This window comes from Dermacentor silvarum, chromosome 10, assembly GCF_013339745.2.
Source record: "Dermacentor silvarum isolate Dsil-2018 chromosome 10, BIME_Dsil_1.4, whole genome shotgun sequence".
Classification (NCBI taxonomy): Eukaryota; Metazoa; Arthropoda; class Arachnida; order Ixodida; family Ixodidae; genus Dermacentor; species Dermacentor silvarum.
This window is the reverse complement of record NC_051163.1, coordinates 103334085-103406173: the sequence shown is the minus strand read 5'-3', so window position 1 is coordinate 103406173 and position 72089 is coordinate 103334085. Positions and strand designations below refer to the sequence as shown.

The following is a 72089-nucleotide window of genomic DNA, read 5'->3' as shown; positions in this document are numbered from 1 at the left end:
AATGTGCGGAGGCCCCGCCTCCGTAGCCTTCGCTCCAATGTCAAGAAAAGCTGTCGCCGAGTATACAGAAATTTCGTCATGACGACGGGAGCCCCCACACCCAGTTTTCGCCTGACGCTCTCGTTTGGTTGTGGGTGCCTCCTACTTCGACACCAGGTGTCTCCTCCAAGGTTGTATCCCGATACCATGGACCCTATCGGGTTCTGCAGCAAACTTCTCCGGTGAACTACGTTATCGAACCTCTGACGCACCCTACGAACCTGCGTCGCCGAGGCCGCGATACTGTCCACGTCGATTGGCTGAAGCCGTATCGCGAGCCCTTCGTCCTCACGACGCCTTAGGCCTCCTGTGCGGCTCCGTCTTCAGCGAGGGGGGAAGATATAAGGAAGAAGTGCGTCGTGTAGAGCTCCGCAGCGGGATCGCCAGCGCTACTGAAGTGGGGCTCGGGCTCGACGCTGTTCCTGGTGCGCCTGGCTAAACCTACGCTGGTGTGTCTTCCTGTCGGCGTCCTTCGTGTCGTCCACAGCCGTGCTAGACTTCTTTGTCATAGAAAGACGAATTCACTATCGAGTCAACGTTAAAAGAAAGCTGCTTGGCAGAGGAAACGCAGGTCGGGACGGTGGGAAACGCAGAAGAGATGCTGACAACGTGTCCTGACCTAATCTGTGTTGGAGCCTACCCTCCTGTGACGTATTTCTAGGAAGTTCCATTCAAGCTGCGAGACACAAATGTAGTCAGCAAGAAGCCCTATCCACTATCTTACGAGAAGAAAGTGTGGCTCAAGAACCAACTGCAACAAATGCTAAATGCTGAAATCATCAGGCCCTCGACATCACCATTTGCATCACCTATAACAATTCTGCCTAAGGAGGACGGTACTTCAGGTTGTGCACAGACTACCGATTGATAAACCGACAGACAGACTTGTTAGGGGCGAAGCTCCTTATAGCGGCACCCGTTCCGTCCCCGTCGTCGTAGTAGTAGTGTGTAACCAGTCTGAGAAAAATGAGAAAAAAAATTCCGAAGTTGTGTCCGTAGCGCGGAATCGAACCAGGGACCCCTCGCTTCCGAGCGCGCGGCGTTAGCCCACTACGCCACGAAGCGGACATGGACACACGCACCACGATGGCAATAAATACCCAACATTAACGAAAGGCCGCGTTTCTAGCGCGTTTCTAACGCGTTTGTGCTAGCGCGCTACGGCCCGTGTAAGAAGCTGGTGTAAGACGCTGTGGGCCTCTCCGCCTTACCTTCAACGCGTTTCGAACGCGCTGCCCAAAGCGGTGGCATGTCAAGTTCAAGTCGAGGAGCGTTTATGAATATGGGGGGTATACTCTCTCAGCAGTCATGTGATGGCGTCGGCAAACGCGGTGCACGTTCCGGCATGTGTAAATGGCTGCGTAAGACGCTGTGGCCGCTCCCCCTTACTAGAGAGTACTGCACGTTTCTAACGCGTTTGTGCTAGCGTCCCCTTAAGCGGGAGATCGGATGATTGCCTCCGGAGCTTCGCCCACTCATCATCATTCACCCCGTGGATATGCTGTGATTTTTTTTATTTCCTATGCCACAGATCGATGAAATAATTAATGAAACTGCGAGATGTGAGCGATTTTTGCGAATTGCTCTCTGCAAAGGGTATTGGGAAGTTCCTTTCCAAGGAGAATAGAATAAGTTTGCAGCTCTCGTAACACATTTTGATGTGTGCGAATACAACAGGCTCCCATTTGGTGTGAAGAACTCGGGCACCTGGTTTTAAAAAATCATGAACATTGTTCTATCTGCTCGTACTGGTCAGTTTTGGAACATCTACATGGACGACATCATTGCGTACTCTTAAACAGAGGACCAGCACTGAAAGAATTTATCACAGGTTTTCGCTGCACTGAGTAAAGCCAAGTTAAAGATAAATGTCCAAAAAAGCGAATTCTTCAAATGGTATGTGGTATTTCTCGGCAGAGTTTTTGACGGCCACACGAAAACCACCAAGGCAGCGTCTGTGGAGAGGATTAAGACATTGCCTAGGCAGCACGATTTGGCATTCATTGCGAGTTTTTATAGGTCTGTCTGGACACTTCCGAGCCTTCATACCGCACTAGGCCACCATGACGAGGTGCTTGATATTTCTAACACAGAAAGGCGCAGCGTTTGTTTGGAGTGAAAATTGCGAACAAACATATCAATCACTTGTCAACATCATATCTTCAGATCCAGTCTTGATACTTCCGGACTTCGAAAAAGTATTCGAGCTCTGCACGGATGCTTCCCTTTACGGAACTGGGGCTGTCCTCTACCAAAGGGATTACTGGCAACCACCAGCGCGCCAACTCAAGGCTGTGGGTTATTTGTCATACAAATTTACTAAATCGCCGGAGAACTATGGCACTACGGAAACGGAAGCACTTGCAGTGGTAGTGGCTGTAAGGTGTCACAAACATATCTTGAAGGTCGACAGTTCAAGCTGTTTACGGACAACAAAGCACTTAGTTATCTTGTCAGTCTCTCGCAACCCGAAGGCAGAATTCCGAGGCGGATCAACGAACTGCAGCAATTCACATTTGAAGTGACCCTCTGACCAGGGAACAAGCTACCAGAAGCTATCTAGCTATAGATAACTTCGAGCTATCTAGCTATGGGGAAGCTATCAAGGCGGCAGACTCAATCAGCAGCAAATACGGAAAAAGTGTGCGCCTTCGGCATCTGGGAGGGAACAGAGAAAATTTAACCATAGGGCGAGAGGTTTTACGTGCCAGAGACAAGCCGGCCAAGAATATTGCAAGTTTACCATGACAGCACCAAATCGGGTGGGCATGACGGATTCTCAAAGACGTCCAGGAAGATAAACCAGCGCTTTACCTGGGAAAGTATGAAAGAAGACGTACACAAATATGTTCGCAGTTGCCCCCTGTGTCAAATGTGTAGTGCCGGCAAAACGAAGACGAAGTGGCACTAGTACCGAAGGAGAAAAATACGAGAACGAAGGATCTCAATAAAATGGAGGAACCGCTTTATTGGCCTCCGTTGAGTTCCGTTGGTATATATATAAATATATTGTGACAAGAGTATTGGGCAGGTATATTTGACGAAGATTGACGGTTACAACAAGCTGGCTCGTCGAAAACCGACCTAGCGCGAACCACAAGATCGTCAACGTCTTCTTCCACCTGGCTGGCACAGAGCTGGTGCCGATGTGCTCCGGTACAATCACTCCCCACGCAGAAAGGAGCCAAACTGGCGACTTAGGGGAATGACAGCACAGGAGGGTCGTAGCACGGTTTCAGCCGTGCGACGTGAAGTGTTTCCCGCCCTCGGCAGCGGTGGTAGGCAGATGGCTCGATCGGCTCGATGATGTAGTTCACGGGAGACGTTTGCTCTACCATTCGGTAGGGACCACGCTAATTCGAGAGAAGCTTAGTCGAAAGGCCGGGAGTAGTGGACGGGACCCAGAGCCAAACTAGCATTCCTGGGGAATAGTGAGCACTTTCGTCATGGCGAGACTTTTGGCGACATTGGTCTTGCGCGGTAAACGAGCGAGCCAGTTGACGACACTCTTCAGCATAAGAAGCCGCTTTGGAAACAGGCGTGGCTTCAGAAACATCGGGTTGGTAGGGGAGAATGGTGTTCACCGAGCATGATGGTTCACGTCCATATAGAAGAAAGAAAGAAGAGAAGCCGGTGGTAGATTGTGGCGCAGAGTTATAGGCGTACGTCACGAAGGGGAGCATCTGGTCGCAATTGGAGTGATCATCGGACACGTACATCGCAAGCATATCTCCAAGGGTACGGTTGAAACGCTCCATCATGCCATTGGTTTGAGGATGGTATGCAGAGGTGGGCCGGTGAACAATGTCGCATTCATGGAGCAGTGCCTCGATAACGCTTGAGAGAAAGGACGCGGCCACGATCGCTTCATAATTCACGGGGCGCACCATGTCGCAAAATGAGGTGGCGAAGAAGGAAGCGAGCGACGTCTATCGCGGTGGCTGCTGGCAGCGCAGATGTTTCAGCGTAATGTGTGAGATGGTCGACGGCGACAATCATCCACCGGTTGCCTGCAGGAGTGTTCGGGAGGGGACCGTAAAGATCAATGTTTTGTACCGGGGATGATTGTACAAAGATGAGATGATTGTCCGGAGCACATCGGCACCAGCTCTGTCACGAGCATATGAAAGGCGTCATCGTCTATGCCTTTTATTAAGTGTTTGATTCTGTCAGCGCGAACCACAAGATCGTCAACGTCTTCTTCCACACTGGCTGGCACAGAACTGATACTGATGTGCTCCGGCACAATATATATATATATATATATATATATATATATATATATATATATATATATATATATATATATATATATATAGTAGTAACTGGATTTTTCAATGGGCCAAGCGTATTTAGGAAAGTCAGAAGCACAACTTCGCGGTTATCTTAGGTTTAATATTTTCCCAACAGTTTCGGTCGGTGGACCGACCTTTTTCAAGGGAAATTGAAAAAGGTCGGTCCACCGACCTTTTTCGGTGGACCGAAAAATATATATATATATAATATATATATAAAATAATATATATATATATATATATATATATATATATATATATATATATATATAGTAGTAACTGGATTTTTCAATGGGCCAAGCGTATTTAGGAAAGTCAGAAGCACAACTTCGCGGTTATCTTAGGTTTAATATTTTCCCAACAGTTTCGGTCGGTGGACCGACCTTTTTCCCTTGAAAAAGGTCGGTCCACCGACCGAAACTGTTGGGAAAATATTAAACCTAAGATAACCGCGAAGTTGTGCTTCTGACTTTCCTATATATATATATATATATATATACATTGACGTGGGCTGTTCTTGTAAGTAAAGTCCGCACGGCGTCTAACAAAAGAACAGGAAGACGGAGCAGTCTCAGCTGGAAATTGATAGAGCACGCACTACTAGTTCGTCGTCTTCATCTTCTACACTTCACCGTTCCGGCGCCGATAATCTCCAGTACAATCACTCCCCACACAGAAAGAAGCCATCCTGGCGTAGGGGAAAGAACCATCGGCGGGTCGTAGCATGGTTTAAGCTGTGCTACGGGAACTAATTCGCGACCTCGGCAACGGCGATCAGAAGACGGCGAAAGCGAATCGATGACAGTTCAAGGGTGATGCTTGCTGCAATACGCGGTAGGAACCGTGGTAGTTTGCCAGAAACTTAGTGGATTGGCCGGGATCCGAAGCCAAACAATCATTCCGGGAGAATAGTGGGCACTAGGAGCGGATGCGTCATGGTGTGAATTTTGGCGCCACTGATCTTGGGTGGTGAACGAGCGGGCTAGTTGGCGACATTCTTCAGCATAAGCAGCCGCTTCTGAAGCAGGTGCCGCTTCAGAAGCATCAGGACGGTAGGTGAAAATGGTGTCCTTGAAGCAGGAAGGTTCGCGGCCATAAATAAGAACGAAAGGAGAGAAGCCGGTGGTAGCTTGCTGGGCAGAGATACTCGTATAGGCGTATATAAGTGACAAAAGGACAAACCCGGTCCCAATTGAAGTGATTGATGGAACGTAATTCGCAAGCATGTCGCCAAGCATACGATTGAAACGTTCCGTCATGCCGTTAGTTTGAAGATAGTAGGTGGAAGCGGTGCGGAGAACGATGTTGCACTACTTTAGTTGGGAATCGATGGCGCTGGAGAGAAAGACGCGGCCTCGGTCGCTTAGTAATGTCACAGACTGAGGTGGCGAAGCACGGTCACCGTGTCAAGGAATGAAGTGGCGAAGAAGGAAACAAGCGACGTCTTTCGTGGTGGAAGCCGGCAGCGGAGATATTGTGGCGTACCGTGTGAGGTGGTCTACGGCAACAATGATCCACAGGTTACTGTCAGGAGTGCTTGGAGGTGGGTTGTAAAGATCAATGCCTGCACGGTCGAATGGTCTGGCAGGGCAGGGTAAAGGTTTTAGGGGACCTGCGGAACTATGAGGAGGGGCCTTGCGGCGTTGACAGGTAGCGCATCAACGAACGTACTGGCGAACGAATCTGTGGATGCCTCGCCAGTAGAGTCAGATACAAAAGCGGGAGTATGTTTTGAAGGCGCAGTGGCCGCATTGAAGGCGAAGTGGCCGCATTGGGGGTCATCGTTAAAAGCGGTGCAGATGTGTGAGCGCAGATGACGGGAAATAAAGAGGAGCCATGGACGGCCGTCGGCGAGGTAATTCCGTCGATACAAAAGGTCCTCGCTGTTGGCAAAGTGGTGTGCCAGACGACGCATGGCGTGGGAGAGAGACTGAGGTGAGTGGTGAGACAGGAAGTCCCGCAGTAAAGAGATCCAGAGATTTTTACGCTGTTCGGTCCGGCATGTCGTTGACGCTAAGAGCTTCAAACCTGACAAACCGTAGGTGGGAAGACACACATAGAATTTCTATAAGAATCAACTTGCCCGCAAATACAAAGAATGTCACTTGTACAAAGAACACCATAGAACGCAGTTCGTAGAATTCAGATGTCAGTGCAGGTCACAGTACATGTGTCCCATAACCAGCTGGAGGTGCACTGACTGTCTTCGTAGTCATACAAAAGTTGAAGCAACTTCAAACAATAAAAGAAAAGAAACACTCTTCTGGCAGCCGCCATCCCTCGCATACGCTTTTTACCGCATACCTTTGAAATTGGCTGCGTCGTTCCTCCCTTGATTACCTATGAATAATTTTTTTACGTCAATGTATGCACGCGTAGGTTTGGAGTCCAGTTATGGCGCCACTGCATATGCGCCCGAAGTTTTTAGTCAGGTTGATGTCTCTCTCTTTCTCGTATTTCCGCTGAGTTTGACATGAGTAAATGTACGTGTTGGGATACATTATGTCACTAAATGTACACGTGCCTGTGGTCATAGACTAGGTACCTTTTCTTCTTTTTTTGGTTACAGAGAAAATGTATAAATTGAGCCCTGTGTGCTTGCAATCGCACTCTTGATGAAGGAACGACCACAGCTGAGACGTCGAAATTAAAGTGTTTTTGTTTTTTTTACGTGCGCCTGCACTTCGTTTATTTCATTAAACACCAGATACTAAGAAATACTTCCTTCACACACACACACACACACACACACACACACACACACACACACACACACACACACACACACACACACACACACACACACACACACACACACACACACACACACACACACACACACACACACACACACACACACACACACACACACACACACACACACACACACACACACACACACACACACACACACACACACACACACACACACACACACACACACACACACACACACACACACACACACACACACACACACACACACACACACACACACACACACACACACACACACACACACACACACACACACATATATATATATATATATATATATATATATATATATATATATATATATGCCACGCTATATTGTTTGATTGCTGTCAAAGCTTCATAGTAGCAGACATAGCCATTTGCGCGACAGTCAATGCTACAATCAAGGTAGGCTGGTGCACGGCGGTGCAGCTAGTAGACTGATGGCCGAAGGGGCAACGCACCAAATTCCTTCGTATGCGCAGAAGGACCCGCATATGAAGGAACTGCCTACAATACTATATGCCTATACGCGATGCTACAATACGCAAAGGCTTAAAAGTATGACCGAAGAAGCTATTGTGAAGACGCGCCTCCGTCTAGCAGCATCGCCAACGGTTGGCTCACTCCGCTCGCGCTGATGTCTTTCGAGACGATGCCTCACGCTGCCTCTCCTTTCTTACTCGTAGCGTCCTTGGACCGAAGGACCGCACGAGCCAATGAACCTCTTACGAATTTGTGGAGGTTGCTAGAGCTCCCTCGTCGTTCGGAGCCTGGAGCTTCGAACCCGAACGCTTCCGCCCATCGCGGCCGACAAGTCCGACCCACTTGAGCCTTTTCCGCAGTACGTCACGTGCACCGGGGTCCCTGTATACCATGATATGACGAAATTCAGTGGTGCACATGACACATATGTGGAGGACTGTGGAGGATATGTGGAGCGCACATAAAAAGTCGGACGACGCCTCGAAGTAGACCAACGTCACATTTTATCTTGTTGGCGTTGCCCAACTATGGTACCATAATCCCGAAAGCGACATCCCGACATGGTCAACTATCAAGACGTAATTCACTAAATTGTTTGGTCGACCTGCTGTTCGCAAACCTCGCGCTGAGCAGCGCTTCCGCGCCCGAGCCCAGAAGACTGGAGAAACTTTCACGAGCTGCATTGAAGACATTGTTGGCCTTTGTAAACCTGTCAATGCCATCATGCCGAAGGCTGATAAACATCGGCACGTTCTCAAAGCATCGATGAAAGCGCATTCCATGTGTTCCTGGCCAGGAATCCGCGCACCGTTTCTAAAGTAGTCACCTTATGTCAGAGCTGCGATGAGTTGAAGTAACGCAGCTTAACTCGGTAGCCTCAGTCGAACGCCGACACGCTATCAAGTCTTGTTGCCGTTCCCGTGCACACTTCACTGCTTCATCACATCAAAGACTTCCTGCCCGAGGGAGTTTCTCTTCAACTTTCCTTTGTCGCCTTCACCCAGTAGCCGCTCTCTTGTCTGCCACCAACGCTCCGCACTGTCATTGCCCATGAGGTCGCTCAAGGTGTTACCATCGCTCTCCGCGCCTGTAGCAGCCTGTAGCCACACCTATTACGTATGCGCAGGTAGGGCATGGCCTCGCCAGCTGCCTTTCTCGATCCTGAAACAATCTGCACCATCCACCGCTACCCTAGACTTGCGTTCTGGCTACTGGCAGGTCACGAGCGCTGAACCCAGTCGCCAGAAAACTGAATTTAATACACCTGACCGGTGACGGCCTATATGAATTAAATGTGATGCCCTTTGGTCATTACAACGCACCTGCCACCTTTGAACAACTCATGGACAATACGCTGCTTGGCCTCAAGTGGTCTATGTGCCTCTGTTACCTCGACGACGTTGTGGTTATCTCTCCTGATTTTTCTACCGACCTACTTCACCTTAGACATGTTTTGACATGTCTAACCAACACTGGCCTGCAGCTCAACGTCAAGATGCGCCACGTCGCCGCGCGGGAGTTGACCATCTTAGGGCACACCACGTTGTGATGTGTGGCGCGCGACGGTGATATTTGTGGTGTGCGACAAGGTGCGGTGCAAGTTGGAGAGAAGGAGCAGACGACAAGGAGAGTGCGCGCCAAGGCGAATTCCATGCTGATGGAAAACGACGACGCCGAAGACCGTCCGGCGCGTGAACACGCGGCGCAAGAAAAGAAATCGAAAGAAAAAAAGCCAATCCAATCACAAAGGAACACGGAGCCTCGAGTAGCCAACGAGAAATCAACGAATCGACCAGAGCAGCAGAAAAAGGAGCCGCGCTGGCTGTAGGGGGAGGAGTTCGGCCACCGGATCGGGGGTTGAAGACGGCCGTCGGGTTCCGGACCCGAGCCACCAGGACTTCACCCGATCGGGGCCTCCTGCCAACCCGTTCCTGGGCGCCGCTACTCCATCCGTTCGAGAACTGCAGCCCGAGGCCGGCAAGCGTCTGCGCCCGTGGGCAGAACGAGAGCTGTCGGGCTATGGGCCCGAGTGCTACGATCAGCGGCCCGACCAGAACGCCACCACCGTCGGCCCGTGCTGCCGAGCCGCCTGTCTTCTCCCTCCGAGCCAGAGCTGCCACGCTCTGGCCGTCTGCACGACGTTCCGACACAACGACTTTTGGTGAGACCAACACCGCTTATCTCGTCGTCTCGTCTCCGCTTCGCCGTGTCGAGACTGTAGTGCATACTCACACCCGCAGCCTGCCCGAACTTGCCTTATATCATTAGCGTTGTAGCTACATGTTTTCATGTTATCTTTGTGTGTTTGGTTTAGGGTTTTCTTTTCGTTCTAGTTTTATTAAAAGTTTGTGTGTTTTTCAACAAACGGCTTTGTCCCCGATTGGGATTTGTCCCCCAATCGAGAAACCGTCAAAATCAATTAAAATTAAGTCACGCTGTCATCACAAATTTTCGTCCGCGACGAAAATTTGCTACGGACGAGAGATAAAGCTACGGACGAGAGATAAAGAGAGCGCGCGTCGGGAACGAACGCCCTTGTGCAATGCAGCGCCCCTAGCTACGGACGAGAAAGAGAGCGCGCGTCGGGAACGAACGCCCTTGTGCAATGCAGCGCCCCTAGCTATAGACGAGAAAGAAAGAGAGCGCGCGTCGGGAACGAGAGAAAGAGAACTCGCGTCGGGAACGAGCGCCCTTGTGCACCGCAGCGCACCTAGCTACGGACGAGAAAGAAAGAGAGCGCGCGTCGGGAACGAGAGAAAGAGAACGCGCGTTGGGAACGAACGCCCTTGTGCACCGCAGCGCACCTAGCTACGGACAAGAGAGAAAAACGCCGGAAGCGTTCTCCGGAAGCCGGAAGCTGGCTTCCAGAAGCGGAACCGGAAGTGGAACCGGAAGCGGAAGTCAGCTTCCGGTTATACTATACATACATATATATATATATATATATATATATATATATATATATATGCGTATACATACATACTTAGCGGTCTCCATGCCAACCAGAGCTGCGGACTTACGCCATCTAGTGAACACTTCATAAAACTACAGGTGGCTACATACGGAGGAAGGACAGACCCACGCCCTAAGGAGCTTCGGCCCTAAAACATGGCTAGCACGCGAGAGCTGTTAGCTTTAGGGGAACGCATGGGGCTAGAGGGAGCAGAGCTAAAGGCATGGTTAGACGAGCGGGAGGCGCGAGTGCGAGAAGAACGCGTTGCGGAGCGAAAAGAACGGGCTGCGCAACGAAAGCAAAGGGCTGCAGAACGAGAAGCTAAAAGAGATCAGTTTGAGCGCGAGGCACGTGTGTTGCAGTTGCGTCTCAAGATCGCGGAGGCGGAAAGGGCACGAGAGATTCGTGAGCTTGAGTCATATGCAAGCTCTATTGAGCAAGCGTTTGACGCGGGCTCCAGACTTAGCAGCTCGAAATCTGTCTATCGAGTGCCCCGAACGCTGTCACGGGTTTTGTGCACTGAACAAGAGGGCAGCAGAGAAATGAGCAGGAAACGGACCAGCGTAGGTGCCAACATTAACCTCAAGGAGGCCGAGGATAGCTCAGGGAGCAGGCAGCAGGCAGCTTCTAATGAAATTGAGGCACCCATGCGCATCTGTGCTACGAAAAGCACACTGGATAAAAACGCACAAATGCCTAAAGAAAGCCCGACAGGCTGGGCAACGGTGCGCATGGACTGTGACCTCGAAGAGGACAAAACCAGCAAGGAGGCACGCATGCGAACCAGTGCATCAAAAGCACATCAAATAAAGAGGCACAGAGACCTCTAGAAAGCCCGACAGACCGGGCAAAGGTGCGCATTGCCCATGACCTCGAAGAGTGTGAGGCGAGCGAGGAAACACTCCCCCACTCTTACGGTGTGTCCCTTGCAATGGTGACAAGTGGCCTCGTCAGGTGCGAGGACCATCCAGATGAATCGCCTCAAGAGGTGAGCTTGCCTGCCTGCGTCCCCGAAAACCCGATAGGTGAATATGGAATGAACCTGAGGTGTATGGAAGTACTCAGCCAGACGACTTGTACAGAGTCAAAGGAAAATGCCAGTTGCTTTAAATGCAAGACCCATAGCATGTGAATACTTAGTGACAACGCATGTACGCAAGGTCGGTACACGGGCCTGCTGGCTGAGGAGGCCGGTAACATTGTTAAAGAGAACCCTTCAGAGTTCCCAGATACATGTCCTGGAGAATGTAAAGGGGAGGCATCGACTTTGCATTTCCCCATGACTAAGGAAGTGGAGCAGTCCTCTCTTGCGTTAGAGGAGATAATTTTCGCTGAGACGCGTGCGAAATGCTTGCACGACCACATAGAGGTCGGCGATTCAGCTAAGCGTCTGAGTCAGGTCTTCGGAAAGAGCAGATGCTCGCCGCTTCGAGAGAGAGAGAGAATTAAGTTTATTGTTTCCAGCGGTTTGGGGACTATAGGCCCCCGCCTAAACGGCGGCCAGAAGTCCTTGGGCCCTGGCGGCGTCTTCAGCCAGCTGGACGGCCCAGAGTTGTACTTCCGGGTCAGGAATGAGTAGTACGGCCTCCCACTGCTCCTCATTAACTATTTTGCGGCCCTGTCGAGTCACCTGAGGACAAGCCAACAGGATGTGTCTCAGATCCGCCCGTCCTTCACATAACCAACATTTGCCCTCATATTTATCTGGATAATACCGGCTGTAGGGCACGGGATTCGGATAGGTGTTGGTTTGAAGGAGGCGCCAGGCCATCGTCTGCGGCTTACTGAGTGTTGGGTGGGCGGGGGGATACCGAACCCTCGCCAATCTATAATAATGTTTGGTGGTTTCGTTGTAACTAACCATGCGCTCCTCTCTCATCTCTGGGTGAGGCTGCTCTCTGGCTCGGTTAGTGAGTTCTCGAGCCAATGTGGGAGCCGCCTCGTTCCCAGGGAGGGAGGCATGCGCAGGTGTCCAGATAATTTGTATGTGTCTGTAGTCTTTCAAATTGGTTAAAATCTTATTCGCCTCCGGTGATACTCGCCCTCTTAAGAAATTTCGCACTGCTGCTTTTGAGTCACTAATTATGTGTCTGGCCGACGAGGAAGCTATCGCCAATGCTATGGCTGATTCCTCTGCCGTTTCTACGCTGTGCGTTCGTAGTGAGCCGCCAGCTGTCATCTTGCCTTCTTTATCAGTGATTACGACAGTCATTTTTTGCTCATTTTGATATTTCGTGGCGTCTACGTAGACCACGCCCTTGATGTTTTCGTATTTATTTCTGAGGGCCTTTTCCCTCTCCACACGCCTTCCCGCGTCGTTCTCCGGGTGCATGTTTCTGGGAATCGGTAGAACCTTTATCCTTCCGCGTATTTCTCGCGGTATATCCATCTTGATTCCCTGTTGCGTTGCATAGCCTCTATGGAGGCAATCAAGTATCGTCCTGCCCGTAGCAGTCTGAGCTAGTCTCTCGTATTGGGCCGTTTTGTGTGGTTTTATTAATTCGTCTAGGGTATTGTGTACACCTAAGGCAAGTAGTCTTTCCGTAGGTGTACTGACTGGTATTCCAAGCGCTTGTGTATATACTTTCCTTATCAACGCTTCAATTTTTGCTTTTTCTGCCATGAGGAAGTTCAGATAAGGAGTCACATATACTATTCGGCTAATAGCAAAAGCCTGTACTAACTTGATTAGGTTGGCTTCCTTCATCCCGCTGTGTCGGTTTGCAATTCTTGCGATCAGGCGCATTGTTTGTTGCGTCCCTCTTTCTAAACCCTTTATCGTTTCATTATTTCGCCTGTTTGCTTGTATCCGCATGCCTAGTACCCGAATACTGTCAACTGCTGGTATTTGTTGGCCCCCCGAGCTTAGTCGTATTTGGGATATGCTGTTGCCTTTACGGCTGCTTCTTTGTGGGTGGTAAATCAAGAGTTGCGACTTCTGTGGTGAGCACTGAAGGCCCCTACTGCCAACATATTCCTCTACTCTGCGTATTGCTTCTTGGAGGGTAGCCTCGATGTATCCGTCGCTGCCCACTGTGACCCACAGCGTGATATCATCAGCGTATAAACTATGATGTAGCCCTTCCACTGTGTTCAACTTCTCCGGGAGGCCGATCATGGCCACGTTGAAGAGTAGTGGCGAGAGAACCGATCCCTGTGGTGTTCCTCGGCTCCCTAGTCTTATATCGTCCGAATGTATGTCTCCGCTCGTAATTCGGGCCTTTCTGTTTAATAGGAAGTCTGTAATGTATTCGTAGGCCCGTTTCCCAACTCCTAATCCTTGGAGGTTTCCTAAAATAGCTTCATGTGTAATGTTGTCAAAAGCTTTTGCAAGATCTAGGCCCAATATGGCTTCGTTGTCTCTTGTTTTTGAGGCTGAGTCTATAATTTGGTGTTGGATTTGAAGCATGATATCTTGTGTGGAAAGTTTACACCGAAAGCCTATCATCGTGTGCGGGAAGAGGTTATTGTCGTCCATGTATCTTACTAGACGCGTGAGTATCACGTGTTCCATTAATTTTCCAGTACACGATGTTCATGATATTGGTCTTAGATTGTCTAACTTCAGCATTTTTCCTTGTTTAGGGATCATGACTATATGCGCTGTTTTCCACAGTTGAGGTATAGCCCCCTTCTCCCAGCAGTCGTTCATGTATTGGGTAATCGCCTTTATAGAGGGATCATCGAGATTCCGTAGCATTTTGTTGCTGATACCATCGGGACCCGGGGCGGATTTCGGGCGCAGGTCCTACAGCGCCTGTCTAACTTCTGCTTCCGTAATAGGCATGTCCAATTCAAGGTTTTCCTCGCCAGTATAGTGCGGTAAGGGAGTCTGCGCTAGGTCGCCTATGTATAGTGATTGCACTTCTTGCAGTAATTCTGTTTCTGTACCTGCATATTGGTGAGTTAGCTTATTGATGTTGTGCCTTTGTGCAATTTTGCCGTTTTCACGATCAATCAAGTGCCGTAGGATATTCCATGTTTTTGCCGAGTTTACTTCTCTCTGCATTCTGTTACACATAGCTATTTGTGTGTTTCTCGATTTCCCTGTCTAGTTCGGCCATTTTCCGCCTAAGATTTCTATTGAGCCGTTTCCGTTTCCATCGTGTTGCTATGCTGTTCCGTGCTTCCCATAAGTGTAGCAATTTTGCATCTGCTTGTTCTAGCCCATCCTCGTCTGGTATATTCTTTGTGGCTCTCTTTACACTATTGAGGAGTTTCTGTGTCCAGACCTCAAAATCCTCAATTGTGTCGCCATGTTCGTTTGTTTCCTCCGCCCGTATTTGTCGGAAAAGGGTCCCATTATACCATGGTGAGGGACTTTCCTTTGCGGGGGGCCGGCCTTTATTACTGTCTCAAGAATGTAATGGTCACTCCCAAGATTTTCCTGGATGTTTGTCCAATGGGCATCAGGCATGTTTTTGATAAATGTTAGATCTGGCGGAGTATCGATGCTGACGCTATTGCCTATTCTGGTGGGTGTTTGTGGGTCCGTTACTAAGGTAAGGTGGGCTCTTTGCGCCTCAAGCCATAGATTCCTGCCTTTCACGGTGTCGTTTTTGTACCCCCAGCGCTGGTGTGGAGCATTAAAGGCTCCGAGTATTACCACTGCCTGACGATTGGCTATAGTTAGTGTTTGTGTAATTAACTCTCCAAACCTCATCTTGTTGCTTCTAGGGCTGCTATAAACATTTAGTACGAATAAAGTTCCCTGATGTTGTCGTTTAGGGATTATCTCGATCAGGACCTGCTCCACGTTTAAAACCCCTGTATTGTGCGTTAATACCGCTAAATTTCTGTTCACTAGACTTGAGACGGGCGTTTTCTCGCTCGAAGTACCATATACGTTTCATATCCGGACAGTTTGGCTGGTCCTCCCGTTTCCTGCAGAGCAATGATGTCTGGCGCCTCCTTGTTATTTATGAACTGCTGAAGGTTACTCCGATTCCGACGGTACCCCCTGCAGTTCCACTGCCAAATTTTGTAATGATTACGTGACGCCATGTTTACTGGGAACTAGTTCCCCGGGAGCTCTAGTGACGTTGGTCCCCCCAGGCCTATCGTAGGGTTTGTGGATTTTTATCGGTCCTATTCCCGTCGAGCGTCCGCTTTTTTGCATGTTCTCAAGCATTGTAACCCGAGAATCGATTCCTTCAATAATCTGCTGCATTTCTTCTAGTGGTACTTGTATGCCTACATACTGTTTTTGTATGGTTTCGGCCAGTTTGGTTATCATGCTCTCGATCTTTTCAATTCTCTCAGTTATGTCATCTGTGCTAGATTCCTCAGTATTTTTCCTCTTTGCTGGAGGTGCTCCTGTTGTGCATTTTGCTGGTTCTCCTCCCAAAGTTGTCGGGGGATTGGCCTCTTGCCCTTTGTTTTGACGAAGTTCCTTAATTTCTATGCGGAGGTGCCGGATGTCCTCTCTCTGTGTCGCGTTTTCACGAATGACCCCCTCGAGTGCTTTCCTAATATCATAGATTTCTTTTTCTAGAGCGGATCTATTCCCGTCCCTTGGAGCAGAGGAGACCGTATCTGCCCTGCTCACCTTTACACCTTCATCTGCTGGCGTTCCTCTGGTGCTGCTGGTCGCCTTTTGTGGTGACGCCTGTCTCCTTGTCCTCGATGGGGACCGGGACCGGGTTTTTGATGGAGACCGTGACTGGCGATGTCCTCTGTGTTTCCCTTCCGGAGGGGGAAGTCGTGGGAATGAGCTGGAACGGCTTCTCCTTCTAATTTCCCTCGTCGGCGTCGCGTTGTCTTGTTTTGTACGGAGGGTTTCATGGCCTGAGCGGTTTTTTTGGTGGTCCGATTTGGTGGATGTGGAGTCGTCCCTCGGTTGCTTGGTCCCTTGTTGTTCATGCTGCACACGCTCCCAGTACCTTTTTTCACTAGGTACGGTGTTTTGAACGACTCGCGGCATTGTTTGTCCCTTGTAAGGTGTCCCTTTCCGCATAAAGAGCATCTCGGATCACATTGGTGGTGCTCGGTGGGATTCAGCATTCTGCAGCCTCTACAGTGCTTGGTATTGGGTGCCGGGCAGACGTCCGCTCGGTGTCCTAGGCGACCGCATGTAGTGCACAGCTCGTGTTTCTTTCGGTACAACACACAGCGGTATTCCGCGCCTCTATAGTACACGTAGTGCGGCACGTAAGTGCCTTCGAACACTTATCACTACAAAGTCCGTTCGGCCCATGCGTCTCGCATGGAGAATTGTCGGATTTCTTCGATTTACAAGACTTTCCTCTATGTCTTCTGGTGCATCGTAGTCCGGGATTCCCCTTATAACACCTTTGGATGTGTTGTCAGGTGCCGTGATATACGCGGCTGCTCCAAAGACGCCTGTTCCAACCCGGATCTCTTTTAGTTGACTGTAACGCTTCGCGTTTTCCAACTTCGGTGTGCTCATGATGAAAGTGTTTTGCTTTGAGTTCACTCGAAGAATATCTTCTTTCGCGTCTTTCATAGTTATTCCTGCTGCACGCAGAACGCCGTCTTTTATAATAGCAGAGCTCTGCATCGTATCAAAACCTCCTCTGAGACGAATGACTACCCTGTTGACCTCCTCTGGTAGCTGTGGCTGTCGTGGAGCCGACGTTCCGTGCTTGCGCCAGCTGTTGCGTCTCGTTGCCAGCCGATGCGTCTCGTCGGCGTTCCTTAAGCTGTCGCCGATACTCGAGCGTTCCTTAGTCCTAGATTTTCGGCGGGTGTGTTCCGCCATCCATCCTGTATCCTCGTATTCTTCGAGGGAGATTGTCTCTCCCTCCACTCCGACGACGTCCATGTCCTCTGCCGGTGCTGGCCCTTGGTGGAGCGGGGCCCAGTCTCCACTCAGGCCAGGGTGTGGGAGACCCGCCGGCGCAGCGGGTCGGTGTCGTCGTATGCCAGGTAAGGGTTAGCTGGGCCGCCGGCGTGGCGGCTCAAGAAAGTCGTTACTGTGCCCCAGAGAGGAGCCCTCCTGCCAAAAACTTGTTCTCCGAAGGCAGTGATGTTCCGACGTCTCTCTTCGTTGAAGTACGGTTTAGAGTTTTGAATTTTTGCTCACAATCATGGAAAATTTACGGAGCCCATGGATAGCGCGGCTTCTCAGCTCGGCCCCCAAGCGGCGATCCTCTCGCCGCTTCGAAATCGCATAGCATTGGCACCGATAGTGTCGTCTAGAACGCAGAAGAGACGCGCGGTTCGTCTCTTCTGGGACGGGATAACTTAAGAAGCTAATGAATAGCCGGTTGCCATCTGAGGATTTTGGCCTTGAAGAATAGAGGACTTGGTCTGCAACTTTAAAGTACTTTATGTGAAGTTGTTTTTGTGAGTGTGCTTTATACGCCCCATAAAGATTGTTTTGAATTTGTAAGGACTTTCGCTTGTTGTGTGCATTCGTGAGTGTTGTGCTTGAACACCCTGTGAACTTTCTTTGGAACTTGCCAGTTCATGATTATTCCGATTGGTGTTCTCACTGAACTGATTGGTGTTCTCTCTGACTATCAGTGTAATGACATCAACTCAATGTGCTGTGTGTTTGGACCAAGGATAGGTGGTGGAGACACAGTGATCAAAGTGTGAAATGTGCCGCGCACTGACCGGCAGTTTTTCCTGTGGAAAAACTTGTCCCAAAAAGGGGCTTATGTGATGTGTGGTGCGCGACGGTGATATTTGTGGTGTGCGACAAGGTGCGGTGCAAGTTGGAGACAAGGAGCAGATGACAAGGAGAGTGCGCGCCAAGGCGAATTCCATGCTGATGGAAAACGACGACGCCGAAGACCGTCCGGCGCGTGAACACGCGGCGCAAGAAAAGAAATCAAAAGAAAAAAAAGCCAATCCAATCACAAAGGAACACGGAGCTTCGAGCAGCCAATGAGAAATCGACGAATCGACCAGAGCAGCAGAAAAAGGAGCCGCGCTGGCAGTAGGGTGAGGAGTTCCAGAAGCGGCACCAGGAGAAGGTCGGCCACCGGATCGGGGGTTGAAGACGGCCGTCGGGTTCCGGACCCGAGCCACCAGGACTTCACCCAACCGGGGCCTCCTGCCAACCCGTTCCTGGGCGCCGCTACTCCATCCGTTCGAGAACTGCTGCCCGAGGCCGGCAAGCGTCTGCGCCCGTGGGCAGAACGAGAGCTGTCGGGCTACGGGCCCGAGCTCCACGACCAGCTGCCCGGCCAGAACGCCGCCGCCGTCAACCCGTGCTGCCAAGCCGCCTGCCTTCCCGGGCATCGCCACCCTGCCCGATAGTCAACTGTTGCTGCCCGAGGCCGGTGAGCGTCTGCGTCCGTGGGCAGAACGTGAGCTGTCGGGCTACGAGCCCGAGTGTCACGATCAGCTGCCCGACCAGAACGCCACCACCGTCGGCCCGTGCTGCCGAGCCGCCTGTCTTCTCCCTCCGAGCCAGAGCTGCCACGCTCTGGCAGCCTGTACGACGTTCCGACACAACGACTTTTGGTGAGACCAACACCGCTTATCTCGTCGTCTCGTCTCCGCTTCGCCGCGTCGAGACTGTAGTGCATACTCACACCCGCAGCCTGCCCGAACTTGCCTCATATCATTAGCGTTCTAGCTACATGTTTTCATGTTATCTTTGTGTGTTTGGTTTAGGGTTTTCTTTTCGGTCTAGTTTTATTAAAAGCTTGTGTGTTTTTCAACAAACGGCTTTGTCCTCGATTGGGTTCTGGGAGGCTACGCCTCTGAGAACCATCTGAAACCCTTAAACGAAAGAACCTGTCATCACACATGTCCAAACATGGCGTTGTACCCGACCCTACGAAACTTCGTGCAGTCGCCGAGTTGCCGAAGCCTACTATCATCAAAGGACTTCGCAGTTTCGTGGGCCTGTGTTCGTATTTCTGGCGCTTTGTTCGCGATTTCGCATCGATCATGTTGCCCTTTTCCCAGCTCCTACGCGGTGGCGTGGACCTCTCATTCTGGTCGCCTGCATGCGACCCCGCGTTTGTTACGCTGCATAGTATTCTTACCTCGCCACGTATTCTTTGCCATTTCGACTCAGAAGCTGCAACTGAAGTACATACAGCCGTACTCGCGCAACGATAGCCCGGCGACTCTGGATACGTCGTCACCTATGCGAGTCACACGTTGGCATAGACAAAAAGCAGTTACAGCGTGACTGAAAAAGTAGTTGGCTCTGGCATTGACCCTTTTCGCGGAGCAGTTTGTTCTAGAGAAACGAGATGGCGCTTACGGCGGCGCGCCATACGTTGCCTCAATGACAGCGCATGTATACGAAACCATTACCGCTGCTACCTTGCTTCTGTGCGCTCAGCTGTCGGAAATGCAACTGAGTTTTCGATAACGCACTGTGCTTCATTCATGCTGGTTTGAATCATGTGGATTGAAGACGCGTGCAGTAGTTGGCTGCAAAAATAGTGACTGGCATATTAAGGAATGTAATGAATATATGGGGCCAAGTTCGCGGACCGCTGCTGCAACTGTCCGTACATTTTTCTGGCACTTTTGAGATCTACGGCTTTCCTCGAGGATACAGAAATTTGCTCATCCTCCAGCGTTGTGTCGCTAACCTTCAAAGAAAGGGCTTCAGCCCCGGTACATCGGCAAGAGTGAGTACCACTCGTTAAACAATGACAAAGGGAGTAGCGCCGCTTCCTGTCATAGTAGGTTTTGCGCACAGGATGTACACCCATCTACCCCAACCGGCACGGGAACTTACGCCCACTGTTTCACCAGCGTGTCAAGAATAAGTGAATGGGCGCACACTTGAATACATGTGCACTTTTTACGCACAATAAATGACGGAATACACCGATAGCGCACGAATGGTCGAAGCTGAATGTTTCGTAACGGTCCACGAGAGTAAGCGAGTTACTAGCAATAATACATCTTTGCTACAAGGTATGGGTGTAGTGTACAGGTTGGGTGTAGTGTACAGTACAGCTGCGTTTCAAGCCTTGTGCGCAGCAAGAATAAACCTAACAAAACTGAGCACAAGCGCGAGCGATTAGCCAGAAAATAATCAGATAGTGACCGCACCGAGAAACTTTACTGAGTCACAAATATGACAAGCCGCTGCCTCAAAATATTTGCCAAATAAAGAACGAAGAGCAAAACACACTAATCCTGATTCATTTCATGAGCTGAAAGTTTGGAATTCATATTGTCACGTAGTAGTGACGGTAAAGAAAACAGTCGCAAAACTGTATGACGAAACTGGTTGTTTATTGGGCGAACTTGTGCCCACAAAAGCAAGCTACACTCAAAGCACAACGATAGCGGCGAACACAGTCGGCGATCGTCGAAAATCTGATCAGCGGCGAAACCCGTCGGCTTTTATACCTGAGTCATCGAAGGTTCTAGATTAATCCCTGATGCCCGCGTGTCTTCCAGAAAGTTCTAGACAATTCGCGTCGGTCACACAATCAGATAACATAAGCGTCTGTGAAAACAGGCAACGGAAAGAAGCATCGATAACGTTCTAGAAACCTCCGACACAGGCGCGTCCTGCGCCGAGCGATAACGTTTAACATTTGTTAGCCGGTGGAAAGCGGCCACCGGTGAAAGATAAACATGTATACGTGTCAATACCCTCCCCTTAAAAAGCATCGTCCCGATGCTATAAGCACGAAAGCGAAAACAAAACAATGCGTTATAAACAACAAAAAACAATAACAAAGTAACAAAGTACCTAACGTCGTCAGCGGGCGTAGAAAGGTTTAAGACGCACCACATGGATGACTTCAGTTCGTGCCCGGCGCCGCTGTGATTGCGAAATGCCGTCTGGCACGACCTCATAGTCCAGTGCGCCAATACGTCGGATTATCTTATATGGTCCGAAATAGCGACGCAACAGTTTCTCGCTAAGTCCTCGTCGGCGTATCGGAGTCCAGACCCAAACACGGTCGCCGGGCTGGTACTCGACGTTGCGTCGTCGAAGGTTGTAGTGTCGGCTGTCGGTCCTCTGCTGGTTCTTGATGCGCAAGCGGGCGAGCTGTCGACCTTCTTCGGCACGCTGCAAATAGGTGGCAACGTCGAGATTTTCTTCGTCGGTGACGTCCGGTAGCATGGCGTCAAGCGTCGTTGCCGGGTTCCTTCCGTAGACCAGGTTGAACGGCGCCATGTGCGTCGTTTCTTGCATGGCCGTGTTGTATGCGAAGGTCACGTACGGAAGGATGGCATCCCACGTGTTGTGGGCGACGTCGACGTACATTGCCAGCATGTCGGCGATGGTCTTATTTAGGCGCTCGGTGAGGCCATTCGTCTGCGGGTGGTAGGCGGTGGTCCGGCGATGGCTTGTCTGGCTGTAGCGCAGGATGGCTTGAGTTAGTTCAGCCGTGAAGGCCGTACCTCTGTCGGTGATGAGGACTTCTGGGGCACCGTGACGCAGGAGGATGTTCTCAACGAAGAATCGAGCTACCTCGGCGGCACTGCCTTTGGGCAAGGCTTTTGTTTCGGCGTAGCGGGTGAGGTAGTCCGTAGCTACGACGATCCATTTATTCCCGGACGTCGACGTCGGAAAAGGCCCCAGTAAGTCCATCCCGATCTGCTGGAATGGTCGGCGAGGTGGCTCGATCGGCTGTAGAAGTCCGGCTGGCCTTGTCGGCGGTGTTTTGCGTCGCTGACAGTCTCGGCATGTCCTTACGTAATGGGCGACGTCGGCAGAGAGGCGAGGCCAGTAGTATTTTTCTTGTATCCTCGCGAGCGTGCGGGAAAAACCGAGGTGTCCAGCCGTTGGGTCGTCATGGAGAGCTTGCAGAACCTCTGGACGCAATGCTGAGGGTACCACGAGGAGGTAGTTGGCTCGGAGAGGCGAGAAGTTCTTCTTTAGAAGAATGTCGTTTTGCAAGAAAAACGACGCCAATCCTCGCCTGAACACCTTCGGCACAATGACGGTCTTGCCTTCCAGGTAGTCTGCAAGGCTCCTTAGTTCCGGGTCGGCTCGCTGTTGTTCGGCGAATTCGTCGGCAGTGATGGGTCCCAAGAAAGTGTCGTCATCCGGGTCGTCCTGTGGCGGCGGTTCGACGGGGGCGCGAGACAAGCAGTCGGCGTCAGAGTGCTTTCGCCCGGACTTGTAGACGACGGTGATGTCGAATGCTTGAAGTCTCAGACTCCATCGTGCGAGGCGACCTGAAGGATCCTTCAAGTTAGCTAGCCAACACAAGGCGTGGTGGTCGCTCACAACTTTAAAGGGCCTGCCATAGAGGTAGGGGCGAAACTTTGATGTAGCCCAGATGATGGCGAGGCACTCCTTTTCTGTTGTGGAATAATTTGATTCCGCCTTCGATAGCGACCGGCTAGCGTAACTTACAACCCTTTCTAGTCCGTCAGTCCTCTGCACAAGAACGGCGCCGAGTCCTACGCTGCTTGCGTCGGTGTGGACTTCGGTATCGGCGTTTTCGTCGAAATGCGCAAGTATTGGCGGCGATTGCAGGCGTCGTTTCAGTTCTTCAAATGCTTCGACTTGCGGCGTCTCCCACTTGAACTCGACGTCGGCCTTCGTGAGATACGTCAGTGGCTCAGCGATCCGTGAAAAATTCTTGACGAAGCGCCTGTAATAGGCGCACAGTCCAAGAAATCTACGCACTGCCTTCTTGTCAGCGGGTGGAGGAAAGTTGGAGATGGCCGCAGTTTTCTGAAGGTCGGGGCGCACTCCAGACTTGTTGATTACGTGGCCCAAAAACAAGAGCTCCTCATATGCGAAGCGGCACTTTTCTGACTTTAACGTGAGTCCGGAGGTTTTGATTGCTTGAAGAACTGTTTCAAGGCGCCGCAGGTGTTCTTCGAAGCTTGAGGCAAACACAACGACGTCGTCCAAATAGACAAGTCTGCCATTTCAAGCCTGCCAGTACTGTATCCATGACGCGTTGGAAAGTCGCAGGTGCCGAGCAAAGACCAAACGGCATGACCTTGAACTGAAACAGTCCGTCTGGTGTTATAAAGGCAGTCTTCTCCCGGTCCCTCTCGTCGACTTCGATTTGCCAGTAGCCGGTTTTGAGGTCCATCGACGAAAAATACTTTGCGTTGTAGAGTCGATCCAAGGCGTCGTCAATCCGTGGGAGGGGGTATACGTCCTTCTTCGTGATCTTGTTGAGGCGACGATAATCGACGCAGAACCGTAGGGTTCCATCCTTCTTCTTCACTAACACCACGGGGGACGCCCACGGACTCTTGGATGGCTGGATGATGTCGTCGCGTAGCATTTCGTCGACTTGGTGCCTTATGGCTTCACGTTCGCGCGCCGAAACTCGGTACGGGCTCTGACGGAGTGGGCGGACATTTTCGTCGGTGATGATGCGGTGCTTGGCGACAGGGGTTTGTCGAACTTTTGACGACGACGAGAAGCAGCCCTTGTATTGCAGGAGCAGAGCTTCTAGTTGTTCTTTCTTATGCCTGGGAAGGTTCTTATTGACGTCGAAAGTTGGTTCAGGTATTATAGTCGTCGTTGCAGGTGCACTGGAATCCGTGAAGGCGAAAGCACTGCTGGCTTGTACTATTTCGTCGATGTAGGCGACCGTGGTGCCTTTGTTAATGTGCTTGTATTCAGGGCTGAAGTTCGTGAACATCACCCTTGATTTCCCTGCACGTAGCTCAGCTATGCCTCTAGCGACGCAAATTTCACGGTCGAGCAGTAGGTGATGATCGCCCTCGATGATGCCCTCCATGTCTGCAGGCACTTCGGTACCGACGGAAATCGTTACGCTGGAGCGAGACGGAATGGTGACTTGTTCTTCAAGCACATTCAAGGCATGGTAACTTATGCTTGTATCCGGTGGTAGCGCGTTGTGCGTTGAAAGCGTTATCGACTTGGATCTTAAGTCGATGACTGCACCGTATTGGTTTAGAAAGTCCATGCCTAGGATGACATCCCTGGAGCAGTGATGCAGGATTAGGAAGCTCGCCGGGTAAGTGCGGTTGTTTACCGTGACTCGGGCTGTGCAGATTCCAGCCGGCGTTATTAGGTGGCCTCCAGCTGTCCGGATATCAGGTCCTTGCCAGGCCGTCTTCACCTTCTTTAACTTGGCGGCGAACGCGCCACTGAAGACGGAATAGTCGGCGCCAGTGTCGACGAGAGCGGTGACGTTATGACCATCGATGAGCACGTCTAAGTCGGTAGACCGTCGTCTAGCATTACGGTTAAGTCGTGGCGTAGGATCACGGCTGCGTCGGCTTGCTCCGCTGCTGCTACGTCGCGTCGGCCGGTCTTCTTGCGGCGGCGAAGTGCTGTCAAGGCTGTTGCTAGGCGGCGTGCTGATATCTCGTCGTAATGATTCGCGAATCGTCGTCGTCGTCGGCGGAGGATCTTCGGCATTGCGTCGTGCAGCAACCGCACCTCCATCGGTTGCTGCCTTTGGTTTCCCCGGTAAGGGCTGGGAGATCGGCCCCGGGTGGGACCGATGTACTGACGACGATGCGGCGAGATGTAGCGGCCTGGTGACGGCGAGCGTGAGGGTCGTCGGGGTTGCCACTGGGCTCCGGCGAGGTAGTCGGCAATGTCGCGCGGTCGTTCACCCCGCACTGGACGCGGCGCGTCGACGGCGAACCCTCGTAGGCCCATCTCGCGGTATGGGCATCGGCGGTAGACATGGCCGGCTTCCCCGCAGTGATAGCAGAGCGGGCGGTGGTCGGGGGCGCGCCAAATGTCCGTCTTCCTCTGGTAGCTGCGCTGGGCGACGGGCGGGCGTGCTGGCGGCGGCGGTGGTGGACGTCGGAACTGCGGCGTTACGGGGCCCTGGCGCGAGCGCGGAGGGGGGCCTTGACGACGGGCGACGGCGGCGTAGGTCAGCGCTTCCGGCTCGGGTTGCGGCGATTCGGGAAGTCCTAGCGATTGCTGGATTTCCTCCCGCACGATATCGGCGATGGAAGCAACTTGAGGCTGCGACGACGGTAGCAACTTCTGCAGCTCTTCGCGTACTATCGCCCTGATGGTGTCTCGTAGGTCGTGGGAGAGTCCTTGGACTTCGGCGTAATGTGGCGTCGAACGGCGATTGTATTGCCGGTTGCGCATGTCCAGTGCTTTCTCGATTGTCGTAGCCTCCGAGAGAAAGTCTTGGACTGTCGTTGGTGGATTCCGCACCAGTCCGGCGAATAGCTCCTGCTTAACTCCCCGCATGAGCAAGCGAACTTTCTTGTCTTGTGGCATAGCGGGGTCGGCGTGCCGGAATAATCGAGTCATTTCTTCAGTGTACATACCAATGCTCTCATTCGGGAGCTGTACACGGTTTTCCAACAAGGCTGCAGCTCTTTCTTTACGGACGACGCTCGTGAAGGTGTCCAGGAATGCGGCTCGGAAGAGGTCCCAAGTTGTTAGTGCACGCTCCCTATTCTCGAACCAGGTTCTGGCGCCGTCTTCAAGCGAGAAATAAACATGGCGCAGCTTGTCGTCGTCGCTCCATTTGTTGAACGTCGCGGTCCTCTCATATGTCTCCAGCCAGGTTTCAGGGTCTTCAGCCGATGATCCACGAAAAGTCGGTGGCTCCCGAGGTTGCTGCAGCAGGATGGGGGACGCTGGTGCTGCCATTCTGGTCGTTGACTTGGCTTTGATTGCAGTGGTCTTTTCGGGAAGAAGTCCGAACTCCGGCACAAGTCCTTGCTGCCTACGGCTAGCTCGCTGGTCCTTGGCGACGTTGGTCTCGTCCTCCGGTTTCGGGCTTGGGTCGCGGCTTTGCGGGGGCGTTCGCTGCATGAACGCACTAGCACCTCCACCAGATGTCACGTAGTAGTGACGGTAAAGAAAACAGTCGCAAAACTGTATGACGAAACTGGTTGTTTATTGGGCGAACTTGTGCCCACAAAAGCAAGCTACACTCAAAGCACAACGATAGCGGCGAACACAGTCGGCGATCGTCGAAAATCTGATCAGCGGCGAAACGCGTCGGCTTTTATACCTGAGTCATCGAAGGTTCTAGATTAATCCCTGATGCCCGCGTGTCTTCCAGAAAGTTCTAGACAATTCGCGTCGGTCACACAATCAGATAACATAAGCGTCTGTGAAAACAGGCAACGGAAAGAAGCATCGATAACGTTCTAGAAACCTCCGACACAGGCGCGTCCTGCGCCGAGCGATAACGTTTAACATTTGTTAGCCGGTGGAAAGCGGCCACCGGTGAAAGATAAACATGTATACGTGTCAATATTTAGCCCCGCTTTTAGAGCAACCAGCGTATACGCTGCTCGCGCCGTTTGGACGTGTTCTCTGAAGCTGTGGGCAAAGCTTCGTGTCTTCCACCCACTCACCGTCTAGAATATCTCCCGAAATAGGTTTGCTAAGCCGCACCGGCGTCATACACATATATGGTAAACAAGGAGGCAGTTGAGGCCGTTGAGGCAAGCAATGGACGCGTCACCACGTGATCAAACATGGCAGCGCCCACGGGATCGCCGCGAAAAGGGTCAATAGGCTCCGTACAGTGAACAGAGGGCGCTACAACCGAATACGGCAAAACGCCGTGCAGCGCCAATGGTGGTAGGAATGTGAAACACTGAGACGGCCGCTCCGAGCCCCGCGGCAGCGACTGAACGTGTTCCAACGCGCGCGTGACGTTCAAAATGTCGCGTGTGTTGTTTTGCGGCTTTAAGCCGATAAGCTGTATTGAAAATTACTTTCGTGCGCCTATACTCGACAAAGGAGACAAGCTGTATGTGGCGGGCGACGTTTACGACGTGAAGGAGACCGACGGCGCCGACTTGAGGGCGCCGCCGGTCACTCTCAGCAAGGGAAACAATTGTACGACGTTTCCTTGCAGGTAGGGAGAACATGCATGCATTTGTATATCAGCAAGTGGTTTTGATGCATAAGCGGAAGCGCACACGCTACCACGACTTAATGGAGGAAAATCTGCGGTGAAAGTTTAACGAAGACGAAGAACACACAAACAGGACGGGAGCTTGCGGCGCATTGCAACTAGCTCAAACCAAGATTATGCTACCGCGACGTTTTTTTGAATGAGAACCGTTTGGATGAGACGTCGTTTTTGCTACGGTACCGGTGCGTGGTCACAGAAATGTCCAACTGCAGCTCTGCTATTTACAGTATTTCGTTCATTTCGTGAATGAAGCGTTTTTAGGTGTTGATTTTTCCTTTATTGGCTACTCCGCCGTTCACGAAGTGTTTGGAGCAGATCCTGCTCGTCTGCTTCGGCATCCACGGCAAGCCGTCATTCTCGCCGAAGAAAAAAAAAAGGAGCATGATTGCGAATACTACGCAGTTCATACTGACGACACAGTGCCCTATGCATGCGGCCGCAAGCAAGAGCGCACATGCAGTAACCGAATGACTTCTTCACGAGACGGTAAACGAGGCAAACACGCCACAAATCGCTGACGAGAGAGAACAGTCTCACGGCGGGCGCCACTTGGTGAAGGCATTTGAAGTTTAGATGTTACACGAATCATCACTACCCCCAACATCAACGCAAACCGAGTTTACTTTCTTCGCTGAAAGTATCACAGAAAAACGCAATTTAACAGTTAATTACCGGACTGCAAGCATGCAAGCAAATCAACAAAGATTCGCATGCAGCCTACAAGAGCATTTGAGGCGCAAATTCGCGCATAAGATTTCGCGCTACGCAAGCTTGCTGTGCAAAACGTGCTCCATACACTTCCAACCGTGCTAAACACACAAATACAGTTGCAGAACCTCAAGCAGCTATACCTGGCTAGACCTTAAAGCATATAGTTACATTGACACTAGGAAAACGCTGTTTTCAGAATTACTTAATCGAACAGCAAAATCCATCTTTTTCGTCGTTCTTGCTCCCACGGGCGACCAGAACATCGGTAGAATTTCACGCCAGGCTGGCCTTCGTGGCTGTGGCAGTTTTTTACGCAGCAGTACCGGTACTTGTTCCTCTTCCTTTTCCTTACGCTTTCAGTCGATGGATTCGACTTAGTCGAGCTGAAGTATGACATTGTCTCAACGCCAGAAAAGACCGAACAGCACAATCGACGCCGCGCCTAGGAATACCCCCGCGTGCTTTGGCCGTCTCATTATTGTTGGCGGCGCTGCGACAGATGGCGCAGCAATCGCAGCAAACTTCACTGTACGGAGCCTATAGGCGCTTTGTAGTTCCGATCATACTTATAGGGCCGTCCATTTGACCTAACAACAGATCACCACGCGCCAAACAACTGGTGTATTTACTGTTATTCAATGACGTACCAACTTCTGGTCACCTCGGCGAATCTCGTACGTACGACCATGTCCGAAAACGATTCTTATGGCCTGGTCTATACCGATCTGTCCACCACTATGTCGCTTCTTGTGACTTATGTCAGTGCCGGAAGAAGCCGTCTGTACTCTCTTCTGGTCGACTCCGACCTCTTGGCGTTGCTCCCGAACCCTTCTCTCACGTTGGTGTAGACCCCCTGGGATCTTTCCCCACATCTGACTCTGGCAACAAGTAGATTGCCGTCGAAACCGATTATAGAACTCCGTTTGCGAGCACCAGAGCCCATCCAACGTCCTGTGAAACACACGTAGCCGACTTCCCGTTGCACATCATTCTTCACCACTGCACTCCTTGTCAACTTCTTACCGACCGGGGTTGCTACTACCTCTCGAAAGTTGTGGACTGCTTGCTGTGCTCCTCTTCTACGAAACACAAACCTACTACTGCGTACTGTCAGCAGCTCTCCCAAGTAACAAAGGACCTAATTAGGAAACGACAACGCATGAAAGTGTCAAACTCAAGAGATCAGATAGAATTAGCTGAACTGTCGAAACTGATAAAGAAGAAAAAAGTAAGAGATATCTGAAATAATAACGTGGTAAATATTGAGGAACCAGTAAAATATGAACGCAGCATGAAATCAGTGAGAAAAAACAAGGCATAGGACAAGGCAAGATGTATGCGGTGAACGATGAGCAGGGTAATATCATCAGCAATCTCGATGAGATGGTAAAAGCAGCGGAAGAATTTATACTGACCTGTACAGTCCCCAGAGCAGCCAAGATGCTTTCCTTCGAAGTAGTGATGAACAGGATGCAGAAGCTTCTTCTCTAATTAGCGATGAAGTTAGAAGGGCCTTGCAAGATATGACTCGGGTAAAAGCTGCCGGAGAAGATGGAATAGCTGCAGCAGAACTGATAGTTGGGCGAGTTGGTACGTATTCATAATGAAATATTTAGCGCGCACATTAGACAAGGTCACAGTGAAGCGCTCGTGTGTCCTCCTTCACTGTGTCCTTGTCTAATGTGCGCGCTAAATATTTCATTATGAAGATGGAATGAGTCGATTTAGTCACAGATGGAGCAAATATCATGATTGAAAAGCTTACTATGCTTTATATACAATGCCTCATGACTTCAAGTGTACCAAAGAGCTGGAAGAATGCCAACATTTTACTAATCCATCAAAATAGAAACTTTAAAGAATTGAAGAACTATGGACCCACTCGCTTGCTTTCAGTATTCTATAAAACGTTCACCAAGATAATTTCCAATAGAATCAGGGCAACACTAGACTTCAATCAACCAAGAGAACAGGCTAGCTTCAGGAAGGTATATTCTACGATGGATCATATCCATATTATCAGTCTGGTAATCTAGAACATTGCGATGTAAAATCAACCTCCCTGTATGGCTTTCACTGATTATGAAAAAGAATTTGATTGGGTACAGATACCTGCAGTCATAGAGGCATTGCGTAATCAAGAAGTACATGGGCCATACGTGAATATATTGGCAAATGTCTACAAAGATTCCACAGCTACCTTGGTTCTCCTCAGGAAAAGTAGAAAGTCACCTTTACAGAAAGGGGTCAAGCAAGGAGACACAATCTCTCCAATACTATTCACTGCTTGCTTAGAAGAAGTATTCAAGCTCTTAGACTAGGAAGGCTTCAAAGTGAGGATAAACGGCGAATATCTGAGCAACCTTCGGTTTGCAGATGACATTGTCCTATTTAGCAACAATGAGGACGAATTACAAGAGGTGATGCAGGACTTTAACCTTGAAATTGTAAAAGTTTGGTCGGATCTTCAACCCAACTCTTACATATGCAGAAGACAACGTTAATGTTGAATGGTCTGGCAAGGGAACAAAAATACAAGATCGCCAGTCAGCCTCTAGAGTCTGTAAATTAGTACGTTTATCTAGATCAATTACTCAGGAGACCCTGATCATGAGAAGGATGTTTACAGACAAAAAACATTGGGTTGGAGTGCATACATCAGGCATTGCAAAATCCTGACTGGGAGCTTACCACGGTCGTTGAAAAGAAAAGTGTACAGTCATTGCATTATACCGGTGCTAACATATGGTGCAGATACTTGGAGGTTAGCAAAGAAGTTCGAGAACAACACTTTCGTGACCGCGCCTATTCCCGTCGACAGTATTTTTCGATAGTACAAGTTCGAATTTTGGCGCTTCTCCGAGCGCTTTGGACAGCTAGCGCCATCGAGCGGGTTAAAGAGATTAAGGACCACAAAAAGAACGACGGAACGAAAAATGCTAGGCCTTCGTTAAGAGACATGAAGAGAGCGGTGTGGATCAGAGAGTAAACGGGGATAGCCGATATTCTAGTTGATATTAAGAGGAAACAAATGGAGCTGGGCAGGCCATGTAATGAGTAGGATGGATAACCAGTGGACCATTAGAGTTACAGAATGGATACCAAAAGAAGAAAAGCGCAATCGAGGGCAGCAGAAAACTAGGTGGGGTGATGAAGTTAGGAAATTTGCAGGCGCAAGTTGGAATCAGTTGGCGCAAGACAGGGGTAATGGAGATCGCAGGGAGAGGCCTTAAATATAGGTGGACATAAATATAGGTTAATGGTGATGACCATCCGGAGACCAATGGTCTTACTGAGCAGCTTAATCAAACTAATAACGGACATGCTCTCCATATATGTTTATAATGGCTGTGGTGACTGGGGTAGTGCTCTCGCTTTTGTCACATTTGCGTAGAATTCATCAAGCCACGACATTGAAGGTTACTCGCTATTTTATTTGTTGTATGGACGGAATCCCATATCACCTTTTGACGCAATATTGCCTACCCTAAAGTGTCCGTGTCAGAGTATGCCCGTGACGTCATTGCCTGAGCCGAAGAAGCACGTCAAGTTGCTCACCATCGCTTATGTGCTTCTCAGAACCAGCAGAAAAACGTTTATGACAGTCATCACCATGACGCCGACTATCCTCCCGGGGGTCTTGTCCTTCTACGGTCGCCGACCCTCTGCGTCTGCCTTTCTGAAAAGGTATGTCTTGCTACTGCGGTCCTTAACGGTTCCTCCGCCAGGTGACCGACGTGACCTACGATACCTCTCCGGTCACACCTACTACTCGCTTCCTCCAGACTTCCCATGACGTAGTTTCTGTCAGTCGCCTAAAACGTTATACTAGCCCTTTCCTACCAAAGAATCACCAAGACAGTGCTTCCACGCTGGCCGTAATTATGTTATACTACTCTACACAACATTGAGGAAGAGGAGCTTGAGCTTGGGGCTGACGAAGACGACGCTTCAATGACTGGCCTGCTGTGGACTTGTCTTTGTCAATCTTGTACATAATGTAAATACAGTGGAACCCCGTGATACTTTCCCCAGTGCTGCGTTTTCTCGGCTACTACGTCGCGTTTTCGCAGTCCCGACTTAACTCCTATTGACTTCCATGTATTATTTTCTCCCTTGATATGTTGCCAAACTGTAATTGTCTTGCATCTTACGTTGCGTTTGAACGTAGCATTCACTTAAATTTAGCGGTGACAAGTCACGGGTGCGTTTCAACAAGCGACCGGTACGTTGCACAACCGACGAAGTTTGCAATAATCAACCGAAGTTTGCAGTAAGCGACCAAAGCGTGCAGTATGCGACCAAAATTTGCAGTAAGCTACCAAAGTTGCAGTAAGGGACCAAAGTTTGCTGTAAGCGACCACAGTTTGCAGTAAGTGACCAAAGTTGCTGTAAGCGACCAGAGCTTGGAATAAGCGGCCAAAGTTGCAGAAGCCAGGCGCTGCACTTGTGCATAGACCACATGTGCAGCGCCTGGCCTGGCCTGGCAGCGCACATGTGCACATGTTCCCACTGTGGCGTAGCACCCGAAGGGAAGTGTGCATCAGATGAAGCCTACCGGGAACCACGCACACTGGGGCAGATCCACCGAGTATAGCGTTACATTTATTTTGGAACCGGCCAGGGCCTTATATAGGTAGCATAATCGTTGATTCTTTCATGTCAGCTTCACCGCAATGGAGACGTGGTTTGCGGTGAAGCATAAGTACAATATTGAGGTCAAGTATATTAAGAGTTGAAAGGGACCACTGTCGCGAAACTTTGTGCATGTTCCCTTAATTACGCACATGTACACGCACCGAGCACAGTGCTCGGTCGCTCGGTCACGGTACGAGCATCGAGAGTTCTAATAACCGTAGTGGTTATTACAATTATTTCTGACACAGCTGTGGCGATTTGTGGCCTTCCTCAGCTACCGGCTGTTACGTTTTTTTCGCAGTCCTTTGAAAAACGTGTCATCGGGGTTATACTGTAGATTCCCCGTGTTGCTCCTTCCCTCCGCAACAATATTACGCAAATGAAGAACTACTTGCACACAAAACTGTACATTATGTACTTACACACCGTATTGCACCAATGGCCACTCAAGCAAAGCAAGCGGAGTGTGTTCTGACCATAGTAGATGGACGGGGTTTTCAGTATAGTCATTCGTCTAATTATATGGCCTTGATAGAATGTTATAATACAACAATCAGCCATGGTACCTACTTCTGTACATCCTGTTTGCAAAAACCTACAGCAACTTTGTGAAGCTTCAAAATGAAATGAAATAAGAACAGAGAAGTTACAGCTCGTCTCAACCTACTACTGTGATAAGCCGAATGGTCATCATTGCCTTCATTCCCACTAAGTGCTATCGTAGTAACTTTTGAGTTGCTTCTTGTTTGGCCGATGTGTTACTGATAAAAATACATTGAAACAAGACTGGACACTCAAGCAATGTACACGTACTCTGCAAAATGAGCCGTGTGTGTCCTCTCAATATCTCTGGAAAATGATGCTTTTAGTCAAGCTGAGCTCTGTATGTGTAACCGCCTCCGTAACTTTTAGGGAAGGAATTGAAGCCGTGTTGAAGTCCCTGGTAGTCAATCCTCAAGCGCACGCTCCTGAAGTTTACCTGTCACTCCTCGAGTTAGTTCTTACGCTCAACTACTTTGAATTCGATTGCTTTCACTGCCAGAAACTTTCGGCATAAGCATGGGAACGCCATTCGCTCCCATGTATGCCAACAATTTCATGAGACAGCTTGAAGCAAACCTGATAAAATCATACCCTTTAAAACCCCACACCTACCTGCGTTACATCGACGAGATATTCCTAATATTGGAATACGGCAAAAGCGCGCTAACCGACCTAATTAGTCATTTAAACCACTTTCACCGGAGTATTAAGTTTATTGCTCACCACTCTCCTAGTCAGGTCAACTTCCTCGACACGATGATTTACATAGAAAATGAAAAAGTGAGAACAACACTTTACCGGAAATCTACAGATAGCCAGCAGTATTTAGACTACACGAGTCATCACCCGCGACACTGCAAGCAAGTAATTTTTGTCGGACAAGCGAAACGAATAAGAATCTGTAGCGAAGACAGCGATTATATCCACCACCTAAATGACCTCAGAGTAATGCTAGCGGAACGAAACCATCCACAAATACCTCTGGACCAGGCTTATGACGTCGCGTCAAGATTAGAGAGGCCAGTTGGCATAACCTAAGAAACAACCTACACCGGAATATGAAAGACCACCAGCCTTTACAACAAAATATTCTAATGGCCTCTCAAACAGAAACAACATACTACGAAAATACCGCCCAATATTATCAAGTAATGAGCGTCTGAGAAAAGCGTTGCCAGATGTACTAAGGGTTACCTATCGCCACAACAGAAACACTAAAGACATGTAAGTGTATGCACGAGTCAGCCAACATCATTCACCCGTAATAAAAGCGTGTTCTCGCCTCAGGTGCAAAATCTGCAGGCACCTTCAAACTGACCTTAAAATTTAAAGCACCGGAAATAGCTACACGCACGAAGTGAAAACTAGCTTCACTTTCACTAGCTCCGAAGTAATTTATATGCTTCAGTGTTCCCTCTGTGAGGAACAACATATCGGCGAAACGGGACAATCAATGAACATCAGGTTAAAGCCCATGGCCCATGGCATCCCTCAGGGAACGACGGAAGCGGAGCTCATGCGCGGGTTGTACGCACAGGAAAGACACATCCTACAAGTGCGGATGCTAGGGCCGTGTGCGACCGCATTGATAATTTTCGAGGGAAGAACGGTACCGAGGTACATAACCTTCGACGGAGGCGAGCTACACTGCCTACCGTATCGACACACGGTCAAGGTATGCAACGCATGCCATCAAATGGGGCATCGAACCTACGTTTGCCCGCACCTGGATCAACCCACCTGCGAAAGATGCGGTGCAGCAGAGCCTAGTGATGGACACGACTGCAAACTGAAATGTTCGTTGTGCGACGGCGATCACGCGACGGCGTCGAAAGAATGCCCTAAGAGACTGCTACTAGCGCCACGCTCGTCGCACAGGCCACTCAAGGAACAGGCACACAAAGACAACACCACGACAGAACAACCGAGGAAGGGTCGCAGACAGCGATCCCGATCTGGGACCCGCTCCAGGTCCAGACCCAGGGCGTCATCGCTACAACGAGGCGGCAGCAGATCCAGATCCGAGAGCTGATCCAGGTCCAAGAGCAGAACCAGGACCCACAGTAGGTCGAAAATTCTGAGTCACGTGACCTCCAAGGAACAACAGGTGAGCTGGGCAGAACGCTGCCTCCCGAGGTCAAAGAGACAAAATGACAAAACCAAGTCACACATACAGCCATCACGAGACGCAGACACAAACACGAACACCACTGTAGAGGCGCTTGCGGACCTAATGCAGGAACTGCGCGTAGAGATAGCCGAATTGCGCGCACAGCTAAAGGAGGAACGAAGCCAAAACAAGCCACCAGCGCAAGAAAGTTCACCCGAACCCCGAACACCGCCACAGCCGCCGCAGCGTGCGTCCACTGCCTCGGTAGTGCAGGAGACCGTCGAGGAAATGAACACCGAGGCGCCGCCCGAGCCGAATCCGACAGCCCAACCGATCGATGTGCGAGTAACAGCCTGCGAAAAAGGTATTCATGAAAACCGGAAAGCCATCCAAGAACTACATATGCGATTGTAGAAGGGCTTCGACGAGATCCGACAGATGATAACTCATCTGCACGAGGTTTTCACCCCTTTGGTAAACGATCAGCGTCACAAGAAGCCGCGAGTTTATCCACACAGAGAGGCAGCCCTCCAGCAAATGTTACAAGAGGACCAAAATGGCCAGAAAACCAAATGATCAAAATGGAGGCATCACCGTTTGGCCGTGGAATTGCCGTGGCTTCACTCGCAAAAGGGCGACGCTGCTGCAGTACATTGCCAAACAAGACACACCACCGGATGTAATAGCCTTACAGGAAACAGGAAAATCACCAAGAATCACCGGATATCCCACTCATGCGACAGAAGAAGCACGTACGGCCACAGTCACGAGCAAACACCTCACTGCAATTGACCACACTTAGGGGAACACGGGAATCGATCACGTTTTCACGGAAATAGCACTGCAGCGCAGGGGAAACACAAGTGTTTTTATACTTAATATGTACAGTTCGCCGATGGAATTGCTGGGACCCCTAGACAACTTGGTGCAGCAAGCGAGGCAACTAGCTTGACAAAACGGCCTCCTCATATTAGGCGACTTCAACGCGGCGCACGAGGCGCGGGGGTATGTCAGACACAACAAAAAGGGAACAACCTTGTACAACGTCATACAACACCACCGACTTACGATAGTGATAGATCCGACATATCCAACAAGAGTAGGCAACAGCACGGCCCGCGACACCTGTCCCGATCTTGCGCTCGCGTCCAGACTTCGGAACGTCCAGTGGGAAAAGACTAACGAGACGCTAGGGAGCGACCACTTAATACTCAACATCTCGGTACACATGGGAAACTTCCCAAGGAGAAAGATACGCTCCACCAAAATCACGGACTGGGCAAACTTCCGGAGCGAAAGAGAAACTCTAGAAGACCAAGCGATAACCGATCTAGAGGCCTGGATTAGAGAACTGCAGGAATCGGTAGCCAAACACTCCAAGGAGGTTGCACTCACTACGGACAATCCGGCAGTTGATCCGTGCCTCTTACACATCTGGGAAGCGCGCCACAGTCTGCTTAGAAGATGGCGAAGGCAGCGGCACAACCGTAAGCTGAAAATACGCATCGCGAAACTAACGGACGAGGCAGAGCGCTACGCAGAGAAACTTGCACGACAGAACTGGGACCAGCTCTGTAACTCCCTCCAAGGAACGCTGGGCACTGCGAAGACGTGGACCATACTCAGACATCTCCTAGATCCGACCCAGAGCAAGAGAGAAAGCAAGCACACAATGAGCCGAGTACTACACAACTTCAGAGGCACAGACGATCAGCTATTGTGTGCCTTACCAAGTAGATATATTAGCCAGCCGATACTTGGTGCAAAGCCAGCGGCTGACTACGTCGGACTGGAAAACAGCGAGCTCGACCGGGACATAACGCGTTCCGACCTGAGACGAGCGATCGCAAGACTCACTCGCAACACCACTCCTGGCAAGGACGGAATCACCTACAAGTTGCTACGTAACCCGGACGATTCAACCATGCAGGCCATACTGGAACTCTTAAATGCACACTGGAGCTAAGGGACCTTACTCCCGGAATTCAAGCATGCGGAGATTACACTGATACCAAAGCCAGGAATGCCCAGCCTGGAGAACCTAAGACCCATTTCGCTTACGTTTTGCCTCGGTAAATTGATGGAACGTGTTATCTTAGGCTACAGACACATCTCGAAGAACGTCAACTGATGCCGAACACGATGTTTGGTTTTCGGCCAAACTTGTCAACGCAAGACGTGCTTCTGCAGCTCAAAGAGGAATTACTGACTGCAGCAACGCCGTGCTGCCCAAAAGCAATTCTCGCACTAGACCTAAAGGGAGCCTTTGACAACGTGGGGCATGAAGCCATGCTAGCCAATCTCAGTGACACGAATTGCGGCCGACGAACGTACAGCTACGTGAGGGCTTTTCTCACTGATCGCACAGCCGCAATAGGACTGGGAAATGTGAGGTCACAGCGAATAGACACCTAACAGAGGAACGCCACAAGGAGCAGTGCTTTCGCCGACACTTTTCAATGTGGCCATAATGAAACTCCCAGCCCAACTCGAGAAAATACCGGGAATCAGACATGCCTTGTATGCAGACGACATCAAGTATGGACGGTCGGAGGGTCCATAGGAGAACAACAAGAGGCGTTACAGGAGGCAGTAGACGTCGTAGCAAGCTATGCGCGGACATGCAGACTGCAATGCGCACTGGAGAAGTCGGAGCTCCTCATAATCGAGAAGTGCTCACGAGGACGATCAACAGCCCCGGCACCAACCATCCACCTGCAAATAGGTCCTAGAGACATTACCAAGGTACACAGGCTTCGGATCCTCGGCTTACACTTACAAAAGGACGGGGGCGGAGGATACGCCATACAGAAGCTACAACACACGACCACGCAAATCTTGCGCATGATTCAACGAATTACCAGCAGGAAGAGGGGACTCAAGGAACAGGACCTTATCCGATTAGTGCAGGCTCTGATTGTGGCCGCATTGCGTACTCGGCACCATATTTACATTTCAGTAACGCGGAAGTGGAGGTACTCGACCGGCTGATACGCAAGGCGTATAAGCAAGCGCTCGGACTCCTACCCGGAGCGGCTACTTTTCGCCTCGAGGAGACAGGGGTGTACAACAACGCACGGGAAATCATTGAGGCCCACCTGGTAAGCCAGAAGGAAAGACTACTACGCACAATAGCGGGACGCTGCGTCTTGGAACGTCTTGGATAATCCGTACGGAAGACCAGCGCACTGACCAAAATCCCAACACGAATACAAGAAACTATGCACGTCTCACTGATTCCCAGGAACATGCACCCAAACTTCCACACCGGACAGAGTTAAGCCCGAGCGCAGGCGCTCGCGAGAATGTATGGAAACCACCCCAACGTCTTGTACGTAGACGCGGCCAGCACCACAAGAAGCACCGCATTCGTCCCCAGCGTAGTCCACAATCACGGGACCGAAATAAATGCATCGTCGGTTTCCAGAGTGAGCGCTGCGGAGGCAGAAGAACTAGCGATAGCGTTAGCCATCACGACGAGACCGCACTGTGATTGCGTCATAGTTGTGATGGACTTTCAGACGGCATGCAGAAATTATTCCAGGGCCAAAATTTCCAGCGCTGTACATCGCATTCTGAATGGAGCGCACCAGCTGCCACCATACATACAAATCGTGTGGACTTCGGGGCATGAGTCCTTACGCGGCAATCAGCAGGCACACGCCTACGCCCCAGCGCATGCACACCGGGAGCCGCGAGATGACCGCACCGAGAAGTTCCAACCAGAGCCCATACCATTAACCTACACTCACAGCCTACAACACTATAGCCTTTCACGAACACTACTCCCACCGCATACTGCTCTGACGCGAGAGGAAGCCGTATTATGGCGAAAACTCCAAACACATATCCACATTTGAGTCTTTACCACGCCATACACCCTGGGCTGTATTCCTATAAATGTCCACACTGTGATCAATGTGCAGCACTTTACAACATGGTATGGGCTTGCGTAAACACACCACAGCTCACACCCATAACACACCCCACCACACGGCAATGGGAGGCAGCGCTGTCCAGCTCCGACTCGACGGACCAGCTTAACCTGGTCAATCGAGCGAGAAGGGCCGCTAAGGCGGCTGGACTGCTGGACTGAGGGGACCACCCACGGCAGAGCGGAGGAGCTACCTACGCTCGCGTGCTCTTTGGATTAAACTTTATTCTCTCTATCTCTCACACACAGGTTAAAGGGACATTCCACGGACACTGCTAAAAAGCTTCCCAAAGCCGTCGCCAAGCATTTCAACCAACCAGGTCATAACTTTGAACTCAAACTGTACTTACTACGGTAAAATTTCCGTTCTGCGCGAGGCAGAAAATTTAGAGAATTGTAACTCATTCATACACTCAAGACATTGCAACCAATAGGCATGATCGTTTCAAAGGGAGCTATAGAATCTATTCGCTATGCTAAACTTCAAAGCATAGGCAATAGCACTTATTTATTTTTCGTTGAGTTACCTTTTTTTATTATCCGATTGTTAATAATATGCCAACCTCCCTTTGCTTTTACTCATGCCTTTCGTTCTTTTATTTGTATATCCACCCCCCCTCCCCCCGTTTTTTTCGTATTTTTCTCCCACGAGCACCATTATTCTGCCGCTACTTTTATTCGCTCTGTCAGACACGATAGTTTACTGACCTCCAGCGGAGCAGATACCGCCCCCCCCCCCCTCCTCCCCGCCGTCCAGGCCCCTTCCATGAGAAGGAGAACCTACAATAACACGTCAACCGGCTAACACACGGCGCTGCCTCAAACGCCTCCACCGACTCTCAGTAGTACATTACCGTTCTTTTCAATTGTACACCCTCGCCGCTAACACACTCTCATTCGTTACCTCACCAACCCGCCTTACCTTCTCTCCCATTTAGAACCCTACCTATATATACTGTGCCGAGGAGAGCATATGTCGCCTTGAAGAAGACAAGTCCACTTGTCGAAACATTGGCTGGTTCTCTCAGCTTGTTTTCGTGTTGCTCATCATCTGGAATTTCCATCTCCCGCTTTTTCCGTGTTTTCTGGCTCTTCTGCCACTGTACTTGTGCTTACAATATGTATCGTGGAATTATGCCGTCAGCGCTTTCACGAACGATATCGTCTCTGACAGCAGCTGCCAACGTCGTATGTGCTGCGGACGATAAACACACACACACACACACACACACACACACACACACACACACACACACACACACACACACACACACACGCACACGCACACGCACACACACACACACACACACACACACGCACGCACGCACGCACGCGCACACACCCGAACAAACACATGCACAGACACACATGAAGGACAACGCGTGATCACCTGGTTTTTCTTTGGCACAATATCGCCTTGCATTCTTGAGTTACTTTTGCTATTACATTAAAGAAAATGAAAAGACGGCTTGAAGTATTGAATAAATATTCAAATATGACTGGTATAGCCGGCGGGACGAAAAGAAACACACCGCTGTGATGTCATGTGCGAAGTACTTTTCAGACATTTTGAATCGATTAGAATTAACTGGCGCGACAATTTTAACAAATGATTTCTTCCTTGTACTCGAATTTTCACTCAGCAGACCAACCGAAAGGAACGTAAAAGTGTACTTAATATGAACTGTTTCATCTAGAATTTCTTCGTTGTCTATCACTACATATTATCTAAAACGAAAATGGGCCTTCGAAGAGTAGCACTCAGAAAATAGAAAGTTTCGTATGTCGTACCGTTTACTAACACGCACTGTTTTAATGCAAACAATTAGTGGGATCTTGTCATGAGTCACCGGCAAGACGTATGATAACGCGAAAAAAGACGAAGACGCTGGCCCAAGAAACAGCCAAGGGACCCACAGGCGAGAAGCACGTGAAGCGCGTGAAGCGCGAGAGAAAAAAGAAGAAATGAACAAAAAGGGGACGCAGGCGATGATGTGCTGGCGTTGCTGACGTGGTCGACAAGCAGTTGCATCTCCAGCTGTGCTCTGGAGACGGGAGGTTGCAGCTTCAGGGACCATGGACCGAAGAGGGGACGTTCGCGAGTTGGCCAGCGACAACTCCAGCTCCTGAGCCCCGACTGCGTCGCCGTGGCTGTGTTCCGCGGCCCCGGTCCAGCCCCACGCTGCCGTAACCAGTTGCTGCCCTTTGCCACGAAGGCAATCGCCAACGCCACGTCAACGGCACAACGGCCGACTGGCCCAGACCGCGTCCTGTGCCACGCGGGTCTCTGCGGAAGACCACAACCTCATCGCTCTCGACGGAGGTCGACGCCCACGCTGCGTCGGAACCACGCAGGCCAACGTCCTTTGCCACGCTGGGCCGGAGTCCGACAGCACGACTGGCGACGGTCAGAACGTTCGTTTGTTCATGACTTCGCGTTGGTTAGTCGAGCGGAGGAACAATATGTAGTTGAGGGCTTGTTTGTTTTTATATGTATAGCTAGTGTTTAGAGTGTTTGCGTATGTATAGTGTTTATAGTGTGTCAGGGTAGTTTGCTGTTTGTTTTTCGTCCATATCATTTTTGTAGCGTTAGCTACACTGGCCTAGCCAAGCCCGTTTCGCGCGGCACATCAAGAGCCGTGCTGCGCATGCGCAAGGATCAGTGATGTCACACGGCTTGCGCACCGGAGCCACCGGAGCCGGCACCTCTCGCGCACTCCGCCGCCGCCGCGCGCGACTCACCGCCGCCGGTCTGCGCATTCCAGAGGAGTGACGTCGTAGCCGTGGTAGGCGCACTGGCGCCGGCGCGCGCTCGCTGTGCAGTCGCCGTCTGACACTGCGCTGGAGCCGCTGCGCTTCTGACTGGCGTTTGCCAGTGTGGTATAGCCATGGAGAAGGAGAGCGCAAATGCTGCTCAACAGCGCAGAAGAACGGAGAAGCTTGACTCATCGGATCCCGAAGTAGTTGCCTGGCAATTAGCGGTTGAGCATAGGAGACGACCAGGAAAGCTAAGAATAATCAGCTGAACCTTTGCTAACGCTACGTATATCCTGGCATAGCCGATCTAAGCCACTGCAACTTTTTTTTCTGTTTGAGATAAATGTTCTTTTACGTATCTGCTTTCTGTCTGTGTTCGTTTCTGGAGCGCTGAAATTCGTGACAGAACTGTAACAGAGTTTATTAGTTTGGCATTGAGGGCAGTATTGCTTAACTGTGACCACAAGAAACAATAAATCACGATATACCACAGCATCCCTGAAGAACAGAGGATTTCTTTATTAACAAGCTTCAGGATTAATTGCTTCCATTAGAGCATGCAGAAAATTGGATGCAGTAAAATAATGCACATCATTCTTCTGTAAGTTTCAATGTGCCACCAGCGCACCGGCATATGCAGCAAATTTCAACCGATGTTTTGTTAGCAAGTCGGCATATTGTTCTACGTAATAAAACAAGTCGCGATATAAAATCTTTACTTGTATGGTCGGTGTATATTTAGCAGATGCATATCTAAGGGATGCTCACCTAAATATTGGCTTAAAGAGGGCAAGCATCATTGCAGTTGATACCTTATTGAAAAAGCGATGGAGAAAGTGAATCTTACGAGACCTTTAGTATCCTGAAATTATAGATTCTTGTTCAGATAGCATTTTTATAGTCACATATCACATATGCTTTGCACGGGAAGCGCGAAGAAGATGCTCGTTTTGTTGTGTGATTGATGGCCTCCTATAAAAGTTGGTTACTAACCTCGTCTACGGCGGGTAGTCGTTCGCTACGAGGCTGCAACAAAGTGAGTAGTAACAGGGTAATGTCGCGCCAGCTGAACGCCTCAGCCGTGTGGTCTGTTCCAGCTGCTTGTCTTGTGAAGGGGAAGTGCGCACTGATAACCAATGGTTCAAAAGCTGTAACTCAGTGAATAGTATAAGAGATAAATGCTGTGTGACTTCGGATGTGGCAAGAGATTCTTCTCGAGAAAGGGTGCACAAGGAAGCTGCCTGAAAAAGACAGCACTGTTGTCAAGGCGCTACAATACAGGAACGTGCTGGAGCCAAATTGTTCAACGCGAATCTCAAATGCCGTAGGTAGTCAAGAAAAACGGGAACGAGTATGTTAAGCTCTTCGCGAACAAGTTTAGTGTGACGTTAAATAGTGCGAGCAATTGAATAGGACCTCGAAAAGTGATGTGAAGTGAAGCGCAACTCAATCACGACCCAAGTTCCAGTGAATCTGGAACTTGGGTCGTTAGAGGTATAGCGCGTACATGAGTGCCCTCTTATTGTACTGCTTTCCTGGGGAAGCACCAATGCTGCAGAGGCGTCGATTGCATGTAGACGGACTCCGCTGCTACACTAGGCCTAACCTTCGATAGGAGCGAGCGGTCCTATCATGGGCGCCCACAGAAGGGTAAATTTCTTCATGTTCACCTTTTCAAGTTTTACGAAATGTTTTTTGTTGCTATTGTGGGTATATTTTATTAGTATTGTTTATTATTTACTCTGACACTGAATACTGCGGCAAGTGGTAGCGAAGGAACTTCTGGAGTTCCGTTACCGGTGCGAGGATCTTTAGCAGACTTCGTTAAAAAATGATGGGGTTTTACGTGCCAAAACCACGATCTGATTATGAGGCACGGCGTAGTGGGGGACTCCAGAAAACTTGGACCACCTGGCGCTCTTTAACGTGCACCTAAACTTAAGTACACGGGTGTTTTCGCATTTCGCCCCCATCGATATGCGGCCGCCGTGGCCAGCAGGCTTCGTTCGAACGTGTTGAAATGAATTTTCGGTTTGGTGAATTGGTGCTCACTGTACAAACGTGCGAGAACTTCATTGGTCACATCTCACCTCCAAACGCTACGATAGAGCCATTATATGTTTGGGGAATTGCTCAAAATGTAAACATAAATTGCTGCTCGACAATCCCTCATTGAAGCCGCAGGTACAATAAAATTAAGGAGAAAAATACGATAAAATGAGGCATTATCTGCATTTGCGTATTTTCGTTTCATAACATGTGCATCCGAACATTGAAAAATGCAAAGGGAGAAATGAATGTTATTTTCAGTGTCTCATGCATACATAAAGGCAGCAGCTTATGCACCTTCTGTTGTAGCATGCATACAGACGCTACGCAGATAGCAGAAATAGGAATGGCTTTATTCCCAAAACACGCGCTGTTTATCTAGGTACGAACAGGGGGTGTGGCAGTGACGTCATACTTTCACAACACTTCTGCCAGCATTAATTTTCTTTTTAACTGTATCCCCACCTATCAGGTTCCTTGCGTATTCGTGTACTACGCCTTAAGGTTCCAGGTGTAGACTGTACTGGTACCTGCTCCGAGCTCTCGGGGCCGGATATCGCCTGGTCATCTTCAAGGCGCCCCGATGCTGGGGGCTCATGTGAAGATTGGTCTTGCAGCATCTGATCGTCGCCCTGTTGACGGTCTGGAAGGGCTGCCATTTCTCGAGCCGCCGTGGGGTCTGCTTGATCGAGCCGTCCTGGTAGTTGTAGGACTGAATGCGAGCTTCTGGCTGGCTGGTAATCCGGGCGCTTAGCTGAAACGATATGGTCGGCATGCACAAAACGTTCTTCGTTATTCACTCGCACTGTATACGTGACGGCACTAATACGGCGCGTGATGGTGCCTGTTAACCAAAGAGGGTCACCCGGACGAGTTCCTTTCACTCGCACATAGTCACCTGCTGTGAACTCGCGCCATGTTGACCTTGAGCGGCCAAAAGTGGGCTGACGCGATTCAGTCTTCAACCGGTTACTCAGCTCCGGGTGCAGTAGGCTAAGCCGTGTTCTTGGGGCCCATGTCAAAAACAACTGAGCTGGCGTAACCCCTGTCGATGCGCAGGGCGTGTTCCTGTACGAGAATAAAAACTGATCGACGCAATGCTGCATAGACTTGCCATGCTTTTTATGTTCTCCGATTTGCTTTAGTAGGCTTTTCTTGACGGTTTGCACAAGTCGTTCCGCCATCCCATTTGAAGCCGGATGATAAGGCGGAGAAGTGAGGTGCCGTATGCCATTGGAGGCAAGGAATGTGGAGAACTGAGCAGACGTGAACTGCGGTCCATTGTCTGTGACGACCATTTCCGGTAGACCGAAACTGGCAAATATTCTTCGCAGCTCTTGCACAGTTGCTTCCGCTGTAGTTGTTTTCATGCACACAACTTCTGCCCATTTGGAATAAGCATCTATCAGGACTAGTAACCAGCATGAGTTTGCAAAAGCGAAGTCCAAGTGCACTCTTTCCCATCGTTTGCTTGCACGGGCCCAAGGCGTGAAGTCTACCTGGGACGGCGTGTTTTGCGCAAATTGACAGACTGCACAGTTCTGGACAGTGTCTTCGATGTCCGAAGTTTGCTGGGGCCACCACACATGGCTCCTCGCAAGCATTTTCATTCTAGTCGCGCCTGGATGTCCTTCGTGCAGCAATTTTAAAACCGGCGTAACAAGCGCACGTGGCACAATTACGCGATTGCCCCAGGTCACGCAGTCTCGATCCAACGATAGTTCATGGCGTCTAGTAAAGTACGGTGCTAAATTTTCATCTGCAACTTTTCCTGGCCATCCATTTAATGTGAAGAAGTGGACCTTCGATAGGAGTGGGTCCTTTTTTGTTGCTTTTCGAATATCTTCAGCTGATAACGGCAGTTGGTCTGTTGCCGAGAAAAATTGCACGTAGTCACTGACGTCAGCCTCGTTCTTTAGCGGAAGCCGCGATAATGCGTCTGCATTAGCGAGAGCCTTCCCTTTCCTATATACCCATTTGTAACGGTAGGCCGCAAGCAGAAGCATCCAGCGCTGCATTCGGGCAGCTGATAGTGCTGGAATGGGCTTGTTGTGCCCGAGTAAGCCATTTAATGGCAGGTGATCAGAGTATATAGTGAACTCTCGTCCATAAATATATTTATGAAACCGTTTGATAGCGAACACCACGGCAAGCGCTTCTTTTTCTATTTGGGAGTACCCAGTCTCTGCTTTACTGAGCGTTCGCGAAGCGTATGCGATCGGTTTTTCATTTCCTTCGATTTCGTGGAAGAGCACCGCCCCCACTCCGTATGCAGATGCGTCTGCTACAAGGCCTATTGACTTCTCCGGATTGTAGAAGGTTAAAAAAAATTATGGGGTTTTACGTGCCAAAACCAGTTCTGATTATGAGGCACGCCGTAGTGGGGGACTCCGGAAATTTTGACCACCTGGGGTTCTTTAACGTGCACCTAAATCTAAGTACACGGGTATTTTCGCATTTCGCCCCCATCGAAATGGGGCCGCCGTGGCCGGGATTCGATCCCGCGACCTCGTGCTCAGCAGCCCAGCACCATAGTCACTGAGCAACCACGGCGGGTGTGTAGAAGGTTAGGACACTGTCACTTGTCAACCAACGCTTGCTCCTCTGGAAGCACTCTTCAGCGTCTTTGGGCCACTGCCACTGCCGAGTTCCCTTAAGTAATTGATATAGTGGTTTCAGCTGTGTGGACATGTTTGGGATAAACTTAGAGTAAAAAGATAGCATGCCAAGGTACGCTCTGAGTTCCGATTCATTCCTTGGAGCTGGCGCATTCCTAACAGCTTCAACCTTTTCCGTGCATGGCTTAATTCCACTTGCGCTAATAATATGCCCCAGATAGGTGACAGAGTCTTTGAAGAACTTACATTTCTCTTGCTTGAGCCGAACGCCGTGCTCCCGAAACCGAGTAAGGACGGCTTCAACGCGTTCGAAACATTCCCTTTCGGACGCTCCAGTGATGAGGACATCATCGAGATAGCAGGCAACGCCCTTCATGCCTTTTAACACTTGATCCATCACCGACTGGAATATGGCTGGAGCACTGGAAATTCCGTATGGCATGCGTAGGCACTGAAATAAGCCGATGTGCGTGTTAAGCGTCAACAGCTTTTGAGAGTCAGGGTGCACTTCTATTTGTTGGTACGCAGTGGTTAGGTCCAAGACAGTGAAGACCTTGCCTTCCGCAATTACTGCAAAGATGTCTTCTACTAAGGGTAATGGATAATGCTCCGTCATTATGCAAGGATTTAAGGTAACTTTAAAGTCTCCACACAGCCTCACCTTCTTGTCTGCCTTAGGGACGACGACCACTGGTGTAGCCCAGTCGCTTTGTGCCACGGGAACCAGGACCCCATTCCGTTCGAGCTGTCGGATTTCTTCTTCGACTGCTGTTCGCAGGGAAAAGGGAACCGGTCGAGCCTTGCAGAAAACTGGTCTGGCGTCTTCCTTTAGGACCAGCTGTGCCTTGTGTCCCTTTATTAGTCCTACCTCCGTAGAAAAAACGTCGCTATACTTGCGTAGCAGCTCCTCCACCATTCCGTCTGTCTGCACCGTGAATACGCTCTTCCAGTCAATCCTTAGTTCTGCAAGCCAGTCATGTCCAAGTAGTGACGGCTTCCTTCCAGGTACAACCACGACAGGCAACGTCTTGCGTTGTTCTCGGTAGACCACAGGCACTTCCGCTTGCCCTACAATTTCCAGTGGTGCACCTCCATACGTTCTAAGTTGCAGTCTTGTTTTGACTGGTGGCTGTACACAAGACAGGGACGAAAAGACGCTCTCGCTAATAATCGAGACAGCCGCTCCTGTGTCTATCTGCATCTCCACCGGCGTACCTGCAATGTGCACTTGCACTCGGTAAGGTCGAGTCGTCGGTCCACTTTGCTGAACGTGAAAAAGTTGTAACTCTTCCACTTCTTCATCGTTGTCGTTGAATGCATTAACCGCTTCTCGTTTCTTTTTCTTGCACGCCCGAGCCAGATGACCAGTCATTTTGCAATAATGACACCTTGCCTTTCGATATGGACAGTCTCCAGCATCATGTTGCTCCGCACATCGGTAACAAGAGGTACCGGCTGCAAGACCAACCGAAGTCCTCGCCTTTTGTCTTTGTTGACCCTTCTGAATGACGTGGACGCCTTCGTCGAGAAAAGTCCTGTCAGAGGTTGGGCGGAAGCCTTTCGATTCTTTCTCAGCCAGTTCCGAGCTTCTTGCCAAGTCACACGCGGTTTCGAAGCTTAGCTCCTTTTTCTTCAGAAGGCTGGCTTGAATCGAAGCGTCGCTGAGGCCAGCCACGAACCTGTCTCGAAGAGCATCGTCCAGGAACGTCCCAAAATCGCATCTTGCTGCCATATGGCGTAGTTCCACTGAAAATGCGGAAATTGTCTCACCTTCCATCTGGTAGCGGCGATTAAACTTAAACCTTTCGGCGATAACTTTGCTTCCCGGAGAGTAGTGTTCCCTCAGGACTGCGACGATTTCATCGAATGATTTTTCTTCTGGCTTCGCTGGTAGCAACAGGTCCTTTAGCGTTTGGTAGGGGCGTTTACCAATGGCCGTTATAAAGGCAGATTTCTTGAGGTTGTCATCTTTGTTTTGGGTCACTTTCCAGTAGTGGCCAAATCTTTCAACATAAGACATGAAATCTTCTTCGCCGTCATCGACGAAAGGCTCAAAATCCAAAAACTTCGCCATTCTTCTCGTACTGCGAAATCTCTACCTAGTCTTCGGATCCCATCCTCGTCGCCACTTGTTGTAGCATGCATACAGACGCTACGCAGATAGCAGAAATAGGAATGGCTTTATTCCCAAAACACGCGCTGTTTATCTAGGTACGAACAGGGGGTGTGGCAGTGACGTCATACTTTCACAACACCTCCTTTCCCAGCAGCAAAACAAAAGACGCTTATGACTTCAAAATATAGCGTTATTTAGGACAGGAGAATACCTCTGCATAAAAAGCAACGCTTTCGCCCAAAAGGTGACCCATTGAGTGAGATATCAATCAATGCATATACAGTTATTAGCATTCGCTTACTAACTATACTAACAAGAACTTTGTCGCCCGTGCGTAGGCAAACACGAGCACAGCTCGATCAATGACAGCGGTCACTCGCCGTCAGAATGATTGCATGATGAAATATGGCCGGAGCAGCGAGCGAATTCCCCTTCTTGCTGCCCCTCGTTTAGACGCGAACTAGGCGTGTGAGTAGGCATCGCACATGAAGCCATCAGCTACCTTAGGTCTAACCTAACGCAGGTTGCCTCGAATCTAAGACACGTGTAGCCACCCTCAGCTGTCGCAGCTGGAGTAAAACCGGAGACGCGCACTAGGCTCCGCGTGGAGGAATTCGCCAGGGCCTAGGAGTTGAAGACCTGTGAGGGCTAGGAGAACGTGCAGCGCTCCGGAGACCCGGAAGTGTGGACCATGGCTACCGACCAGGCTACCATCCCCATGGACCCGAGGAACATAAACACCTGCGTTCACTGGGGTCGGGCGGGGCCCGGGAACCTGCGTGCTCCAAATTCCTCAATCACAGAAATAAAGTTTCTGTGATGACGAGATGCGCCCTAACCTGCCCCCTCTTCAAGCACGCGCACAATTTGCCCCTCCCCCCCCTCCCTTTGTGCGTGTGAGAACGTGGCGATGGTGCGCGCCCTCTCCACCTTCCGCCTTTGCGAGCGTGAATAGAAACCGCCACATCCATCCACCATACTCCTCTGCTAACTTTCCCTAGCTTTCGCTCGCAGCGTACGGCGCACGGCCGCGATGTTAATGCACTTGGACTTTACACGGAAGATCGCGGTGACGTCGATGCCGGCAGGCGGCAATCCAAATCCACTTATTCAAATACATGTATAACGAAGAAACGTTTTTATGAGACCCAAAGACCACAGACGGAACATACGCCACATTTACTTCATAGGTTTGCCTGAAGTGCGTAGGCCGCACTTCAGGTACACACAGAATAACGGCGTTAACTCGAGGACGCGCTGCATGCGAGGTCATTGACCTCCATGACCGATGTTCCACGGAACGAACACAACTTTCAGGGGATCCGCAATTGCAAAGTGCGTGGCGTATACCGAGCGTCCTTATTAAAGCAAATCTTCTGTGCTATCTACAAGATTGGCTTTAAGCCGGTGGGAGGTAGAGCTGACCGGCGATACCGTGGCTGGACAAGAAGCTCTCGTCCAGCAAGTACGTCGAGCAGCCATGGCCAGTGGAGTTCTGGAATGAGGACACCACCCACTCGTCTTCAAGATCAACGACCTCGATGGTCCAAATATATGTTTTCTCGCTCTCTCTCTATCCTCCGTCGAGTGCGAACAGGGCACATGCGGTGCATTCTTGCACCTACGCTTTTCCTCAATCGAATACTTTGAAATACAACAAATAAATATAAGGAACATTTTATTCCTTAAAGCATCGGTTTTTCGTTTTGAATGCCATAAATTTGCGATGACAAACGGACATTAAGTGAATTATTAAATTTTGCACTTTTTGCCACGAGTGGCGACAGTGAGGCGAAAGCTTACAAGCGGATACATTATAGAGGATCGCACGCACTAGGAAGTTCATGTCGTGAGCAGTGGCCAGGGGCGCTGCAGTGCTATGTTCGATAAAGTCAGTCATGAAAATTATCTGTCCATTCCCTGTATATTAAGGGAATGGCAACGCAGCGCTGTGGCATGGCTGTAGGTGCTTCACTGAGGCGGCTATGAAGGCCGCCGCTTGCGATGTACGAGCGAGTGTGCGACAACAGGTGGCATCCAACAATGATGCTAGCAAACCTGATGTTTAATATGAGAGGAACTGCGAAGCAATGGTACGATACGCATGAAGCTGACATAAAGAGCTGGGACGTCTGCAATGAAAAAATGCGAGACCTGTTCGGCAGACCTGTAGGTCGTCAGTTGGCAGCAAAAAAAGAACTTGCATGCCGCGCTCAGACGTCCACAGAATCCTATGTTGTGTACATACAGGATGTGCTGGCTCTCTGCCGCAAGGCTGATAACAACATGACCGAGGCAGACAAGATTGGTCACATACTAAAAGGTATTGCAGACGACGCCTTCGATCTCCTGATGTGTAAGGATTGTGCCACTGTGGATGCAATTATAAAGGAGTGCCGGCGCTTCGAGCAAGCGAAAGGCCGCCGCGTCCCTCAACATTTCGACAGATTTCCCAATACCGCCGCGACGTCTTCGTGCGAAGACCCGCCGCGGTTCGTTCAGCCGACAGGACCGGAAGATATAACGCGTATAGTTCACCGTGAACTTGAGGCCATGGCTCCGGCTCCAATTCGTTCCGACGGTCGGGAAAGCGTGCCCGCTATCTCGCTTATACAAGCAGGCTTTCGGGAGGAAATAGCGAGTTTGGGCATTCCATCTATCTGCTCGGTCCGCCATACGAACACCTACCAGGTTTCTCCGGCCGCTCGCTCCCAGAAGCAAAGCTTTCCGCCAATCCGCCGCGACCCAGCTGACTGGCGCACAGTAGATGACAGACCCATCTGTTTTTATTGTTCCGGTATTGCACACATCGCCCGTCATTGTCGTAATCGCTGGGCGTCGCCTCCTCGGTGGTCGTCTCCGAGTCACTACCGCCAAGTACCAGACAATCGCACTTTCTCGCCCTACACGCCGCCTAGGAACATCAACGCCGACAGTGCTCCACCAAGATCCAGCCGCTCCCCGACTCCACAAGGCCGTCGGTCCCGTTCGCCTCTCGTTCACTGCTCTTCGCCCCATCTGCAACCGGTCGCTTCCCTTCGGGAAACTAGGCGGTGCAGCTCCCGGAGGTGAAGCTGCAACTCCGACCCGGCCCACAAGTCCTCTGTTGACCCTGCCTACTCGTGGAAACCTACTGGACATTGAAGTTGATGGTGTTCCTGTTACATCTCTTTGACACAGGACCGCAGCTTTCATTATGAGCGCTGCTCTCTACCGAAATCTCAAAAAGGTTCTGACGCCCGCCGTACCGTGCACTGTGCGAGTCGCCGATGGGAGTACTTCACCTGTTCTTGGAATGTGCACAGCACGTGTGACCATTGCGGGCCATTATAGCGTTGTTTTATTTACCTTCCTTGAGCACTGTCCACACGACCTCATTCTCGGCCTCGACTTCCTTTCGAAACACTCTGCCCAAATTGACTGCTCCGCAGGTGTTGTACAGCTGGATCTGCCGCTTCCTGCCGACGCAGACGCAACAACTTGTGCTTCACCCCGCTTATGTTCTGCTGAGTTTGCAAGGCTTCTCCACAGGCGGCTACAAATGTCCTCCTGATGCCCTGTCCTCCCGTACCTGACGGCGAGTACATCGTGTCGCCGCTTACTGACGTGGTTTTGTCACGCCATATTGCCCTAACAAGCACCTTAATCCGGATCCTCGAAAACTGCGCTCGCGTGCCCATCCTCAATTTGGATTTTTCGACGCATGTGCTGCCACACCGTATTGTCATCGCACTTATCACTCCTTTGGAAGAATTTGAGATTTCTCCTTTGGCCTCCGAATCCATCCTCAGTACCAACGCACATTTGTCACCCACTCCTTCGTGCTCGTCGCCTGCGGACGATGTTTGTAAGATGATTGCCCCTGACCTTCCTTCCGAGCAAACAACAGCTCTTCGTTATGTCCTGTCCTCTCATCGGGAAATCTTTGATTTGGACGACCATCCACTTGGTCAGACATCTGTTGTCACGCATCGCATCAACACCGGTGACGCCAGCCCCATTCATAGGCGGCCATGTCACGTCTCCGCAACAGAAAAGGCCATTATACAGAAAGAGGTCGACAAGATGATGGACAAGGACATCATTGAACCTTCGAGTAGCCCGTGGGCATCACCGGTTGTCTTAGTAAAGAAAAAAGACAACTCGTGGCGCTTCTGCGTTGACTACCGTCACCTCAAGAAGATAACAAAGAAGGATGTTTATCCCCTGCTTTGCATTGACGACGCTCTTGACTGCTTTCACGGATCCCAATACTTTTCATCAATTGACCTCCGCTCCGACTATTGGCAGATTAGCGTCGACGAGATGGACCGCGAGAATATCGCCTTCGTCACACCGGGCGGTCTGAACCAATTTAAAGTCATGCCCTTTGGATTATGCAATGCACCAGCTACATTCGACCGCATGATGGACTCTCTCCTGCACGGCTTGAAGTGGTCTACATGCCTCTGTTACCTCGGCGATGTGATTGTGTTTTCGTCGAACTTTAAGAGCCACCTGAGGCGCGTCACGACCATACTCTCCGTGTTTCGCAGGGCTGGCCTTCAGCTAAACTCTTCCAAGTGTCATTTCGGTTGCCGTGAAATAACCATGCTCGGCCATCTCGTAAAAGCCGCCGGAATCCAACCTGATCCATAGAAATTTCATGCCGTGCGAAATTTTTCTGTGCCTTGTTCAACAAACGATGTCCGTAGTTTTCTGGGTTTATGCTCTTATTTCCGGCGATTTGTGAAAAAGTTTGCCGATATCGCTCGCCCTCTCACTGACCTTCTTAAAAAAGATGTCTTTCTCTTGGGGACCACTGCAGGAGAAAGCCTTCTCTACCCTGATCGAACGGCTTACAACTTCCCCGATCCTGTCACATATTGACCCTTCTGCGCCCACTGAAGTACGAACTGGCGCGAGTGGTTATGGCGTCGGCGCTGTCCTCGCTCAACGTCAACAGGGCCACGACCGTGTCATCGCTTACGCCAGCCGCCTTCTTTCCACGCCCCAGCGAAATTACTGCATCAATGAGAGGGAATGTCTCGCGCTTGTGTGGGCGGTCGCGAAATGTCGGCCGTACCTTTTCGGTCGGAGCTTCTGCGTCGTAACCAATCATCACGCCCTCTGCTGGCTCTCCTCTTTGAAGGACCCCACTGGACGACTTGCACGTTGAGCATTGCGTCTACAAGAATATACATTTTCTATTATGTATAAGTCAGGGCACCCTGCATAAAGACGCTGACTGCCTGTCCCGCAATCCCGTGGATCAACCGGACGATACCGATGCAGACTAGAAAATCAGTATTCTGTCCCTCTCCAGCTTTCTCCATATTGGCGACGAGCAACGCTAAGATACTGTTCTTCAAACACTTATGGAACGCCTAAGCTGCTCGCCTACTGACCCGTGTCTGCGGATGTTCACCTTGCGCGATGGAACTTTATACCGTCGTAGTGTTCGTCCTGATGGCCCGGAGCTCCTCCTAGTCGTTCCAAAGCACTTCCGACTGGCCGTGCTCCAACCACTTCACGACGCTCCTACTGCTGGACATCTGGGCATCACTCGTACTTACGAACGCCTGGGGTGCCGCTTCTTCTGGCCCGGCATTTATCGCTCCGTGCGCCGTTATGTCACTTCTTGCGACCTGTGTCAGCGCCGGAAGACGCCTGCTATGCCTCCTGCTGGTTTGCTTCAACCAATTTATATCCCTACAGAGCCCTTCTTCCGTGTAGGCCCCGACCTCCTTGGCCCCTTTCCAATTTCCATGAAAGGAAACAAATGTAGCAACAGATTATGCCACAAGATATGCCATTACACGAGCGATGCCAACGAGCTGCACTACAGATGTCGCCGACTTCTTACTATACGACGTCATCCTGCACTACGGCGCCCCTCGCCAGTTACTCACGGATCGCGGCCGCTACTTTCTATCGAAGGTCGTCGATGATCTGCTCCGCTTCTGTTCTACAGAACACCAGCTTGCTACCGCATACCACCCTCAAGCGAACGGCCTCACCGAACGACTAAACCGCACACTAACTGAAATGCTGGCCATGTACGTTTCCGACGATCACCGCGACTGGGATGTCGCTTTACCATACATCACTTTCGCATACAACTCGTCCCGTCACGACACTGCCGGATTCTCCCCATTTTACCTTTTGTATGGCCGCGACCCCTCCTTGCCCTTAGACACGTTGCTACCTTCCGCAGTACAATCACCCAGCTCTGGTTACGTTCGAGATGGTATTACCTCAGCCGCCCAGGCCCGAGAGGTCGCCCGTCATCGCCTCACATTCTCGCAAGCTTCTCAAAAGCGACGCGACGACCTTCAGCATCGAGACCACCATTCTTCCCCTGGCTCCCTTTTCCTTCTCTGGACGCCTTCACGTCGCGTCGGCTTATCGGAAAAACTACTTTCCTGCTATTCTGGTCCATACCAGACCTTACGACAACTGTCCGACGTGACATACGAGATCTCCCCAGTCGGTCAGCCTTCAGTGCCTCCCAACGTCACCAGCGATGTTGTTCACGTCGCCAGGCTCAAGCCATATGTCCCCCCTTTAAGCGACGCTCTATAATCTGCACCGGGACAGAGCTAACTCCACTGGCAAGGTGATGTTACGGTGAAGGAAAAGAAGAAGGGTCACTAACGAGAGGAAGACGAAGACTCTGGCCGTGGCCTGAACGCCATATACTTCGTTTGTAAATACACATTCTTCGACACTCGTGGGCCTGCCTTCTTCCTGCAACAATATTGATACAAGAGGATCGTGACTGGGTCACTAACGGGTGCTCATCTTGGCAGATGACCCTTAACACTGATAAATGTGAATAACTTTTAGCCGTAAACGCACCAACTCAACATTTAACTATTTCCTTACCAACAATTCTGTAAATTATCCATCTTTATATAAACATCTTGTCATCCATCTGACACCAGACTTTTCTTAGTCCAGCCATATCGAAAAAATAACCCCGAAAGGTTTACGCACCCTTGGTTACCTGAAACGAAGCGTTCGGCGTGCACCGTGAACTACGAGAAGGCTAGCCTAGCTAGCATTCGTTCGTCAACTTGAATTTGCTTCATTCATATGATCCGCCGTGGTTGTTCAGTGGATATGGTGTTGGGCTGTTGAGCACGAGGTCGCGGGATCGAATCCCGGCCATGGCGGCCGCATTTGGATGGGGCCGAAATGCAAAAAACACTCATGTGCTTAAATTGAGGTGCACATTACAGAACCCTAGGTGGTCCAGATTAATCCGGAATCCCCCACTACAGCGTGCCTCATAATCAGATGGTGGTTTTGGCACATAGAACGCCATAATTGAAATAATTTATTCATTTTTATGGTTACCTGACCAAGCATACCTAATCTAGTTTCTTGAAGCAATACAAAAAAAAAAAAAAAACCTTGCAGCGCGTTTCATTGTTGGCGATTACGAACGACGCTCATGTGTGACCGAAATGAAGTCAGAACTGTCACTTCCGTCTCTCGAGTCACGTCACGTCGAAGCATTTCACTCATCTGCCTCTCCATAAAATAATTTACGACCATCACACGTCTACGCTGCCGCTTGCTCATGCATTTCGCACTTCTCGTCGTCTTCATAATCACCGCAGCTGGCAACGCCAGCTCGACCGAACAAAAGCACTACATTTATCGGCTTTACCACGTGCTGTGTCATATTGGAAAGATCATCCAGATAGAGTGCTCCATATGTGCAACCCTGGTGCAAGGAGGAACTGCACGTCCTGTTTTCATAACTTATCTCGTCTCCCCCCCCCCCCCCCCCCCGGTCTAACATAGCAGGAAATATATAGCCATTGTGTAACGATATTTGCAGGCACTAAACGTCTCGCTTTTCCTGGTCTTTCTTCAGCTCTCGCATATAGCTAAATTTGCGTATCTGCATTTCTTGCTAATTTCCTCGATTTATATATCTGCGTTTACTGCCCCAATCAATACTAACACAACAGGACCAGTGCATTCAAAGGTTTTGTTGCTAGCTTTGTTAATGTACTGACTACTTGTATTGCAAAACTCGAAAACATTCACTCCTAGTTAATGCTCGATATTTTTTTTTGGTATAACCGCCTTCACATAATGTTCCAATAAGAATATGTGATGTACCTGAGGAAATAATTATCAGCTTCAGACATATAAAATTTCACACAAATGAATTTTACTGCTAGAAAACACCAACTGTCATTAAGCGCAGTTATCCCCCTTCCCCACCAATTATAATTTCCTTTCTTTGGGACCGTGGTGTATGTGGCGGCTCACATCAGAGGTAGGATAAAGCGTGGAAATTCTAGGGCTAATAAACTAAAGTCACGTAATTAAGGTTTTCACTAATTCACCTAAGATGTGGATCGCAATGAAGAAACTGAAGTGACAGGTTTGTACATGGTACATCAGCGTTTAGATTACGAAAATTGCAATTCCTGTTCCTTTTTAGCGCGACGAATCTCGATATCCATGCGAAACGACACTCCGACGCTGAAGGATGCATGCGCCCACGCCCTCAAAGAGATGTCACTGGTTGTGAACACTAGAAGCGTTTTAATAAGGTTATACAGCGGCACACAGTGGACCGAATAATTAGGATAATGAATATTATATACAATACTAGAAGTAATAAAAGGCTATTGTAGCAAGAGAAAAACGTACCCATTTCCCTTTTTATTAGCTGGATGGCAGAAGTCAAGGAGCAAACGGCAATGGCGAGCGTGTTTCCACACAACACGATGAAATCCTGGGAAGGCTAGAGGCGTTGTCGCTTCAGCACTTGACGGAGCTCAATCCAATGCAGAGAGTTTTGCTATGTTTTGGTCATGAACACAAAGAAACGCGCCTGTAAATAAAATAAGTGTTCCAGCCTGAACTGCGTCAAATAAGCTAGAAGCTCTGAATAAGCCCGTGAACGCGCATACCTACAATGCAAGTGCAAAGGGAAAGGCTCAAATAACGAGACTGAGTGCGAATACGTCTCGGCGAATCAACTTCGGATCACGTTTCTTAGCGAAGGCACCTGTGATAGGTAAATTCTCACGGCATTCGTGTAGGAACGTTCCGCTGCAGTATCTGGGATGCGGCGCAACTTTTGCTTCGAACAAACACCACCGAAAGTGCTCGTAATAACGCAAACAATAATGGCTGGAGCGTTGTATAGGGGCTGACAGGCAGCATTTAACCAACCCTTCACAGTATCAGAGTTGCTGTGATTTTATTAGTAGGCGTTAAATTGAAAACTAGCAAGACACCTGTGCAGAATCCAGTCACAGGGGGAATGAGTACTGCGCAAAGCGCAACGTTTACAATCATTGGGTGCGTCTGCGTATTTGACTGCATCAGTAGAGCATCCGAGTTGATATGTTTGAAAATTCGTTATTCATACTGCTCTGCACTTCATTACGGGATTTACCTGAAAAGGTTACTGCGGTATCATCAGCGTAAATAGCTGCTTTTGATGATATTAGTGCTGACGGGAAGTTCAAGATGGTTCGCACCGAAAGCTACGCTTTAAAAACACATGATGTGACGTGGTATTGAACTCGGAATTACAACGTATCAGTGTCAAAGGGTTGTGTAACACCAATCCTGGGGCATGCTCAGCTGTTTCTTCAGTTGTAATAATAAACAGTGCATCTCAAATGTTCGAGATTATATCGAATGATTTGCGCTGATTTTCGTTAGACCTTTTGAAAGGGCAATGGAGCACCTTGTCGACATTCTGCTCTGATTTTTATTTATCCACAACGCATAGTCCGCCATGGTGCCGTGGTGGCTTTGGCATAGTGCTGCTGAGCCCAAGAGCGCGGGAAAGAATCTTGGAAGGGTACACGCAGTACCGTGCATTGGCTGCACAGTAAAGAAGCCCCAGAGGTCAAATGTATTCCAGAACCCACCATTACGGCGTGCCGCATAATCGTATCTTTGTTTAGGCATATAAAATCTAAGAATTTAAATAATTATAACACATAGTTAAGGCACAGACACTATACTAAACGCATTTTATGACAACAGTAAATACTAAGCCGTACTGGCACTGATTTTCATCGAGATGGGCTAATGCAAATATATTTCCCTATAGGATGCCCCGGATCCCATCCAGCGCATGTAGTATCGGCAAGGTGTGCGGATATGATACTCTGCACGTATTTTAACAGTGTAGTCCAATGACAATGCAAATCTTCACGGGAAAGGCTTTGAGGAAGGGCTTGGTTATGATGGATCATCTGTATCTTTAAGAAAGTTATTAGCGAATACGTCTGACGCGTGCTAAGTACGTCGTGAACAAATATGCTCAGAAATATTTTCTATGAACGTACAGGCAGAGTCCTCGTTGACGGTTGAAAGTGATATTCGTGGAACATTAAAGGGTTTCCACCTTCCCACATTCCTTCCACTTTACGAAATTGCCTAAACATGGGTTTCACATTAGGATCATAAGTAGCTACTTCTTCCCCATCAAATATATACTGAAATGATTCGATGTCAGTTGCACGAAATGTGTCAGAATAATGAAACATGTCCTAATATCATTGTTATTAACCTTGTAATCATTATAGTAGGGACGATGTCTTACCGACCTTCTTCACCTCCCTGCTCCTGACGCTCGTTTTCCTCATTTGCGTGCAACATTTGTAGCCTAATTGGGTTTATTTACATTGTACGACACAAGAACTACTGTTCATTGCGTCAAGTAATAAAATGGTCTTGTTGACGCCATGGTATTTTATCACCTGTACAACTGGAACCTATCGCAGTGAAACTTTTTTTCATGAACTTCATCTAAAAAAACACACCGCATATCCACGAAGTGAATGATGATGAGTGGGCGAAGCACCGGGGGATCATTCAGGTAACCGTGAATCCAACGTACATTGGCCACTCGAACATGCAAATGAGTGACAACACATGTGCACACCTTCCGAATTGCAACCCACCGACATAGAGCGATGGGAGGTCGCGGTGTCCAGCTCGGATCCGGCCGCACAAAAGCAGCTGGTGGGCTGGGCTCTAAGAGTCACTGAGAGCCATAAGCTCCCGGCCACCCTACGCGATATCTAACCAACCCATGAACAGGCTGTAAACATAAGGCTCAAAAATTAATAAATGTTGTAACCACCACCAGAGCGCGGGAAGCGACGGCAAAACGCCGGAAGCGTTCTCTACCTGAGGTTGGTGGCCCGAGCTTCTTCGCATTTATATATATATATATATATATATATATATATATATATTGTCACGAGTCAACGCGAACAAGAGGCAACACGTTGAAGAAGACGGCGGAACAGCTTGAGAATCACCAGCACAGAGACATCTTCTTCGTCTTCGAATTAGCCTGTCCTACTACTCGGAGTCAGTTAAAGCACATACTGTCATCGTCGTTTAAACGTCTAGATAGAGTACGCGTCAATATATATATATATATATATATATTATATATATTGTAAAGGTGTTCATTGTACACCGGCGTTCGGGCCAACCATTGGACCCGTTAAAGGAACCGCGAGCACGAGCGGCGTACTCCGAGCGATGCGCTGGAGAGACTGACAGCGCTGGTAAAGATGCCCCACTGCCCCGCTGCATCGTCCCTCTTCTGCACTGCAATTACCCCGGGGACGTGAAAGGGTGCCGTCCGGTGACCTAACAGTTCGTCACTATTAGTGGATCATAGTACGGTTTGAGGCGCTCGATGTTGACAATGTCGCGTCCGCGACGGCGCATGTCTGAAGATGGTTCAACAGGCTCAATCACATAGTTGACGGGTGATGCACGCTCGACGATGCGGTAGGAACCGTCATACCTGGGCATTAACTTGGAAGACAGACAAGGTGCAGTGGACGGAACTGAGAGCCACAACAAGCACTCCAGGAAGAAAGGTGGGCGCAAAGGTGGTGTCACCGCGAGTGTTTTTCTGGCGCTATTGGGCAGTGGAGGCAGTGGAGGGCAGTGGCCCGGGCGAGGTCGCGGCACTCTTCGGCATGTCTCACCATATCAGAAATGGGCGCACATTCAGATGCGTCGGGCCGGTATGGTAGCATTGTGTCGATGGTGTGCGATGGGTGCTGGCCGTACAATAAGAAATGGCGAAAATCCGTAGTACTGGCGAAAAACCAGTTGTGCTCTGCGTAGTGGTATTGTACGCGTAGGTGACGAAGGGTAGAATGGTGTCCCAGTTCGTGTGGTCGGGGGAGATGTATATTGAGAGCATGTCACCGAGCGTACGGTTGAATCGTTCCGTGAGTCCATTGGTTTGAGGATGGTACGCCGTTGTTGTGCAATGAACAACGTCGCACTCTTTGAGAACAGCTTCGACTACTTCGAAAAGGAAGACCCGTCCGCGGTCACTGAGCAGCTCCTGGGGTGGCCCATGACGCAGGGTGAATCGACGAAGCAGGAAGGAGGCAACCTCACCCGCTGTAGCTGCCGGAGGCACCACAGTTTCAGAGTATCACGTTAGATGGTCAACTGCGGCAATGGCCCAGCGGTTTTCAGCCGAAGTCATGGGAAGGGGCCCGTACAAATCTATACCGCCGCACCAAAAGGGCCTGGTGGGGCAAGGTAAAGGTTGCAGCCCAGCTGGCGAGAGGCGGGGTGAAGATTTCCGGCGCTGGCAATCGGGACAAGCGTACGAACTTTTGAACGTATCTGTACATCCCTCGCCAGTAGTACCGCTGTTCAAGGCGCTGGTAAGTCTTGAAAAAACCAGCATTGGCACACTAGGGATCGGCGTGGAAAGCTGCGCATATTTCAGAACGCAGGCTTCGAGGCACTACTAACAACCACTGGCGACCATCTGAGCTGTAATTGCGCCGGTAAAGCAGGTCGTCGCGAATGGCGAAATGGTGAGCTTGACGGCGCAACGCACGGGTTGTTGACCTGGTCGATAGATCAGAGAGCCAGCCTATAATCGACACAATCCAGGGGTCCTTGCGCCGCTCGGAAGCGATGGTGCGGAGGTCGATGGAAGACACAATCACCCGAGATGTCTTGTTGTCAGCCAAGGGAGAGCGCGAGAGGGCATCGGCGTCCGAGTGGTGTCGTCCGCTGCGGTAGAGTACGCGGATGTCCTCTAGGCGAGTACATGGATGTCTTGTTGGCGAAGAGTCCAACGTGCAAGACGGCCGGACGTATCTTTCAATGACGCCAGCCAACATAGTGCATGGTGGTCCGTGATGACATCAAATGGGTGGCCATACAAATATGGCCGAAACTTATTAAGCGCCCAGATGATCGCCAGACATTCTTTTTCAGTCACGGTGTAATTATTCTCGGCTTTGGTAAGCGTTTGGCTGGCATACGCAACGACATACTCAGGGAACCCTTGCTTGCGTTGAGCGAGGACAGCGCCAAGGCCAACATGACTGGCATCTTTGTGAACCTCTGTAGGGGCCGTCGGGTCGTAGTGGCGCAAAATTGGGAGGGGGTAAGTCAGCAAACGACGAAGACTCGTGAACGCCGCGTCGCATACTGATGACCACGAGGTGAGGAGCCCGTTGCTCCCTAGGAGGTTAGTCAGGGGGGATACGATGGCGGCGAAATTCCGAATGAAGCGACGGAAGTAGGAACACAGACCGATGAAACTGCGCAATTCTTTGATGTACGCTGGCTTGGGAAACTGGGCAACGGCGCGAAGTTTGTCAGGGTTGTGGAGAATTCCGTCCTTGGATACCACATAGCCAAGTATCGTGAGTTGCTGCGCAGCAAATCGGCACTTCTTTATGTTTAATTGTAGGCCGGCGTTCGATAAACACGTCAAAACACGCCGGAGGCGTTCGAGGTGCGTGGTGATGTGAGGCGCGAAAACGACAATGTCGTCAAGATAACACAAACATGTGTGCCACATTAAGGCCCGTATTCTGAAACGCTCCTTACCTCACTGAGGAGACCTCAACTGCTTGAGGACGCCTTATAACATATTCTCGAACGCTCCTTACTAAGGCGCCCTCACTGAGGCCTTCCTTGGAGCTCCCTTAAGTTAAGGTAGCGTTGGAGCTACCTTGGTTCCGCCTTGCCTCACTCCTTGCACTAAAAGGGTGCTTCTCTGCAGCACTTTGTAAATTCTCTCATTTGCCGACAGATGGCACTAGAAGCACCGCAGCAATTACGTGGCTTCGGTGCCGCGGCCTACGCGCCGCTGCTGCCAGTTGAACAAAAAAAAATGGCGGTGTGTGGCTCGTTCACTGCCAGCAATGGCAATAATTTTGTGGAATTCGCGCTACGAGCTACTGATTTCGTGTACGGTGAGGTGTACCGCTATCCCTCACCTGCAACGAGAAACCTGAGAGATCGGTTGAACCCTTTGGAACTATACAGCGATGAAGAATTTCGGTCACGATATCGCTTCTCCAAGCAGTCTGTTATACTGCTCCTGAACGAGCTGCGGCTCAACAAAACTGGCTACAAAAGAGGAGAGCCTCTTCCGCCTGTGCTGAAGCTCCTCATCACACTCCGATTTTACGCAACCGGCGCGATGCAGACTGTTGTTGGGGACCTCGTAAACGTGTCGCAGCCATCTGTGAGCAGGAGCATCTGGGAGGTGACGCAAGCAATATGCGCGAGACTGTTCCGCAAGTACGTGCGCATGCCGACAAGTGGAGAAGTGAAGTCCGTGAAGACAAGATTTTTTAATATCGCTGGCTTTCCGGGTGTAACTGGCTCAAATTAACAAATTATCAGTCCATTATCAGTAACAAATTATCAGTCCCGGAGGAGACAATGCAGAAGTGTACAGAAACCGAAAAGGCGTGTTCTCGATAAATGTGCAGGTAAGTTATGGGCATTTGATTTTTTACTTGTTTTCAAGAAATACCTCGTTGATTGACGCCCGCGCACTTCTGCGCGTTAGTGACATGTCGAGGTAGCTAAAATACCATTGCACGATGAGTAGCTGTGCGTATCGTGTATGTCACAAGTTTATTTGAACGATATAATACGTTTTTCTGGGTAAGTTGATCCAAACAACAAGAAACACTGCAGACGGGCGCGCCAGCGCCCGTCTGCAGTGTTTCTTGTCGTCTTGTTGAACTGTGTATTAATTTCCTCTCGTGTTTTATTCGTGTCATTTTAACGTATAAAGTGTTATAGCTGAAGTAATTTGTCACTGAGCATGAGAAGGAAATTTAATAAAATTGGGCTGGAGTACATACGGTAGACACCGCCAAATCCTGACTGGGAGCTTACCACTAGTCGTTGAAAAGAAAAGTGTACAATCATTGCATTCTACCGGTGCTAACATATGGGGCAGTAACTTGGAGGTTAACCGCACAAAGATCTATGGAACGAAAAGTATCAGGCCTAATGTGAAGAGACAGGAAGAGAGTGGTGTGGATCAGAGAGCAAAAGGGGATAATCGATATTCTGACATTAGGAGAAGAAAATGGAGCTGGGCAGGCCATGTAATGCATAAGATGGATAATCGGTGGACCATTAGAGTTACATTATGGATAACAAGAGAAGGTAAGCACACTCGAGGACGGCAGAAAACTAGGTGGGGTGATGACGTTAGGAAATTCGTCGGCATAAATTGAAATCAGCTAGCGCAAGACAGGGGTAATTGATTATCACGGGGAGAGGCCTTCGTTCCGCAGTGGACAGAAACATAGGGTGATGATGATGAATGTATGTCACAAACGTTTTCTTCATTCTGTGTTGAAGTGTTATTGTGGGCAGAGGTACGCAGTGTTCCTAAAATCATATATCATTTTTTTTGCGGTTCTAGGCTGTGACAGGACCCGAGCTCCAGTTCTTTGATGTTGTTGCAGGTTGGCCTGGGTCTGTTCATGACAGCCGAATTTTTGAAAACAGTCGTGTGATGACATCATACGAGCAGAGAAGTGTGTCTGGGATGCTTCTGGGAGACCAGGGATACGCCTGTCTGCCGTACCTCATGCCACCCCTGAAAAACCCCCAGACAGCTGCAGAAAAAAGGCAGGATGCACATTTAATTTCATCACTTCTACTGATTCTGTGCAGTTTGGTGGTGTACATGTATCTTATGGTGAGTGCCATAGAGAACATGCACCACTTGAATTAAAGGATATACAGTTAAAAAGTGCTTTGCGCATGAAACAGTGCAGCTGGAAAGTGTACCCTTTGTTACGTGTTGCTCAAAAACTGCCATGCACTTTATGTAGTGCCATAACGCACTACTTAACATACAGTTTTGATGCGAATGTACGACAGCTGTTCGAATAATTAAGCTCATCTGTGGTCTAACAGGCCGACAGATTTATCTAAACTAATTCTGCTGTAACTTTGTGTACTTTTGTGCAGATACAACAAGAGCCAAATCAAAACGAGTAACTCAATAGAGAGAGCATTTGGAGTTTGGAAGAGGCGGTTTGGCTGCCTGAAGACAAAGCTGCAAACAAAAAAGGAGAGGACATGTGCAATAATAACAGCATGTGCACCACTTCACAATGTGGCATCTAAATTGCGTGATTTGTGGTTGAATGGCAATGAAGAAGAAGAAGCAAGTGAACCAGGGCCTGCACCAGCTGACACTCCTCGTGGCAACCAGCTGCGAAGGCGGCTCATTGAGAGACGCTTTTCGAGCACTGCAGCTCACCAGAATGGGGAGATAGACTGAACAAACCACAGACCATTATAACATGATGACACCACTAGTGTGCTATTACAGGACATGTAAACATTCGTCGTTTTATGTAATGTGTATGTCCTGTTTCCTATATATAATTGATGAGTAAAGGCTCAAATGGAACATTACACGAAATACTTGTTTATTTAGAGCTAGTTTGCCTCATCACCGGCCAGCTGCTTGGCAAGAACTTCCGCTTTCATTGAGGAGACCTTCAGTTTAGCCCTCAGAAGCCGCAATTGCATCCTGTGCAAATAACTTCTTTTCTTCTCCTCATCAGCATATTGCTGTCTTTTCCATCCATGTTCCTCTTGCATCATTCTCATTCTGGCTTTGTGCTCTGTGGCTCTTTGAAATCTTTCATCCTGCAACGCTTGCAGCCGGGAGTCCAGTTCAGTGGATAGCGTCTGCTGCAAAAGTGCACGCCGGCTAACCGCTGTTTCGTGCGACGACGCTGACTGGGTTGTAGTGCACTGAGTCGGCTGAGAGGCTTGCTGTGTGGCTTGCACAGGCTCAGATGAGCCCTCAGTAGGGTCTGCTGGTAACGGGGATCTTGCATTTGCAGAATCCATGTACAAATAGTCAGTGCTGCTTAATTCCAGGGTACGATCTGCAAAAATAAAAATGCATTTGTTGGAAATACAAAGACAATTATCTATGCTGCTGTGTAGTGTTCTGTCATACTGTGAAATAAAAATTGACTGAATACCAGTGCCCGCTGTTTGTGCTTTATTTGGCCTTCTCAAGTGCTTACAGTTGAAGCTAAATATCGTACTCATATAAACTAAGCGGTAGGCCACGGAGAATGTGGTAGTGTCTTATTTCATGGTCCTTATACACAAGAAAATAGAGGACCCTGCACATTTCCTCTTGCACTTGGCTCTCATTGTGGTTTGTATACTACTGGTGCATTCAAGAGCCCAGAAAAACTGACGTGCACAAGGCCACACAATAAAGAAACATGGATACGTTTGGATTAAGAGTATTATTATGGCACTATGGCTTTTTTCTTGCATCAAAATTACATTTTTATACAGCCACATCTTTCTACATGTAGATATGGTGCGCCGTGTTTGAGGCAGTGCCTAAGAAAGATGAAATTTCAGTAAGTGGTGAGTGACCTTACTGTTCGCATGCATAACACTGCTTGGTATCGGTTTCACAGCATAATAAAACATGCACATACTGGCCACACAAATAACCAAGGAATAAAAGAACTTCTGCATACTTGTGCGTGTATTCTATTTTTTTGCATTCTGAAGGTGCTACCAACTATATATATAGCTCTGCGTAGCTGGTATGCATAATAATGCTAACATCATAATGGATAAGCAGTGCCATGCAAACAAACGTGACACAGTGCTTCTGCCCTCACTCTGCCTGCATGTTTTTTTTTTCGTTTACTCAACACCGTGAAGACAACAGATCCCACACACTGTGGGAATCAGTGAAAGCGAGGCTTTACCATTTGCATGAAATAACTGGTCGTTGCATAAGTAGAAGTTAAACAGCATTGAATGCACGCTTCGGCGGCATTACGTGCAGGTGCGTTGTAGCTGTCTCGACACACCGTATACACCGGTGAGCTATGCACAACGATTTATCAAATCTAGCAATGTCACAGAAACACACACTGTAATATTGCGTGTAGAGGCCGGTCGTCACTGACCGTCGTCACTGTCCTCCTCGTTGCTCTGGGTCATTCTGGCGATTATATCGGCCACGCGATCGCCCGGTTGCGTTGATGGTGGTCGGTCGCTATCGTAGGGGTTGTTGACCCGTTCCGACAGATGGGGAACTGCAGCCTCGATCTGCAACAGCCGATCATCCATCGGTTCCGGCGGCGGCCCACCTCCTGCAATAGACCCCGGCTCGAACACAAGTACAAACTCTAATATGGCACAATCTTACCTGTAGCCATGGCATCCCTTATTTGCTTTACTTTTTCTCTTTTCCATCGCTGCTTCATGTTGTCCCATAGCTTCCGTAGTTGGGCGACAGTGCGCGGCCGCACATTTTCAGAGCTGTTGAACTCGGCAGTCAAAGCTTCCCATGCCTTCAACTTTCTCGTCAGCGACACGGTATCGGATTTCTTGTTCTCGATTGAACACTTGTACTTTCGTACAAGCTCTGTTACGAGGTCCTTTTCGTCGTCGCAGTAAAACAGCTTCCCGGGCATGTTTCTGGCGTACGCGGCTATCAAAACCTGTCAGAACAATGACGCGTTGGTCAGAAGCGTGGTCAGAAATGGTCAGAAGGTTGTCGCCAATGTTGCTAGACCAACATTTTTGCCTGCCGCAAAAGCAGAAAGTTAAATAAAGCAGAACAATATGTGCACCTGCCTATCAAAATAGCAATGCGCACGTCAATATTTATCGGTGTGCATAACAAAATATTACACATATGCTTGAATCTAGCTCGAAAGTGAACCGTTTATTTAATATTTCACATCTACCCTCGAACCAAGACTCGTGAAATACGCACGTTACCTTACTGAGGAGGCCCTTTCCAAAGGAACGTTGAAGGAAGCTTTTAGAATACACTGTAGCCCTGAAGGAGCTCCTTGAGGTAAGGAGGCATGAAGGGCTCCTCACGTAAGGTAAGGAAATGGTCTGAGTTGAGGAGCGTTTCAGAATACGGGCCTAAGCCTCGCAGAACTGTGTCCATCATGTGCTCGAATGTCGCGGGCGCATTACAGAGTCCAAAAGGCAGGACTTTGAACTCGTACAAGCCGTCGGGTGTGATAAAGGCTGTTTTCGGCCGATCGGCTGCTTCCATAGGGACTTGCCAATACCCGGAGCGCAAATCCAGATATGAAAAAAAAAACTCGGCTCCTTGCATGCAGTCAATTGCGTCGTGTATGCGTGGCAGAGGATACACGTCCTTGAGAGTGATCTTGTTAAGCCGGCGATAATCGACGCAAAACCTGACGAAGCCGTCCTCCTTTGCAACAAGGACGACAGGCGAAGGCCATGGACTTTTCGAGGGTCGAATTACTTCGCGCCGAAGCATGTCGTCGACTTGCTCGTTAATCACACGCCGTTCGCTGGCAGAAACGCGATACGGGCGTTGTCGCAATGGTGGGTGAGAGCCAGTGTCGATGTGATGCGTGACAGTTGAAGTCCGACCCAGGAAAGCTTGCCCCACGTCGAAAGACGAGCGAAATTCTTGCAAGAGGGACAGCAGCTGGAAACGCTGGGCCGCTGTAAGGGTTCCAGCGATGGAGGAAACAAAGACATCTCTAGGCAATGCGTCTGATGTAGAAACGGCACTGAGCGTACGGTAGGTTGCGCAATTTGGGTAGTCGGGCACGTCGATAACTTGCACGTCGTCGGTGGCTTCCAAGGTACCAACACATTCTCCTCGGAGCAGCATGACAGGGTATGGCCACGGGTTGAAAAGGAAAATTGCGCTAGTGCCCTTGGTGATGTCCACGGTCGAAAAAGGTAGCAACCGGCCCTTCCTTGCGAGGAAACGGCCAGATGGCGAAAGTAATGCAATGGCGTCCGAGAGGACACTGCAGTGCATGGACACGATCATTGAGGCGTGGGGAGCAACTTGAGTGTCGGCTTTGACGATCAGTTTCCAGGAAAGCGACGGAGCGTGAGTGGGCGTCAAATCTATCAGCGGCGATAGTTCTATTTTGGCCCGTGCGCAATCGATAACGGCATTGTGGCGCGAGAGAAAATCTCAGCCGAGGATGACATCGCGAGAGCAGGAGGAAATGATGAATTCTATGGCGTATACAACGTCCTGAATTTCTGCACGAGCAGTGCAAGACGCCAAGGGTCGAATATGCTGAGCACTGGCTGTGCGAAGGGATAGTCCGGACAGGGGCGTCGTGACTTGCCGAAGTAAGCGGGAAAGCGTAGCGTCCATAACACATACGGCTGCTCCTGTGTCCACCAGTGCAGACGCGCGGACACCGTCGACAAACACGTCTATCACATTGGATGGGCTGCAATGAGGACTTGTGCACTTCGACGTTGTCATAGCCCTTGCCTCTTGGACTGCGACTGTTAGTTTTCCTCAACCCGAGAGGCGGCACGAGGCCGCATCCGCGATAACGAGCGCCGGCGTGGAGATGAGGAACGGCGGGTGTTCAGCGGCGGGCGGTATGTCGGTGACACACCGGATAGTGGGTCGTAATATGGACGGGGCGGACGGTTGGTCATGGATAATTCGACGCTGGGCGGCTGCACACGATTACAGAAACGGGCCACGTGACCGGCGTAGCCGCAGGCAAAGCATATAGGCCGGTTGTCAGATGTACGCCACCGATTCGCTGTAGCTGGTCCCGGCCACGTCGGAGCACGCCCTGGATGGAGCGGCTGGTGATAGGATTGTATAACGGGCTGCGCTGGTGGCCGAGCAACGACGTCGGCATAAGTGAGGGGCACACGAGCAGAGAGTGGTTGGGGCCTAGCGACGACTTCAGCGTAGTTCAGTGGTGCTGGTCCCGGGGGCTGTTGGCGTGATGTCACGACCTCGGTATAGCTCAGTGGCACAGTCGCTGGAACATGGTGGCGTTGGTAGGCGATTTCTTGTTCTCGGCAATTCCGGACCTCGGCGATTTCTTGCTCGATGGCGCGGCGGAGCGGAGGCACGATAGGCGAAGCGGGCTGTAGGACATGCGGCGGTGGAGCACAGGGTACCAAGGAGAGTTGTCGCGCTACCTCCTCCCGAATGAAAGCTTTCATATCCGCAAGCAGTGCGGTCTGGTCGTAGGTGGTAGCCAGACCAGCGATGTGATCGTCGCGTGATGAAGACTGGCGAGTCAACGAGCGCTGCCTGCGTAGCTCCTCGTAACTTTGGCATAACGTAACGATCTCAGTGACGGATTGCGAATTCTGAGCGAGCACCATGTTGAAAGCGGCGTCCTCGATCCCTTTCATAACGTTTCTGCTTCTGTCCGATTCCGACATCGTCGCATCCACGCGCTTACACAAGTCCAGGATATCTTCGATGTAGCTCATGAAGGACTCTCCCCGCTGTTAGGCTCGTTCTCGCAAGCGGGCAAGGCGCAGCAGGGCGACCAAACACGACTAAATTAAATTATAGGGTTTTACGTGCCAAAACCAGTTCTGATTATGAGGCACGCCGTAGTGGGGAACTCCGGAAATTTGGACCACCTGGGGTTCTTTAACGTGCACCTAAATCTAAGTACACGGGTGTTTTCGCATTTCGCCCCCATTGAAATGCGGCCGCCGTGGCCGGGATTCGATCGCGCGACCTCGACTACTAAGGAGGTCCTCAACGAGGACCATGTCGGAACTTCCGTCTCGTGGTTGTTGTACCAGAGGCTTGCCACGCCGGCGAGGTAAAAGAGCACGTTGCTGAGTTTCGCGGCATCGTCCCATTTATTGATGACGGTTACTCACTCGTATGTGGACAGCCAGTCCTCCAGGTCGGTGTCGGTGATGCAACTGAAAACAGGAGGATCCTTGTGGCAAGGTAGACCAGAGCACACGACGAAGGGTGCAGGAGGCGTTTGCTGGAACGTCGGCTGAGATGCGTCCTGAGACATGGTTGAAGGGAGGGTACGGAATTGAAGCTCCAGGATGCGTTCGAGCGTAGCACTCTCCACCACTTGTAAAGGCGGTTATTTCACACAGACGTTAGGGCCAACCGTTGGATTCGTTCAAGGCACGGCGAGCGCGAGCAGCGTAGTGCGAGCGCGAGCGGCGTAGTGCGAGCGATGCACTGGAGAAACTGACTCACTGGAAAGCACTGGTAAGGATGCCCCACTGCATCCTCCTTCTTCTTCACTACAATATATATATATATATATATATATATATATATATATATATATATATATATATATATATTGTGACGTCACAGTAAGGGCGGACCTTTATTGAGCCCGAGTGACGACACGGCGAAGAGGGGCGGCGTCCACAACCAGCCTGAACAGCCTTCGATAGTCCACGCTGATGATGATGCGCCCGCACGCGCGATGAAGATGAGGGGCACACGCATGATGATGATAATGTACAGATGATGAAGAAGTGCACAATAAATGCCCACACTAACTTCCCTCGCGCGAAAGCGGTCATCCTGGCCGCTTTCTCGAGAAATTTCATACAAGAAACGGCTTCATACGAGAAACGTGGACCACTTCGGTAGAGCGGCAACGGCGGTCAGTTGAGGAAATAGGGGTCACTCAATAATTAACTGGAGAAGTCATTTCCAGGACCGTGTAGGGGCCAATAAACTCACACTGAAGCTTCTCGCACAACCCAGGAGTGCGAACTGGTGTCCAGAGCAGCACTTCATCGCCAGGCTGGTAGAATACTACGCGATGATATGCGTCATAATGATCCTTGCGGTCCCGCTGTCTGCCTGCGGTGTTGACGCGGGCATGCTGGCGACAATGAACGAGGCGGGAAACATATTCTTCGCAGGAAGATCGAGATGGACTGACAGGGGCAGAGGAGAAAGAAACATCGAGAAAGGAACTGGGTGAACGGCCATAAACAAGGTAGAATGGCGAGTAACCGGTTGTGCGTTGAACGGCGGTGTTATACGCGAAGGTGACGAATGGCAAAATTGTGTCCCAGTTTCTGTGATCGGGTTGAATATAGGCGGCTATCATGTCAGAGAGCGTACGATGAAACCGCTCAGTCAGGCCGTTGGTCTGAGGATGATAACTTGATGTAGTCTTGTGAGTGGTGCCAGAGGCTTTGAGCACTTCGCCTACTAGTTGGGAAAGGAATGTCT

At 49.9% G+C, this 72089-nt stretch overlaps 2 protein-coding genes across 2 annotated transcripts; both read right to left on the bottom strand.

The window, feature by feature from the left end:
* Nucleotides 1-44341: 44341 nt before the first annotated feature.
* LOC125940528 (uncharacterized protein K02A2.6-like) lies at nucleotides 44342-48481 on the bottom strand. The gene is made up of 2 exons (XM_049656789.1): nucleotides 46900-48481; nucleotides 44342-44789 (listed from the first exon to the last, which is right to left on the bottom strand). Exons 1-2 carry the CDS (start codon nucleotides 48428-48430, stop codon nucleotides 44485-44487), a joined length of 1836 nt encoding a protein of 611 aa, XP_049512746.1. The 5' UTR covers nucleotides 48431-48481; the 3' UTR covers nucleotides 44342-44484.
* A 17029-nt stretch (nucleotides 48482-65510) lies between these two features.
* LOC125940529 (uncharacterized) lies at nucleotides 65511-67348 on the bottom strand. Its single transcript, XM_049656791.1, has 2 exons — nucleotides 67036-67348; nucleotides 65511-65976 (listed from the first exon to the last, which is right to left on the bottom strand). Exons 1-2 carry the CDS (start codon nucleotides 67196-67198, stop codon nucleotides 65519-65521), a joined length of 621 nt encoding a protein of 206 aa, XP_049512748.1. The 5' UTR covers nucleotides 67199-67348; the 3' UTR covers nucleotides 65511-65518.
* Between the last annotated feature and the right edge of the window lie 4741 nt (nucleotides 67349-72089).

What these genes read in the sequence shown, in the direction of transcription:
- LOC125940528 (XM_049656789.1), bottom strand. Translation starts at nt 48,430, where the DNA reads ATGGAAGGTGAGACAATTTCCGCATTTTCAGTGGAACTACGCCATATG. An exon ending in TCGGCTCAAGCAAGAGAAAT is followed by an intron (nt 44,790 to 46,899) that starts GTAAGTTCTTCA and finishes ATATCGTTTCAG; the next exon opens with CTAAGCGCCCGGATTACCAG.
- LOC125940529 (XM_049656791.1), bottom strand. Translation starts at nt 67,198, where the DNA reads ATGGATGATCGGCTGTTGCAGATCGAGGCTGCAGTTCCCCATCTGTCG. An exon ending in CGAGGAGGACAGTGACGACG is followed by an intron (nt 65,977 to 67,035) that starts GTCAGTGACGAC and finishes TTATTTTTGCAG; the next exon opens with ATCGTACCCTGGAATTAAGC.